Genomic DNA, 72089 nt, shown 5'->3' with positions numbered 1-72089 from the left:
CATGGTATTCATTTGGGGCATTTGGAGGCCATCCAACCTCACATCTCAAAAACCACGAATTTCATTTTTCACAAAACTCCCACCAGGCCATCTAGCTATGCGTGGTGCACCGACCTACTTGGCCATGTGCAAAACCTACCGAACTCAAAACTTTGTGCACCAACACTTTCATGGTATTCATTTGGGCACATTTGGAGGCCTTTACAACCCTCACATCTCAAAAACCACGAATTTCATTTTTTCACAAAACTCCCCACCAAGCCATCTAGCTATGCCGTGGTGCACCGACGAACTTGGCCAAGTGCAAAACCCTCCGAACTCAAAACATTCGTGCACCAAGACTTTCATGGTATTCATTTGGGGACATTTGGAGGCCAATCCAACCTCACATCTCAAAAACCACGAATTTCAATTTTTCACAAAACTCTCCACCAAGCCATCTAGCTATGCTGTGGTGCACCAACCAACTTCGCCATGTGCAAAACCCTCCGAACTCAAAACTTTCGTGCACCAAGAATTTCATGGTATTCTTTTGGGGACATTTGGAGGCCTTTCCAACCCTCACATCTCAAAACTACGAATTTCATTTTTTCACAAAACTCCCCACCAAGCCATCTAGCTATGCCGTGGTGCACAGACGAACTTGGCCAAGTGCAAAACCCTCCGAACTCAAAACTTTCGTGCACCAAGACTTTCATGGTATTCATTTGGGGACATTTGTAGGCCTTACCAACCTCACCTTTCAAAAATCACGAATTTCATTTTGTCACAAAACTCCCCACGAAGCCATCTAGCTATGCCGTGGTGCACCGACCCACTTGGCCATGTGCAAAACCTACCGAACTCAAAACTTTTGCGCACCAAGACTTTCATGGTATTCATTTGGGCACATTTGGAGGCCTTTACAACCCTCACATCTCAAAAACCACAAATTTCATTTTTTCACAAAACTCCCCACCAAGCCATCTAGCTGTGCCGTGGTGCACCGACAAATTGGCCAAGTGCAAAACCCTCCGAACTCAAAACTTTCGTGCACCAAGAATTTCATGGTATACATCTAGGGACATTTGGAGGCCTTTCCAACCCTCACATCTCAAAAACCACGAATTTCATTTTTCACAAAACTCGCCACCAGGCCATCTAGCTATGGCGTGGTGCACCAACCCACTTGGCCATGTGCAAAACCTACCGAACTCAAAACTTTTGTGCACCAACACTTTCATGGTATTCATTTGGGCACATTTGGAGGCCTTTACAACCCTCACATCTCAAAAACCACGAATTTCATTTTTTCACAAAACTCCCCACCAAGCCATCTAGCTATGCCGTGGTGCACCGACGAACTTGGCCAAGTGCAAAACCCTCCGAACTCAAAACTTTCGTGCACCAAGACTTTCATGGTATTCATTTGGGGACATTTGTAGGCCTTTCCAACCCTCACATCTCAAAAATCACGAATTTCATTTTGTCACAAAACTCCCCACCAAGCCATCTAGCTATGCGTGGTGCACCACCAACTTGGCCATGTGCAAAACCCTCCGAACTCAAAACTTTCGTGCACCAAGACTTTAATGGTATTCATTTGGGCACATTGGGGCCAATCCAACCATCACATCTCAAAAACCACGAATTTCAATTTTTCACAAAACTCCCCACCAGGCCATCTAGTATGCCGTGGTGCACCGACCAACTTGGCCATGTGCAAAACCCTCCGAACTCAAAACTTTCGTGCACCAAGACTTTCATGGTATTCATTTGGGGCATTTGGAGGCCAATCCAACCTCACATCTCAAAAACCACGAATTTCAATTTTTCACAAAACTCCCACCAAGCCATCTAGCTATGCCGTGGTGCACCAACCAACTTCGCCATGTGCAAAACCCTCCGAACTCAAAACTTTCGTGCACCAAGATTTCATGGTATTCATTTGGGGACATTTGGAGGCCATCCAACCTCACATCTCAAAAACCACGAATTTCAATTTTTCACAAAACTCCCACCAAGCCATCTAGCTATGCGTGGTGCACCAACCAACTTCGCCATGTGCAAAACCCTCCGAACTCAAAACTTTCGTGCACCAAGAATTTCATGGTATTCTTTTGGGGACATTTGGAGGCCTTTCCAACCCTCACATCTCAAAAACACGAATTTCATTTTTCACAAAACTCCCCACCAAGCCATCTAGCTATGCCGTGGTGCACCGACAACTTGGCCAGTGCAAAACCCTCCGAACTCAAAACTTTCGTGCACCAAGACTTTCATGGTATTCATTTGGGGACATTTGTAGGCCTTACCAACCTCACATCTCAAAAATCACGAATTTCATTTTTCACAAAACTCCCCACCAAGCCATCTAGCTATGCCGTGGTGCACCGACCAACTTGGCCATGTGCAAAACCTACCGAACTCAAAACTTTCGTGCACCAAGACTTTCATGGTATTCATTTGGGCACATTTGGAGGCCTTTACAACCCTCACATCTCAAAAACCACGAATTTCATTTTTTCACAAAACTCCCCACCAAGCCATCTAGCTATGCCGTGGTGCACCGACAACTTGGCCATGTGCAAAACCCTCCGAACTCAAAACTTTCGTGCACCAAGATTTCATGGTATTCATTGGGACATTTGGAGGCCTTTCCAACCCTCACATCTCAAAAACCACGAATTTCATTTTTCACAAAACTCCCACCAGCCATCTAGCTATGCGTGGTGCACCAACCACTTGGCCATGTGCAAAACCTACCGAACTCAAAACTTTGTGCACCAACACTTTCATGGTATTCATTTGGGCACATTTGGAGGCCTTTCAACCCTCACATCTCAAAAACCACGAATTTCATTTTTTCACAAAACTCCCCACCAAGCCATCTAGCTATGCCGTGGTGCACCGACGAACTTGGCCAAGTGCAAAACCCTCCGAACTCAAAACTTTCGTGCACCAAGACTTTCATGGTATTCATTTGGGGACATTTGTAGGCCTTTCCAACCCTCACATCTCAAAAATCACGAATTTCATTTTTCACAAAACTCCCCACCAAGCCATCTAGCTATGCGTGGTGCACCGACCAACTTGGCCATGTGCAAAACCCTCCGAACTCAAAACTTTCGTGCACCAAGACTTTATGGTATTCATTTGGGCACATTTGGAGGCCAATCCAACCATCACATCTCAAAAACCACGAATTTCAATTTTTCACAAAACTCCCCACCAGCCATCTAGCTATGCCGTGGTGCACCGACCAACTTGGCCATGTGCAAAACCCTCCGAACTCAAAACTTTCGTGCACCAAGACTTTCATGGTATTCATTTGGGGCATTTGGAGGCCAATCCAACCTCACATCTCAAAAACCACGAATTTCAATTTTTCACAAAACTCCCACCAAGCCATCTAGCTATGCCGTGGTGCACCAACCAACTTGGCCATGTGCAAAACCCTCCGAACTCAAAACTTTCGTGCACCAAGAATTTCATGGTATTCATTTGGGGACATTTGGAGGCCTTTCCAACCCTCACATCTCAAAAACCACGAATTTCATTTTTCACAAAACTCCCCACCAAGCCATCTAGCTATGCCGTGGTGCACCGACCACTTGGCCATGTGCAAAACCTACCGAACTCAAAACTTTTGTGCACCAAGACTTTCATGGTATTCATTTGGGCACATTTGGAGGCCTTTCAACCCTCACATCTCAAAAACCACGAATTTCATTTTTCACAAAACTCCCCACCAAGCCATCTAGCTATGCCGTGGTGCACCGACCAACTTGGCCATGTGCAAAACCCTCCGAACTCAAAACTTTCGTGCACCAAGACTTTCATGGTATTCATTTGGGACATTTGGAGGCCTTCCAACCCTCACATCTCAAAAACCACGAATTTCATTTTTTCACAAAACTCCCACCAAGCCATCTAGCTATGCGTGGTGCACCACCAACTTGGCCATGTGCAAAACCTACCGAACTCAAAACTTTGTGCACCAAGACTTTCATGGTATTCATTTGGGCACATTTGGAGGCCTTTCCAACCCTCACATCTCAAAAACCACGAATTTCATTTTTCACAAAACTCCCCACCAAGCCATCTAGCTATGCCGTGGTGCACCGACCAACTTGGCCATGTGCAAAACCCTCCGAACTCAAAACTTTCGTGCACCAAGACTTTCATGGTATTCATTTGGGGACATTTGTAGGCCTTTCCAACCCTCACATCTCAAAAACACGAATTTCATTTTTCACAAAACTCCCCACCAAGCCATCTAGCTATGCGTGGTGCACCGACCAACTTGGCCATGTGCAAAACCCATCCGAACTCAAAACTTTCGTGCACCAAGACTTTCATGGTATTCATTTGGGCACATTGGAGGCCAATCCAACCATCACATCTCAAAAACCACGAATTTCAATTTTTCACAAAACTCCCCACCAAGCCATCTAGCTATGCCGTGGTGCACCGACCAACTTGGCCATGTGCAAAACCCTCCGAACTCAAAACTTTCGTGCACCAAGACTTTCATGGTATTCATTTGGGGCATTTGGAGGCCAATCCAACCTCACATCTCAAAAACCACGAATTTCAATTTTTCACAAAACTCCCACCAAGCCATCTAGCTATGCCGTGGTGCACCAACCAACTTGGCCATGTGCAAAACCCTCCGAACTCAAAACTTTCGTGCACCAAGATTTCATGGTATTCATTTGGGGACATTTGGAGGCCTTCCAACCCTCACATCTCAAAAACCACGAATTTCATTTTTCACAAAACTCCCCACCAAGCCATCTAGCTATGCCGTGGTGCACCGACCAACTTGGCCATGTGCAAAACCCACCGAACTCAAAACTTTCGTGCACCAAGACTTTCATGGTATTCATTTGGGACATTTGGAGGCCTTTCCAACCCTCACATCTCAAAAACCACGAATTTCATTTTTCACAAAACTCCCCACCAAGCCATCTAGCTATGCCGTGGTGCACCGACAACTTGGCCATGTGCAAAACCCACCGAACTCAAAACTTTCGTGCACCAAGACTTTCATGGTATTCATTTGGGGACATTTGTAGGCCTTTCCAACCTCACATCTCAAAAACCACGAATTTCATTTTTCACAAAACTCCCACCAAGCCATCTAGCTATGCCGTGGTGCACCGACCAACTTGGCCATGTGCAAAACCCTCCGAACTCAAAACTTTCGTGCACCAAGACTTTCATGGTATTCATTTGGGACATTTGGAGGCCTTTCCAACCCTCACATCTCAAAAACCACGAATTTCATTTTTCACAAAACTCCCCACCAAGCCATCTAGCTATGCCGTGGTGCACCGACCAACTTGGCCATGTGCAAAACCTCCGAACTCAAAACTTTCGTGCACCAAGACTTTCATGGTATTCATTTGGGGACATTTGGAGGCCATCCAACCTCACATCTCAAAAACACGAATTTCAATTTTTCACAAAACTCCCCACCAAGCCATCTAGCTATGCCGTGGTGCACCGACCAACTTGGCCATGTGCAAAACCCTCCGAACTCAAAACTTTCGTGCACCAAGACTTTCATGGTATTCATTTGGGGACATTTGGAGGCCTTTCCAACCCTCACATCTCAAAAACACGAATTTCATTTTTCACAAAACTCCCCACCAAGCCATCTAGCTATGCCGTGGTGCACCGACCAACTTGGCCATGTGCAAAACCCACCGAACTCAAAACTTTCGTGCACCAAGACTTTCATGGTATTCATTTGGGGACATTTGAGGCCTTCCAACCTCACATCTCAAAAACCACGAATTTCATTTTTCACAAAACTCCCCACCAAGCCATCTAGCTATGCCGTGGTGCACCGACCAACTTGGCCATGTGCAAAACCCACCGAACTCAAAACTTTCGTGCACCAAGACTTTCATGGTATTCATTTGGGACATTTGGAGGCCTTTCCAACCCTCACATCTCAAAAACCACGAATTTCATTTTTTCACAAAACTCCCCACCAAGCCATCTAGCTATGCCGTGGTGCACCGACCAACTTGGCCATGTGCAAAACCCTCCGAACTCAAAACTTTCGTGCACCAAGACTTTCATGGTATTCATTTGGGACATTTGGAGGCCTTCCAACCCTCACATCTCAAAAACCACGAATTTCATTTTTCACAAAACTCCCCACCAAGCCATCTAGCTATGCCGTGGTGCACCGACCAACTTGGCCATGTGCAAAACCCTACCGAACTCAAAACTTTGTGCACCAAGACTTTCATGGTATTCATTTGGGGACATTTGGAGGCCTTTCCAACCCTCACATCTCAAAAACCACGAATTTCATTTTTCACAAAACTCCCCACCAAGCCATCTAGCTATGCCGTGGTGCACCGACCAACTTGGCCATGTGCAAAACCCTCCGAACTCAAAACTTTCGTGCACCAAGACTTTCATGGTATTCATTTGGGGACATTTGAGGCCTTTCCAACCCTCACATCTCAAAAACACGAATTTCATTTTTCACAAAACTCCCCACCAAGCCATCTAGCTATGCCGTGGTGCACCGACCAACTTGGCCATGTGCAAAACCTCCGAACTCAAAACTTTCGTGCACCAAGACTTTCATGGTATTCATTTGGGGACATTTGGAGGCCATCCAACCTCACATCTCAAAAACACGAATTTCATTTTTCACAAAACTCCCACCAAGCCATCTAGCTATGCCGTGGTGCACCGACCAACTTGGCCATGTGCAAAACCCTCCGAACTCAAAACTTTCGTGCACCAAGACTTTCATGGTATTCATTTGGGGACATTTGGAGGCCTTTCCAACCCTCACATCTCAAAAACACGAATTTCATTTTTCACAAAACTCCCCACCAAGCCATCTAGCTATGCCGTGGTGCACCGACCAACTTGGCCATGTGCAAAACCCACCGAACTCAAAACTTTCGTGCACCAAGACTTTCATGGTATTCATTTGGGGACATTTGGAGGCCTTTCCAACCTCACATCTCAAAAACCACGAATTTCATTTTTCACAAAACTCCCCACCAAGCCATCTAGCTATGCCGTGGTGCACCGACCAACTTGGCCATGTGCAAAACCCACCGAACTCAAAACTTTCGTGCACCAAGACTTTCATGGTATTCATTTGGGACATTTGGAGGCCTTCCAACCCTCACATCTCAAAAACCACGAATTTCATTTTTCACAAAACTCCCCACCAAGCCATCTAGCTATGCCGTGGTGCACCGACCAACTTGGCCATGTGCAAAACCCACCGAACTCAAAACTTCGTGCACCAAGACTTTCATGGTATTCATTTGGGGACATTTGGAGGCCATCCAACCTCACATCTCAAAAACACGAATTTCAATTTTTCACAAAACTCCCACCAAGCCATCTAGCTATGCCGTGGTGCACCGACCAACTTGGCCATGTGCAAAACCCACCGAACTCAAAACTTTCGTGCACCAAGACTTTCATGGTATTCATTTGGGGACATTTGGAGGCCTTCCAACCCTCACATCTCAAAAACCACGAATTTCATTTTTCACAAAACTCCCCACCAAGCCATCTAGCTATGCCGTGGTGCACCGACCAACTTGGCCATGTGCAAAACCCACCGAACTCAAAACTTTCGTGCACCAAGACTTTCATGGTATTCATTTGGGGACATTTGTAGGCCTTTCCAACCCTCACATCTCAAAAATCACGAATTTCATTTTTCACAAAACTCCCCACCAAGCCATCTAGCTATGCCGTGGTGCACCGACCAACTTGGCCATGTGCAAAACCCACCGAACTCAAAACTTTCGTGCACCAAGACTTTCATGGTATTCATTTGGGGACATTTGGAGGCCTTTCCAACCCTCACATCTCAAAAACCACGAATTTCATTTTTCACAAAACTCCCCACCAAGCCATCTAGCTATGCCGTGGTGCACCGACCAACTTGGCCATGTGCAAAACCCTCCGAACTCAAAACTTTCGTGCACCAAGACTTTCATGGTATTCATTTGGGACATTTGGAGGCCTTTCCAACCCTCACATCTCAAAAACCACGAATTTCATTTTTCACAAAACTCCCCACCAAGCCATCTAGCTATGCCGTGGTGCACCGACCAACTTGGCCATGTGCAAAACCCACCGAACTCAAAACTTTCGTGCACCAAGACTTTCATGGTATTCATTTGGGGACATTTGGAGGCCTTTCCAACCCTCACATCTCAAAAACCACGAATTTCATTTTTCACAAAACTCCCCACCAAGCCATCTAGCTATGCCGTGGTGCACCGACCAACTTGGCCATGTGCAAAACCCACCGAACTCAAAACTTTCGTGCACCAAGACTTTCATGGTATTCATTTGGGGACATTTGGAGGCCTTTCCAACCCTCACATCTCAAAAACCACGAATTTCATTTTTCACAAAACTCCCCACCAAGCCATCTAGCTATGCCGTGGTGCACCGACCAACTTGGCCATGTGCAAAACCCACCGAACTCAAAACTTTCGTGCACCAAGACTTTCATGGTATTCATTTGGGGACATTTGGAGGCCATTCCAACCTCACATCTCAAAAACACGAATTTCAATTTTTCACAAAACTCCCCACCAAGCCATCTAGCTATGCCGTGGTGCACCGACCAACTTGGCCATGTGCAAAACCCACCGAACTCAAAACTTTCGTGCACCAAGACTTTCATGGTATTCATTTGGGGACATTTGGAGGCCTTTCCAACCCTCACATCTCAAAAACCACGAATTTCATTTTTCACAAAACTCCCCACCAAGCCATCTAGCTATGCCGTGGTGCACCGACCAACTTGGCCATGTGCAAAACCCTCCGAACTCAAAACTTTCGTGCACCAAGACTTTCATGGTATTCATTTGGGGACATTTGTAGGCCTTTCCAACCCTCACATCTCAAAAACACGAATTTCATTTTTCACAAAACTCCCCACCAAGCCATCTAGCTATGCCGTGGTGCACCGACCAACTTGGCCATGTGCAAAACCCACCGAACTCAAAACTTTCGTGCACCAAGACTTTCATGGTATTCATTTGGGACATTTGGAGGCCTTCCAACCCTCACATCTCAAAAACCACGAATTTCATTTTTCACAAAACTCCCCACCAAGCCATCTAGCTATGCCGTGGTGCACCGACCAACTTGGCCATGTGCAAAACCCACCGAACTCAAAACTTTCGTGCACCAAGACTTTCATGGTATTCATTTGGGGACATTTGGAGGCCTTTCCAACCTCACATCTCAAAAACCACGAATTTCATTTTTCACAAAACTCCCCACCAAGCCATCTAGCTATGCGTGGTGCACCGACCAACTTGGCCATGTGCAAAACCCACCGAACTCAAAACTTTCGTGCACCAAGACTTTCATGGTATTCATTTGGGGACATTTGGAGGCCTTTCCAACCCTCACATCTCAAAAACCACGAATTTCATTTTTCACAAAACTCCCCACCAAGCCATCTAGCTATGCCGTGGTGCACCGACCAACTTGGCCATGTGCAAAACCCACCGAACTCAAAACTTTCGTGCACCAAGACTTTCATGGTATTCATTTGGGGACATTTGAGGCCTTCCAACCCTCACATCTCAAAAACCACGAATTTCAATTTTTCACAAAACTCCCCACCAAGCCATCTAGCTATGCCGTGGTGCACCGACCAACTTGGCCATGTGCAAAACCCACCGAACTCAAAACTTTCGTGCACCAAGACTTTCATGGTATTCATTTGGGGACATTTGAGGCCTTTCCAACCCTCACATCTCAAAAACCACGAATTTCAATTTTTCACAAAACTCCCCACCAAGCCATCTAGCTATGCCGTGGTGCACCGACCAACTTGGCCATGTGCAAAACCCACCGAACTCAAAACTTTCGTGCACCAAGACTTTCATGGTATTCATTTGGGGACATTTGGAGGCCATTCCAACCTCACATCTCAAAAACCACGAATTTCAATTTTTCACAAAACTCCCCACCAAGCCATCTAGCTATGCCGTGGTGCACCGACCAACTTGGCCATGTGCAAAACCCACCGAACTCAAAACTTTCGTGCACCAAGACTTTCATGGTATTCATTTGGGGACATTTGGAGGCCTTCCAACCCTCACATCTCAAAAACCACGAATTTCATTTTTCACAAAACTCCCCACCAAGCCATCTAGCTATGCCGTGGTGCACCGACCAACTTGGCCATGTGCAAAACCCACCGAACTCAAAACTTTCGTGCACCAAGACTTTCATGGTATTCATTTGGGGACATTTGGAGGCCTTTCCAACCCTCACATCTCAAAAACCACGAATTTCATTTTTCACAAAACTCCCCACCAAGCCATCTAGCTATGCCGTGGTGCACCGACCAACTTGGCCATGTGCAAAACCCACCGAACTCAAAACTTTCGTGCACCAAGACTTTCATGGTATTCATTTGGGGACATTTGAGGCCTTCCAACCCTCACATCTCAAAAACCACGAATTTCATTTTTCACAAAACTCCCCACCAAGCCATCTAGCTATGCCGTGGTGCACCGACCAACTTGGCCATGTGCAAAACCCACCGAACTCAAAACTTTCGTGCACCAAGACTTTCATGGTATTCATTTGGGGACATTTGGAGGCCTTCCAACCCTCACATCTCAAAAACCACGAATTTCAATTTTTCACAAAACTCCCCACCAAGCCATCTAGCTATGCCGTGGTGCACCGACCAACTTGGCCATGTGCAAAACCCACCGAACTCAAAACTTTCGTGCACCAAGACTTTCATGGTATTCATTTGGGGACATTTGAGGCCTTCCAACCTCACATCTCAAAAACCACGAATTTCAATTTTTCACAAAACTCCCCACCAAGCCATCTAGCTATGCCGTGGTGCACCGACCAACTTGGCCATGTGCAAAACCCACCGAACTCAAAACTTTCGTGCACCAAGACTTTCATGGTATTCATTTGGGACATTTGGAGGCCTTCCAACCCTCACATCTCAAAAACCACGAATTTCATTTTTCACAAAACTCCCCACCAAGCCATCTAGCTATGCCGTGGTGCACCGACCAACTTGGCCATGTGCAAAACCCACCGAACTCAAAACTTTGTGCACCAAGACTTTCATGGTATTCATTTGGGGACATTTGGAGGCCTTTCCAACCCTCACATCTCAAAAACCACGAATTTCAATTTTTCACAAAACTCCCCACCAAGCCATCTAGCTATGCCGTGGTGCACCGACCAACTTGGCCATGTGCAAAACCCACCGAACTCAAAACTTTCGTGCACCAAGACTTTCATGGTATTCATTTGGGGACATTTGAGGCCTTCCAACCCTCACATCTCAAAAACCACGAATTTCATTTTTCACAAAACTCCCCACCAAGCCATCTAGCTATGCCGTGGTGCACCGACCAACTTGGCCATGTGCAAAACCCACCGAACTCAAAACTTTCGTGCACCAAGACTTTCATGGTATTCATTTGGGGACATTTGAGGCCTTCCAACCCTCACATCTCAAAAACCACGAATTTCAATTTTTCACAAAACTCCCCACCAAGCCATCTAGCTATGCCGTGGTGCACCGACCAACTTGGCCATGTGCAAAACCCACCGAACTCAAAACTTTCGTGCACCAAGACTTTCATGGTATTCATTTGGGGACATTTGGAGGCCTTCCAACCCTCACATCTCAAAAACCACGAATTTCATTTTTCACAAAACTCCCCACCAAGCCATCTAGCTATGCCGTGGTGCACCGACCAACTTGGCCATGTGCAAAACCCACCGAACTCAAAACTTTCGTGCACCAAGACTTCATGGTATTCATTTGGGACATTTGGAGGCCATCCAACCTCACATCTCAAAAACCACGAATTTCAATTTTTCACAAAACTCCCCACCAAGCCATCTAGCTATGCCGTGGTGCACCGACCAACTTGGCCATGTGCAAAACCCACCGAACTCAAAACTTTCGTGCACCAAGACTTTCATGGTATTCATTTGGGGACATTTGAGGCCTTCCAACCCTCACATCTCAAAAACCACGAATTTCAATTTTTCACAAAACTCCCACCAAGCCATCTAGCTATGCCGTGGTGCACCGACCAACTTGGCCATGTGCAAAACCCACGAACTCAAAACTTTCGTGCACCAAGACTTTCATGGTATTCATTTGGGGACATTTGGAGGCCTTTCCAACCCTCACATCTCAAAAACCACGAATTTCAATTTTTCACAAAACTCCCCACCAAGCCATCTAGCTATGCGTGGTGCACCGACCAACTTGGCCATGTGCAAAACCCACCGAACTCAAAACTTTGTGCACCAAGACTTTCATGGTATTCATTTGGGACATTTGAGGCCTTTCCAACCCTCACATCTCAAAAAACCACGAATTTCAATTTTTCACAAAACTCCCCACCAAGCCATCTAGCTATGCCGTGGTGCACCGACCAACTTGGCCATGTGCAAAACCCACCGAACTCAAAACTTTCGTGCACCAAGACTTTCATGGTATTCATTTGGGGACATTTGTAGGCCTTCCAACCCTCACATCTCAAAAACCACGAATTTCATTTTTCACAAAACTCCCCACCAAGCCATCTAGCTATGCCGTGGTGCACCGACCAACTTGGCCATGTGCAAAACCCACCGAACTCAAAACTTTCGTGCACCAAGACTTTCATGGTATTCATTTGGGGACATTTGTAGGCCTTTCCAACCCTCACATCTCAAAAACCACGAATTTCAATTTTTCACAAAACTCCCCACCAAGCCATCTAGCTATGCCGTGGTGCACCGACCAACTTGGCCATGTGCAAAACCCACCGAACTCAAAACTTTCGTGCACCAAGACTTTCATGGTATTCATTTGGGGACATTTGTAGGCCTTTCCAACCCTCACATCTCAAAAACACGAATTTCAATTTTTCACAAAACTCCCCACCAAGCCATCTAGCTATGCCGTGGTGCACCGACCAACTTGGCCATGTGCAAAACCCACCGAACTCAAAACTTTCGTGCACCAAGACTTTCATGGTATTCATTTGGGACATTTGAGGCCTTTCCAACCCTCACATCTCAAAAACCACGAATTTCAATTTTTCACAAAACTCCCCACCAAGCCATCTAGCTATGCCGTGGTGCACCGACCAACTTGGCCATGTGCAAAACCCACCGAACTCAAAACTTTCGTGCACCAAGACTTTCATGGTATTCATTTGGGGACATTTGAGGCCTTTCCAACCCTCACATCTCAAAAACCACGAATTTCATTTTTCACAAAACTCCCCACCAAGCCATCTAGCTATGCCGTGGTGCACCGCCAACCTTGGCCATGTGCAAAACCCACCGAACTCAAAACTTTCGTGCACCAAGACTTTCATGGTATTCATTTGGGACATTTGTAGGCCTTTCCAACCCTCACATCTCAAAAACCACGAATTTCATTTTTCACAAAACTCCCCACCAAGCCATCTAGCTATGCCGTGGTGCACCGACCAACTTGGCCATGTGCAAAACCCACCGAACTCAAAACTTTCGTGCACCAAGACTTCATGGTATTCATTTGGGGACATTTGGTAGGCCTTTCCAACCCTCACATCTCAAAAACCACGAATTTCAATTTTTCACAAAACTCCCCACCAAGCCATCTAGCTATGCCGTGGTGCACCGACCAACTTGGCCATGTGCAAAACCCACCGAACTCAAAACTTTCGTGCACCAAGACTTTCATGGTATTCATTTGGGGACATTTGTAGGCCTTTCCAACCCTCACATCTCAAAAACCACGAATTTCATTTTTCACAAAACTCCCCACCAAGCCATCTAGCTATGCCGTGGTGCACCGACCAACTTGGCCATGTGCAAACCCACCGAACTCAAAACTTTCGTGCACCAAGACTTTCATGGTATTCATTTGGGACATTTGTAGGCCTTTCCAACCCTCACATCTCAAAAATCACGAATTTCAATTTTTCACAAAACTCCCCACCAAGCCATCTAGCTATGCCGTGGTGCACCGACCAACTTGGCCATGTGCAAAACCCACCGAACTCAAAACTTTCGTGCACCAAGACTTTCATGGTATTCATTTGGGACATTTGTAGGCCTTTCCAACCCTCACATCTCAAAAACACGAATTTCAATTTTTCACAAAACTCCCCACCAAGCCATCTAGCTATGCCGTGGTGCACCGACCAACTTGGCCATGTGCAAAACCCACCGAACTCAAAACTTGTGCACCAAGACTTCATGGTATTCATTTGGGGCATTTGAGGCCATTCCAACCCTCACATCTCAAAAACCACGAATTTCAATTTTTCACAAAACTCCCCACCAAGCCATCTAGCTATGCCGTGGTGCACCGACCAACTTGGCCATGTGCAAACCCACCGAACTCAAAACTTTGTGCACCAAGACTTTCATGGTATTCATTTGGGGACATTTGAGCCTTCCAACCCTCACATCTCAAAAACCACGAATTTCAATTTTTCACAAAACTCCCCACCAAGCCATCTAGCTATGCCGTGGTGCACCGCCAACTTGGCCATGTGCAAAACCCACCGAACTCAAAACTTTGTGCACCAAGACTTTCATGGTATTCATTTGGGGACATTTGTAGGCCTTTCCAACCCTCACATCTCAAAAACACGAATTTCAATTTTTCACAAAACTCCCCACCAAGCCATCTAGCTATGCCGTGGTGCACCGACCAACTTGGCCATGTGCAAAACCCACCGAACTCAAAACTTTGTGCACCAAGACTTTCATGGTATTCATTTGGGGACATTTGTAGGCCTTTCCAACCCTCACATCTCAAAAACCACGAATTTCAATTTTTCACAAAACTCCCCACCAAGCCATCTAGCTATGCCGTGGTGCACCGACCAACTTGGCCATGTGCAAAACCCACCGAACTCAAAACTTTCGTGCACCAAGACTTTCATGGTATTCATTTGGGGACATTTGTAGGCCTTTCCAACCCTCACATCTCAAAAACCACGAATTTCAATTTTTCACAAAACTCCCCACCAAGCCATCTAGCTATGCCGTGGTGCACCGACCAACTTGGCCATGTGCAAAACCCACCGAACTCAAAACTTTCGTGCACCAAGACTTTCATGGTATTCATTTGGGGACATTTGTAGGCCTTCCAACCCTCACATCTCAAAAACCACGAATTTCAATTTTTCACAAAACTCCCCACCAAGCCATCTAGCTATGCCGTGGTGCACCGACCAACTTGGCCATGTGCAAAACCCACGAACTCAAAACTTTCGTGCACCAAGACTTCATGGTATTCATTTGGGACATTGTAGGCCTTTCCAACCTCACATCTCAAAACCACGAATTTCAATTTTTCACAAAACTCCCCACCAAGCCATCTAGCTATGCCGTGGTGCACCGACCAACTTGGCCATGTGCAAAACCCACCGAACTCAAAACTTTCGTGCACCAAGACTTTCATGGTATTCATTTGGGACATTTGTAGGCCTTTCCAACCTCACATCTCAAAAACCACGAATTTCAATTTTTCACAAAACTCCCACCAAGCCATCTAGCTATGCCGTGGTGCACGACCAACTTGGCCATGTGCAAAACCCACCGAACTTAAAACTTTCGTGCACCAAGACTTTCATGGTATCATTTGGGGACATTTGTAGGCCTTCCAACCCTCACATCTCAAAAACCACGAATTTCAATTTTTCACAAAACTCCCACCAAGCCATCTAGCTATGCCGTGGTGCACCGACCAACTTGGCCATGTGCAAAACCCACCGAACTCAAAACTTTCGTGCACCAAGACTTTCATGGTATTCATTTGGGGACATTTGAGGCCTTTCCAACCCTCACATCTCAAAAACACGAATTTCATTTTTCACAAACTCCCCACCAAGCCATCTAGCATGCCGTGGTGCACGACCAACTTGGCCATGTGCAAAACCCACCGAACTCAAAACTTCGTGCACCAAGACTTTCATGGTATTCATTTGGGAATTGAGGCCTTTCAACCCAAAAATCCACGATTTCATTTTTCACAAAACTCCCCACAAGCCATCTAGCTATGCGTGGTGCACCGACCAACTTGGCCATGTGCAAAACCCACCGAACTCAAAACTTTCGTGCACCAAGACTTTCATGGTATTCATTTGGGGACATTTGTAGGCCTTTCCAACCCTCACATCTCAAAAACCACGAATTTCATTTTTCACAAAACTCCCCACCAAGCCATCTAGCTATGCCGTGGTGCACCGACCAACTTGGCCATGTGCAAACCCACCGAACTCAAAACTTTCGTGCACCAAGACTTTCATATTATTCATTTGGGGACATTTGTAGGCCTTCAACCCTCACATCTCAAAAACCACGAATTTCATTTTTTCACAAACTCCCCACCAAGCCATCTAGCTATGCCGTGGTGCACCGCCAACTTGGCCATGTGCAAAACCCACCGAACTCAAAACTTTCGTGCACCAAGACTTTCATGGTATTCATTTGGGGACATTTGTAGGCCTTTCCAACCCTCACATCTCAAAAACACGAATTTCAATTTTTCACAAAACTCCCCACCAAGCCATCTAGTTATGCCGTGGTGCACCGACCAACTTGGCCATGTGCAAAACCCACCGAACTAAAAACTTGTGCACCAAACTTTCATGGTATTCATTTGGGGCATTTGAGGCCAATCCAACCCTCACATCTCAAAAACCACGAATTTATTTTTCACAAAACTCCCCACCAAGCCATCTAGCTATGCCGTGTGCACCGACCAACTTGGCCATGTGCAAAACCCACCGAACTCAAACACTCGTGCACCAAGACTTTCATGGTATTCATTTGGGGACATTTGGAGGCCTTTCAACCCTCACATCTCAAAAATCACGAATTTCATTTTTTCACAAAACTCCCCACCAAGCCATCTAGCTATGCCGTGGTGCACCGCCAACTTGGCCATGTGCAAAACCCACCGAACTCAAAACTTTCGTGCACCAAGACTTTCATGGTATCATTTGGGGACATTTGTAGCCTTTCAACCCTCACATCTCAAAAACACGAATTTCAATTTTCACAAAACTCCCCACCAAGCCATCTAGCTATGCCGTGGTGCACCGACCAAGTTGGCCATGTGCAACCCACCGAACTCAAAACTTCGTGCACCAAGACTTTCATTATTCATTGGGACATTTGTAGGCCTTCCAACCCTCACATCTCAAAAACCACGAATTTCATTTTTCACAAACTCCCACCAAGCCATCTAGCTATGCGTGGTGCACGCCAACTGGCCATGTGCAAAACCCACGAACTCAAACTTCGTGCACCAAGACTTTCATGTATTCATTTGGGGACATTTGTAGGCCTTCCAACCCTCACATCTCAAAACCACGAATTTCAATTTTCACAAACTGCCACCAACCATCTAGCTATGCCGTGGGCACCGACCAAGTTGGCCATGTGCAAACCACTGAACTCAAAACTCTGCACCAAGACTTCATATCATTTGGGACATTTAGCCTCCAACCCTCACACTCAAAAACACAATTCAACAAAACTCCACCAAGCCATCTACTATGCTGGGTGCACCGCCAACTGGCCATGTGCAAAACCCACCGAACTCAAATTTGTGCACCAAGACTTTATGGTATTCATTTGGGGACATTTGAGGCCTTTCCAACCATCACATCTCAAAATTCACGAATTTCAATTTTCACAAAACTCCCCATCAAGCCATCTAGCTATGCCGTGGTGCAACGCCAACCTTCGCATGTCCATAAGATGGGCAGGTCTGATTGTATTTGTGAGATTGCAGGTTTGATAAATTTTGTGGACAGTGCGAATACAAACTGCACTGGAAAACTGTTTTCAAATACCGACGGATTATTCCGTCGACAATCCGTCGGAAAATGCGCGTCAAATGCATGTAAAACGACGGATCTTGCCGTCGGTAATTTCTGACGGATCCTGCGGACGGTACTTACTGACGGATTCTGCGGTCGGTAATTACCGACGGAAACCGCGGTTGGTAAATTACCGACAGATACTGCGGTCGGAAATTACCGACGGATTCTGCGGTCGGTAATTACCGACGGGCATTATCCGTCGGTAAGTGTTAGCTACGACCCTTTTACCGACGGATTTTGGCTCGTCGAATATCCGTCGGAAAAAGTAGTTTACCGATGGATATATGTTGGTATCGACGGATCTCGACCGTCGGTAATATCTATTTTTTTTGTAGTGTATGTACCTTTGGTCTCATTGTTTTTAGCACACTTTGGCCACTTTTGGAGACATATGAGACACATTCTTGGTCTCCTTTGTGCTAGAACGAAATTAGCCTTGCACACACCATAGTTGGCTCTTTTGTCTCTCATTTTTGTAACCTTATTTGACCTAGTTTCTAGAAGCTAGGTAGGTTTTGTAGAGACATCCTTAGGTATCTTTTATTTGCTTAGAGGCCCCTAAACTCTTCTATATAAGGGGTGCTCCTAGACATGTAAAAAGGTTGAACATTTGGAGAAATTATACACTTTTTGTTTCAACCTTTGTGAGAGGCATTCCTCCTTAGGGAGTGGAGTTCTTTTCAAGCCTTATCTGCCTTGGCAAGTGCGGCATACACCACTCATCTTCAAGGTTGCCATGGCTTCTTCTAGCCTAGCCTTGTAGTGGCGTGAATCCTCCATTCGTCCCATTCCCTTGCTTTTCATTTATGTTTCTTTACTCTCCTGGTTTATATTGTTTCTATTATATGTTTTTCCTTTTGATTTCTTACTCCCCATCAATCCATTCTCCTCCTCTCTAGAACCTTGGAAAGGAACCTTCACATCTAGATAGCTTGCTATCTTAATGTCCAGTGGGATTTCCTTGGTTTTCTTAATCAACTCACACCATATTCAATAATCTTAAAAAGGACAAGTTAATCCTTCATCATTGGTATCTAGAGCCTAGGTTATCTTGAATATGGTGTTTTTCATGTTCTAACCTTGTCTTGTGTAGCTATCTTTGAATGGTCCACATAAAAACAATGCTGGCAGAAACTGTTCACGATTTAAAAGATTAAACTGCACCTGCTCAGTGGTCCACAAATTACGTTCTTGATGTCAAAAGAAAGCTCTGTGAGTCTAGTTTTTAACAAAAAAAGAACCAATGCATTTGGAGTTCTGTGGAGAGAGTTATGATTGAAATAGTGAGCAAAGGTCAGAGCTGCCGAGATCACCGCGAATCAACGTTTTCAGTTATGTTGGGCAGTTTGGCTACTGTTTTGTTACTCTTCTTACTCCTAAATGTGGTTGGATAACATGTCTTTTGATGCTTAGTGTTTGAGCCCTCAAATCCATGAGTTTAAATGCATGATAGCTACATGTTTGTGTCTTTGTGTATGTCATGTTGAGTCTTTAAATGTGTCTAACTTTGCTTGAGTCTCTGTCATATGCTTTGAATTTTCTTGTTCTTGTTTCTAAGTTTTTGAACTATTGCATGAGATCTATGCCTTGTGTTGTTGTATGCTCCTTGAAATTGATTTTGACCTAATTTTAAGGAACTAAGTGTTCAAGACACCCTAAAACATTCTTCTCATCATTTAAGTACCTAGTTTTGAAAAGAAAAAGTGTTTTCAAGACCAAAAACAGTTTGGCCTAGAGCTTTTACAATGCTTGGTCAATCCATTTGGCAATTTTTACTAGGTGTTATGCTACCAAATTTTATACTTGGATTTTGGGCGATATTGGCAAATTAGTTCCATGTTTTGACTTGGTTATGATCTTTCATGGTGTATGCATGATTTGAGGTATAATCTTGGCTTGTTCAAATGTTTCCATAGAGTCTTAAAATGTGCTTTCTTGTTTTAGTCTTGTTAAAAGTTTTGTCTCAAACTTTTCTTCTTAGAGTTTAGCTTTCCTTTTTTTTTTGCTTTTCTTGCTTGTCACTAGGTGTTCCTTGTTTTGTCTTAGTAGTTTTCTTTTCTTGAAACTCTTGGGATGTTGTGGCCGAATCACTTGTCTTGCATTTGAAAGGTTTTGAACAAGTTTTTAAAAGTGTTTGCTTCACTCCTTTGGTGGATTTGAGTGCTAGCCTTGCCTTGTTACTTTGGGAGTGTGATCTAAACACTTGGGTTGCATTTTGGGTTGGATTTGGTCTCGATTTTCATGTTGTCTAACCCCTAATCCATTTATTTTGTCTCGGATTTGAGTGTTTTTGTTGTAGGAATCATGGCAAGTTCATCAAATGCACCTACACCAACAAAACAATACATTGATGAGATTGCTTCGGGATTTGAGTTGTCTAGGAAGGAGGCCTTTGAACAATTGAGAAAGGACAAGGAGCAAAGTGACCTAAGAATCCAAGAGCACATCAAAGGCTTAAAGCTAAGGAGCAAGAAAGAGAGGCTAGGAAAGAGGGCATTCTAGGCGCAAACCATCACAAGAGAAGCAACTCCAAAGATTCCTAAGTTCAAAGGAGAAAATGACCCAAACATCTACATTGAGTGGGAACAAAAAGTGGACCAAATTTTTACCATTCATGTAGTTAGTCATCAAAAGCAAGTAGATTTGGTAGTCTTAGAGTTTGAGGATTATGCCATGACTTGGTGGCATCAATTATGTATGGACAATATTAACCAAGAGTCACTCGCGACTTCTTGGAGGGACCTTAAAAATTTGATGCGCGCTAGATTTGTTCCTTCCTACTATAGGAGGGAGACTCTTTTGAAGCTCCAAAGGCTTCAACAAGGGTCCATGTGTGTGGATGAATATTACAAGTTAATGGAGTCCATGCTTCTAAAAGTAGGACTCCAATTTGAAAGTGAGAGGAAAAGGTAGCTAGATTTGTGAGTGGTTTAAGGAGGGACATACAAGATTTAGTAGAGTTATATGAGTACTCCTCTCTTGACAAAGTTTTACCATTTGGCCATCAAAGTTGAAACTCAATTGCAAAAGAAAAATAGGCCAAGAGGAGTGGTTCATACAATGACTACTATTCTAGTACTTGGAAAGATAAAGACAGAAAACATGATAAATCACCACTCAGAAAGAAAACATTGCTATCTTAATGTCTAGTGGGATTCCTTGGTTTTCTTAATCACTCACCACCATATTCAATAATCTAAAAAGGAACAAGTTAATCCTCATCACCCAGCCAATGGGTTGTCAGACATCATTAATGCTCTATAAATACACGTGGACCCCAGCAATTAAAGGTACGCATTCATTAATCACTGATTGACTCTCTAAGAGCTTGACTTACTTGAGCTTCGGAGACTCTTTTGCAGGTAACCCCTCCTGGTTCAAGCTGACTCATATCGACCAAAAAGAAGCCAACCGAGGAGATAGCGGACTACATGGTAAGGTGACGCTTGTGCCTAACTTATCTTATTTGTTCTCTGCAGGAATAATTGGCGCCCACCGGGGCACGAGACAAACACTTTTAGTACCCGCTTTTCTCTGAAGATGGTTTCCACCCGCAGCAAAGCTGGAGCGAACAAGCAAGCTGATGCTGGTCCCTTTGGACCTCCTGGCATCACCCCTGATTTGACCGCCATCCTAGACGGCCAAGCAAAGATGCAACAGGAACTCGCAGACCTGAAGAAGCGCAGTGCTGAAGAAATGGAGGTGTTGAGACAAGAGAACTCCCGCCTCAGGCGAAGGATGGAGGCTGATCCCAACTTGAAGGGAAAAGCCAAAGAAACCTCTGAAGTTGTGAAGTCTCCGGCTTTCCAGCCTACAGAGGAAGAAAGTGAATACAATCCCACCCCCCACACCTTCACCACCACCCAACAGACACCCGTTACCTCTACCCATCCCCATCACTTTCCATCTGGTCAACCGGGGCTTACCGCACCCCCAACCCCCGCCGCCACCCTTCCTACCACCCACATCCCCTACAACATACCCACCGCCCTCCACACCACACATATTCCACCCTATAACCCACAATATCTTCCCACAACCTACATTCCCCCTCACAACATCACCTCCACCTTTCTTGCTATGATCAACCACCCCCCACCTCACATGCCCCCTCCTCACCAGCCCAGACGCCGCACCCATTCACGGACTTTATCGCCAACACCCCTCTTCCAACCCAGTGGGAACTCTTCACCCTGGATTGCTATACTGGCGAAACCAACCCTAACGAGAACCTTAAAGTCTACATCACCCATGTCGCCTTGTACACATCCCAAGACGCAGTCTTTTGCAAAGCTTTCCCCACCACCCTCAAAGGCCCTGCCCTAGAATGGTTCACAACTCTTCCGCCCTACTCAATCTACAATTTTGACATCCTCTCCCACATGTTTTCCACCCACTTCGCCGGAAGTTGTCCACACCAAACCACCACCATATCCCTACTGGGTATCAGACAGGAACCTAATGAACCACTCAGAGCGTTCATCGATCCTTTAGTAAAGCCGCCCTTCGTATGTAACATCCCGCCAGGATATTACTAATTTATAAATAAATAAATAGAATAATTAAAACAACGCATTTAATAATACCTCATTTTCCCAAAACGCGGGAAAATTTAAAGCTTTATTATTAAACGGATAATTTAAAAGCGTTCATAACAAAACTAAAACCTCAATAACATCAAGTCACCCCTCAGGTTACAATTGTTTCAAAACAAATAGATACATATGAAGTTTCCCAGGTCAATCCCTCTCCGCAACTAAGCTGCACCAGAGCCACCTGCATCACCAACATCTGCTCCCGTGTACCGCGTACACGATCATCGCCACACACACGCAGATAGGGTGAGCTTAGCAGATAAAATCACATATATATATACAAAGCTATAAACACATATATATATTACATGTACATATCTCAACTGCTTACATATCACACACTTAACTTAACTTTCCACATTACCTATGTTTTATTCCCTCATTCAATCTCTAATACGTTTATTTGTGTTCTACATCGTCTGATGATTACTTCAGGTGACTTGCGCCATACCTATCGGCCACAACCGATAGAGCACGTGCGGGAAACATGTTACGGATCATACACCGCAACGCCAGGTAGAGTTCCCATATACGAGCAAAGCCGTATCGTCCAAGACTACCAAACTCGTCAGCCAACAACTGAGGAGGGCAATCTATCCGGACCCATCCGTACTGGCCACAACCAGCACACTCATACCGGCCACACTCGCCAACCGAGCCACAACTCAAGGGTTTCTCGTGTTCATCCGCCATCCCGAGCCACAACTCAAGAGATGTTATTCCGAGCCACACTCAAGGAATACCACGTGCTTAACCCCTATCCCGACCACAACTCAAGGGATACGTTCCGACCCACACTCAAGGAACTTCAGCAACCCCACCTTGAAGCATCACCAAAAGCCTCGTAGATCACGCCTGGAGAATCACAACACCAATACTGATGCAGTAAAATCGTCTGGCGGGGACACGTACCGCCAGGCCTGCCGCTTCCAGACCACTTGGAAGCTATGATGAGTAGAACCTTGGCTCACATTCAATAATTAACTTTTGGGGAATTTATATTATTTTTGCGCTTACAAATTTGATATAGTTGCATCAAATTTATCATTAGATATTCTTGAGTTTAATAATGCAAGTGTAATTTATTTTAGGTCCTCAGGGTATAAATAATGAATGTTTTAATTCATAAATTAAGTCCCAAAATAGGAATTTTGGAGAGAAATAGTTCAGGTACTAAATGCAACCCCAATTCTCATGTTTACACCCCTTTTTTTTAAATGGAATATCTCTATTAAAATAAAATATTTCTAGAGCTAGCTGCACCCCCTGTTTCAGGTTTACACCCCCTCTGTATTTAACATTTAAATCTCTGCTTTGCACCCTCCTTTTTACTAAGCTGCACCCCTAATGTCACTTAAGATCTAATCCATCAGATTTCGCCACGTGGCAATCCTCCACTTACTAAATTACCATTACAGTTTGCCACATCATCAATCTTCCATTACTCAAATCGCCAATCGAAACATGCCACATCATCACCTCTCTCCTCTCCTTCAAACACCAAACCCTAACCCTAACTCTTTCTCTCTCTCTTCCGCACCAACCCACTCCGCAGTCGCCACAAACCACGTCCGACCACCACTGGCCATGCCGGAAAGCCGTCGCCTGTCGCGCCCTCGTCGGAAACCCCGTCACCGCTGCTTCCAGGGGACCGCGACGTCTTCGTCTTCTCCACGCGTCCCGCGACCACCATCACGCACCACACTCGAACCTGAACCTCCCGCGCCACCGTGAACCAGCCACCGCGTCTTCTTCATCGCGCCTCCGTCGCGCCTCCTTCTTCTCCCTCGTCCCGCTGTCCGAATCCCCCATGATCGCACCATTCGAGCACGCCGGAACAGTCCAACATCTCCGGCAACACCTGCACCAACACTTCTCCATCCTCGCGAGTGAGCCGCCGTCCATCACGCGAAACCCCACTGTCACACCTGCACTCGGCCTCTCCCTCTCCTTCATCCCGAAATCACCACCGTCGCTCCACCACCGAAAAACACAGCCCCTTCGTCTTCGCATCACGCCGGCATCATCAGGCCAGCCATTCTCGCACACGTCGGACCCACCATTGCTGCACCAGGTTGCTCGCGAGATTTGCAGTGACCAACTCAAGCTCCGCTGTGTTGCCTTCGCCACCATCATCTTCGTCAGCATACTGGGGAACACCATTGCAGCGGCACTCGCGGCATCTGCAGCAGTCACGGCCATCACGGAACCACCACCAACCCTAATGCGAACAGGAAATCTGATTCGAGGAGAGGGACTGCTCCGACACGTGGCAGCCCCTATTGGGTTGTCAAAAATCAAGACTGGTCAATCAGTCAACTCTGGGCAAGGATTTGGTCAACAGTGGTCAAATTATCTATTTTATGCTATATCTGGCAGGTGGTTCCTCTAAGGAACCCTAAATTGGCCTAAGAAGGAAAAGATAGCCTGGCGGCAGTTTACCACCACCAGACTAATTCTGGAAATTCCCAGAATCACAATCTCTAAAATGGAATATACAAATCCTACATAATCATACCAATTCAGCATACCAATCAGAATTAAATTAATCAACGCATGAATTACCCTATTTAGCATGTCAATCAAATTAAAAATAAAGTTAAAGCGTAAAAGCTCCCCTAACCTGGTCCTTAGCTTAAATTAAGCATTGATGAGCTCTCCCTTGATCACCAATGGCCACCCCTGTTTCCCCTCAATTCTGTCTCCAACTCCCTCACGTCAGCCCTCTCACTCACCCTTGCCTCTATTTTCTAAGTCTAGGTTCAGCCTTGCCAAACTTGCCTAAACTCTAACATTTTTTCCTTTAAACTAGTACTTAGGTTACTTAAAAATATTAAACGAATTAATTTCATTTACCTTTTAATAACCCTCCATCTCTCATCATGAATGAGATGCAGCCCCCCCCCCTTGGCCGTTCCCATTGCTCTGTTAACCTTCCCATTTCCCTCTAAAGTCACCATAGCAAAATAAAAACAGCATATTTCCATTAGCCTTTCCAAGGTTTGAACCCATGACCCCCATTGTTACCACTCAAGTGCATAACCATTTCAACCAATCATGTTTCATGCTAACCATCACAATTCAAATATCATAACATACAAGAACATGTTTACATAGATTAATAATAAAACAATAACACAAAGTTAGCATACATAGGACTCGAACCCAAGTCCTCTCACAATCAAAGTACTTTCAACCACTTGAGCTAGTACTTTCCACATCATACCAACCATAATTTAATGTCATAATTATTTCCCCTCCCGATTTATTAATTAATTATTTAATTAATTAATTAAATTCTACGGGTCTACATCGTACACCGCACCTCACTAGGAGATGATCTCCAGTGCATGACTCTTACCCTACAACCCGGCCTCTTCACCAACAACGTCTACCTCCACCCACCTGCCTCCATGCACGAACTCAAGCTGCGTGCAGCCGACTACGTCCGCATGGAGGAAATGCAAACACTTCACACCAAATTATGCAACGGCTACGCCGCTACCACCTCCAACCCCACCCCACAGCCTAACCCACGCCCTGATACCCGCCCACGTGAACCCCGCCAACCTCGCTTCACCAGATACGCCCCCCTCACAGTTGCCCGTTCCGCATTCTGGACGAAGCCCTCCAAGCTGATCTAATCCCTCCACCACGCAAGACAACCACACCCTCCAACGCCGACATGACCAAATACTGCCGTTACCACCGCAACCATGCTCACACTACGGAAGAATGCAAAGCACTACAGGATAAAATAGAGGAACTGGTCCGTGCTGGCCACTTTCGCCGCTTCATCCGCAGGGATGACCATTCCTCCTCCTCTCGATCCCGCCACTCCCCGCGACCTGACCATAGACGTCAACCAAATGACTCCCATCACAATAGCCACCCCACCCAACCCAACAATCAACAACTAGAGCCCGCCCGCACCGACATCACCCCTGCCGACCCCCCCTTACGAGGCACCATTAACACCATCTCTGGTGGCTTCGCAAGTGGAGGCTCCACCTCTTCTGCCAGAAAAAGACACCTCCGCCATATACAATCCATCAACCATATCACCCATTCCCACCACAGACGCCGTATGCCCCCCATTGTATTCACAGATGATGACTTCCACGACCTCGACAACCAACAAGATGACCCCATGGTCATCACCGTCGAAATCAAGAATTATGCGGTTAAGAAAGTCCTTGTTGATCAGGTAGCTCAGTTGACATCCTCTACTGGGCCACTTACCAAAAATTACAACTTCCTGACACTGCCATGATCCCATATGATGAGCCCATATATGGCTTTTCTGGCGAACAAATATCCACCCGGGGCTACATAGACCTCCACACCGTCTTTCGGGACGACACCCAAACCAAAACCATCCTAATCCGCTTCCTTATTGTCGATGCGCCAACATCTTACAACATCCTCTTGGGCCGTCCTTCCCTTAATACACTTGGCGTAGTCGTCTCCACCCCTCACTTGGCCATGAAGTTCCCTACCCCATCCGGTGACATCTTGACCATACACTGTGACCAGTGCTTGGCACGCGAATGCTACATGGCAAGCTTACGACCATAACTCCCAATCCAACAAACCAATCATATCGAACGAACCCTCGGTTCCAGCATAGCCCTATCCGGCAAAGACCTTGACCCTAGAATAGGCCGGGATGTCCGCCTCAAACCAGTTGAGTACATCACTCCTTTGGAGCTTCCCAATGGTCACTCTATTAACTTAGGCACCGGTTTGAACTCTAACGAGCATGCCACAATCACACCTATCCTCATCAGCAACACAGATCTTTTAGCTTGGTCGGCCGCTGACCTCACTAGAGTAGACCCCTAGGTGGTATCCCACAAGCTGTCCATATATAAAGAAGCCCGCTACGTATCCCAGAAAAAATGCAAGCTTGGTGAAGAACGCTGGCAAGCAGCCAAGGTGGAAGCCGGCAAGTTACTGAGCGCAGGATTTATAGAAGAAGCTCAATACACCACTTGGCTTTCTAACGTTGTCTTGGTGAAGAAAGCTAATGGCAAATGGCGATGTGCGTAGACTACACGGACTTGAACAAGGCTTGCCCTCGCGACGCCTACCCCTTACCCAACATTGATCGACTCGTAGACGGCGCGGCAGGAAACAAGGTGCTTAGGTTTCTGGATGCGTATTCAGGGTATAACCAAATCCCAATGGCCACAGCAGATATGCACAAAACCATCTTCATCACGGACGATGCCAACTACTTCTATAGGGTCATGCCCTTTGGCCTCAAAAACGCCTGGGCAACTTACCAACGACTAATGGACAAAGTTTTCAACCACCTAACAGGACACTGTGTCGAAGTATACGTCGATGACATGGTTGTCAAGTCCCCAAGCCATCATCAAAACGCTGAAGACCTGGCGGCAGTGTTCTCCGTGCTGCGCCAATATAACCTTCGCCTCAATCCCGACAAATGCGTATTCGGCGTTGACTGGGGTAAATTCCTTGGTTTCATGTTAACCCAGCACGACATAGAGGCTAACCCTGAAAAATGCAAGGCTATCATCGAAATGCGCAACCCCACTACTGTCAAAGAAGTCCAACGTCTAATTGGCCGTCTCACAGCCATCTCTCGTTTCCTACCCAAACTAGCTGAACAAACCCAACCCATAATCCAACTCCTAAAGAAATCCACCTGGTTCACGTGGACTGATGATTGTGAACAAATCTTCCAAAAACTCAAAACAACCTTATCCTCACCGCCTATCCTCCACAAACCGGACACCAGCCAACCCCTGCTGGTATACATCACGACCACCGACTATACCATCAACGCAGCGCTTGTTCAAGAAATAGAAGGCACACAACATCCTGTGTATTTTGTGAGCAGAACATTGCAAGATCCTGAAACTAGGTATCAGATGGTAGAAAAACTAGCCCTATCTTTGGTCCACGCAGCACACCGCCTTCGCCCGTATTTCCAAAACCATACCATAACCGTTAATACCGACTACCCAATCTAAAAGATAATACAAAAACCAGATCTAGCCGGACGCATGTCATCATGGGTCGTGGAACTGTCAGAATTCAACATCCGCTATGAACCCCACAGCCCCATCAAAGCCCAGTGCCTTTTAGACTTCGTCAACGACCTACAACAGACATCCATTGAGGACTAGTGGACACTTCATGTAGATGGCTCCTCCAATCCAAGGGGTGCCGGCGCCGGTATTGTCTTAGAAGGCCCCAACGACATCCTCATCAAAAAATCCCTTCACTTTGCTTTCAGAACGTCAAATAACCAAGCCGAATACGAAGCCATCCTCGCCGGCCTTTCTCTAGCCCGTGAAGTTGGCGTTAAGAAGTTAACATGCAAAACCGACTCCAAACTCACTATAGGTCATCTAAATGACGAGTTTCAGATCAAAGACCCCATCCTTCTACAATATTACCATCTGGTTCGTGCAGTTATTCAATCCGCTTTCGAACAAGTCCGCGTCGAACACATCCCAAGAACCTACAATGTGAGGGCCGACATCCTTTCCAAATTGGCCAGCACCAAGCTCAAAAACCGTAACCGATCCCTACTACAGCAAACACTATCCACACCTTCCATCACACACACTTGCCAAAACTTAACCCACACCCCAGCTAACAACGTCACCCCTCCCAAACCCAAAACTGGACCACCCCCTACATTCAATACCTCAAAACCGGCAACACCCCCCTCGACGCGGACAAAACTTGGCTGGCTAAGGCCGCCAGGTACACTATGATAGGCGATGACCTCTACAAACGCGGATACGGCCAACCCCTACTTAAGTGCGTCACAGCAGAGCAAGCTCAGTATATCATCAAAGAGCTACACGAAGGAATTTTCGGTAAAAGGAGACCGTGTATTTTTGTGTTAATTTACAACAGTATATCTGTGTCTTCCATTCTAGTTTAGGGTCGTTAAACATATACTTTAGTAAGTCTAGACTATACTGATTAAATGGTCTTTATGTGTTTTATGTGCTATAGTTTGATTTACAGAATAATATGATTTGTTGGTTAGTCGTAGTACTATCATGTGACCAACAGATGACAACCACCTCTTTATGATTTGAGCTTAACCATTTTCCGTACGCTTTCTGAGTACTTAGATCAAAGGCTGAAGCTTGAGACACAATTCGAGCTTTAATAGTTGCCCTCAACAATATTAACTAAAATAGGACTTCAGTTCTAATATGGTTATCCTAACATTCTTCAATAGAATGGTCTTGCTGAACTTGTTTGGCTTATCACGTTTACTAGCATCATATTTATTAGTTAATAAAATCGTACTTCTGTGCTGATTCTGTTGACAACTATAGACAGCTTCAATTCTCTTAACCAAAACAATCTGGTTGTATTATCTTTGTTTATGTACATAGTAAATTTTAGGCCTAAACTTAATCCATGTGTTGAAAAATGTGATTTATATGCTCTTGGTAAAGAAGGATATAACTGTTGTTGCTTTGTTGTAGCTTTACAAGAAAATACACACTACGTCAGTATGTATGTACCCGTTTGGAGACCTTTATTTCTCTTATGGATGAGATCATGACCAATGAAGATACTTTTCTGCATGAGAGGGGTACCAATAGGTTCCAAAGCTGGAGGGGAGGGACTGGAAATGGGTGGGATGGATAAAATTAGGTTTGTTTGGTATAATAGAAAAAGGAATGAGAGAATTAGAAAGTTAGTGTGTTTCACTAGAGTTTTTTTTTCTCTATATCTCATTTATTTATATTAATCTATCTATTTATCTCATTATTTCTTTTCTATTTCCCTTCAACCTAATATCTTTACTTTTCTCGTTATTTCTTTCTTATTTCCATATGCATATTTTAGTTTCACCCACTTTATTTTTCTACTCTACCAAATGGACCTTAGAAGTATATTGTAGGGAGAGATTAGGTAATTAAAGGAAGAACATTTATGGTTATTACAAATAGTTGTGAGTGGTACCTTTAATTAGAAGTGGTAGAAGTGGGGTAGTGAGAGGGACTTTGATATTATGGGGTGCCTACATCATACAATTAATTCTCTAACTTTGTGATTTTGTGCAATATGTGTCTCTACTGGTTTGCATCCTAATTTAACAGTTTCATCCAATAATTCTAGCAGATTTTTAAGACTTCCATTCCTGCTGCCTAATCATTTCAAGTTACAACTATATCATATATTCACCTAATTAGATATGCTAATTATGCTGACAAATTTTTTCCCATTCGAACTTCAACTTTTGTACCCTTTTCTCATTCCACCATTCATTTTGGATTAGAGGGTTGAACTGAGAACAATAAAAAAAACTATAAGAACAGTAATGGAAAACAGAAAAACTCATAAATATAACGACAAATGGTAGGTTAGGTGCAGGAAATCATATGGTGGAGTTCTGATATTCTCTGACCATCAGCAGAAGCAGAAAAAGAAGCAATGATTTGTGCTAAGATTCCACTAGTTTCACTATCTACACTGAAATTTTCTCTTAGTGAAAGATTCCAGTAGGTTAACAACAAAATTAAAAATGGTAAATAGTGATGATGATATGCACCCTTTTATAGCCATGCATGTGTTGATTTTAATTATCATCACATATATTCGTGATTGAATTTTCAGTAAATATACTTAGCCAGGGCCAAATCTGACATCATCATACATACCTACACTACATAGACATATAGATATAGTGTATTTTTGTATCTAATTATGGAAAATGTTTCATTCATGTGTCTGATATTATGTGAAGAAGTTTTCTTTTTTTAGTTATATTAGTTTCTATCTGATAAATATTCCATTCTTATGCAATATATAGAAAGCATTGGAATCACATAAAACTATTTATATCTATATGTTTTGCTTAATTCAAGAAAGAGGATCTGCATTCAGTAGTTTGATATGATTTTTTAAACTATTTTTTGAACACTTTTCTCATGTAAGGATATGATATTTAATTAAAAGTTCCAACTTGGATTTTTGTACCCTTTTCTCATTCAACCATTCATTTTGGATTTCCTTTTAGAAGCATCACATTCGAACTGGCTATGGTTCTGTGTCTGTCATAGTCTATGAGGATCCTGACAAACCAACTCTGATCACCTATCCGGATTTAGCACCAAACTGTAAGCACTGCCAATTTATTTTCTTTTACATAGTTCCACTTGTTTAAGGATTACCTATTGTTTCCAAGGATTGTTTTTTTGTCCAGAGGCAGCTTCTTTACTACTTCACAACTTTTGCATTTATCATATTAGTCCTCCCGGACATGATGTTTGTAAGATGATAAATTTGAATGGGTTCTTTATTGCATTTAGAACTGATTATTGTTATTGACATAGATTTTCCTCTGGAACTTCAACAAGAGTTCTTGCAGTTGGGAGCAACTACAATTTGTTGTGAGGATGTGTTCCTTCTGCTGAAGACTTAGCAGATCAAATAATCAACATCCTCAACTATTTTGGGTAATTAATAGATAATTACAGTGTAGCATTCGTTTTTCAGAACTCTTCTTTTGAAACTCAATATGTAAGTTGGTGTTTTCCTTTGCTTCTCTTCTTTTTCTCTATTTACGGATGGCATGAACTATGTTCTTGTCTAGGCTTGGTGCAGTGATGTGTATGGGACTTCTTTCCTCAATATGTGTTCAATACTCCTTTTTTCCCTTCTGTAGTAATTAAAGGAATAACAGAACACGATGTGTTCGGTCTATCACAATAATACATCTTAAAGATAAGGATTTATCCATAATTAGTTATTAAAGATCTTCTAATCAAGGATTAATTATGTTCTTCTTGTATCAAGGATTAATACATCTTGACATGCAGTCTTTAAACTGAAATGGGGTCTTAATTGGTGTTGTTGTCCGATTGAAGGACGAGATTATTACAATACACATTTTATAAAAGTTTAGCTTGATAACAAATTTGAGTGGATAATTTACTGACATTTCTAATGCAGTGCAACTAATTTGTATATGTTCTTCTTTGCAGTTGTAGATATGTCATCAAAATGTAATAAAGACATTCCTGAACCATCTTTGCCTATTGCCAAAAAGGGGAGAAAGGGGACAATGAAGGGAAGACGACCAAAATATGTTCTTAGATTACCATCACAACAAGCACCTATACTTGAATCCCCTGTTGATCAACAAAATCCTTCTACAACTGCAAATGTTGTACCAATTCTATCCCAACCATCAATAGCCGAATCTACCCCTTCCCAACCCTTAATTGACCAACCCATACCTTCTCAACCCCCCATTGTTCAACCTGTGCAACCTTATGTTAATGAACCTACACCATCATCTATGGCTTCCCAATGTGTTGGTGCTAGATTGACATCATTATCTTCCCCCTCTCAACAAAATGATACACCAACCTCAATACCCACTCGATCTATTCATAATGTACTTCAAGAAGACTAACACATGTCTACCGAAGAAGTAGGTGAACCATCCATAAATGAAGACGATGACCCTCTTGTTGGTGCAAGGCTTGAAATTATTGAACCTTGTAATGATGAGTAATAATCAACACTAGTTGAAATCAGTTTTTCTTTTATATTATATGGTTTTTTTCATATTGACATCATATTTTTCCATAATGTGTTTATATTTTTAGGTTTTACCCAAGTAGAGGTTTCTCCAAGGCAATCACAAAGATAATTAAGCAACAATATGTTGAGCCATGGTTAACTTAGGGTGCAATGTTGGATGAAGAGAAGGAGATCTTCTTCCAAAGGTTCAAGGTAAGTTAATATTTGTAACCTACCCTTTACTAGATTTTAATTAAGCATATTTAATTTCTTTGCTTATATTGTTTACTGTAATAATCATTATCTTAACTACTATATTATCTCTTAATGTAGAGAAAGGTTACTTGGAGACCTGAACATGAGGAGAAGATTAGAAAGATTTTCAACACAAAGGCCTCTCATAGACTTTCTGAAATCTTCATGGAAGCAAGAAAAACTGGGAAAAAACCTCACTGGATGTTTGATAGAGTATGGAACAGTTTGCTTGCTAAGTGGAACCAACCCGAGTTTTGATCAAAGAGTGCTCGTAATCAAAAGAATCGAGCATCTGAGAAGGGTGGATGTTTGCACACAGGTGGCTCAATCACCATCCATGAGCATGCCCTTCGCATGGTATGTACACTAAAAAATTCTGTTATATAAGTTGATTACTATTTTATCATGATTAATTAGTTTTGGTTATAGGCAGAACAATTGGGTCGTCCTGTACATTTTGATGAGCTTTTCCACCATACTCATGTTCGCAAGAATACCGGTGATTTTGTAGATCACAGATCTAAACAAACATATGTAATTTCTCTAACTTAGATCTTTCCTCCTTTTTAAATATAAAGATTTGTCATTATATAACATGTCTATTTTGAATAACAGGAGGAATTTCAAACTGTGGTGAAGGAGAAGAAATATCTCCATTGGACCCTAGTGAGGAAGAGAAGTTAAGGAAAACAAGTTGGTTAGTTGCTGCTGGTGGCAAAAATCCTAAAAGACGAGTATATGGTGTTGGAAAACTGAATGAAAATTATCTTTGTTGGGAAGCCTTCACACAACAACCATCCAGTTCTACAAGTATGGATTCACAAAAGATTCTAAGGTTGGAAGAAGAAATTCGTCAATCTAGGGAGGAGTTTCGTCAATCTAGGGAGGAGAATCAATGGCTGCAGAGAAAATTAGAATCCCTAGTAACTGTTGTTCTCCCTCTTCTTCCTCCCGCCGCACAAACCATTTTGCAAGAAATCAATGAACAACCACAAAATGAGGATCAAAACCAAGATGATGCTCGGGAGAGGGACCACCAGCATGGGCAAAACTCTTCTCATTATGCAGATTATTAGTTAGGTTTGTAATTGTAGGACTTGTTGAACTAGGGGTAACATTAGTTAGTTTTTAAATTGTAGGACTTGACCTATGTAGCTTATTTGTTAGTTTCTTAATCTGTGTTATCTACTTTATTTTATATTTGTAGTTTTATAGTTTTGATGTGATGATATGAATGGTGCTAAACCTTTGGATAACTATGTTGTTTTATATTTGAAGGTGTTATTTGAATGCTGGAATGTTTGTAGGATCTATAGGTGGAGTCCAGCTTTTATGTCTAGACATCACTTCTCTTGTCTGTGATAAACTACTATATTTTCTAATTCTAAAATATGTTAAGTAGACAAAATTGTCTACTACATTGTTTACAGGTTAAGTTTAGACGTAAGTCCTGACAAATATATAATGATAATTTTTAGAAATTAAAATTATTTATAATTTTTTAATATTATAACGTTATCTACGAAAAGTTTCGTAGGTAATTATCTACGACAAGTTTCGTAGATAATTTACATACGAAGAACTTCGTAGGTAATTTACATATACGGAAAATGTAGAGATAATTACCTACGAAATATTTCGTAGATAATTTACCTACGAATATTTTCGTAGGTAAATTACATACGCAAAATATCGTAGATATATTACCTACGACAGTTTTCGTAGATAAGTTACCTACGAAATGTTTCGTAGATAACTCCAGTTGTAATTTATCCACCAACTATTTTCGTAGATAATGATATTCGTAGGTTATTTGTAGATAATTATCTACGTCTTTCTTTCGTAGATAGTGTTCGTAGGTACGTTATCTACGAAGCACAATTTCGTAGATAAAGTTACCTACCAGCTCAATACCTACGAAATTGGCTTCGTAGGTAATTCGTAGATAACAACGCGTTACCTACGAAAAGTGAAAATTACCTACGAAAAATTGGCGTAGATAATAAGTAGATTTCTTGTAGTGGTTGGCAATTCGGTTTGACATCCGCTCAGGCGGTAATTCCAATCTTTTGAGCGAAAGAATGTCTCGCTCAGGCGAGAGCCTCTCGCCTAAGCGAGAAGACGAAGAATGTTCTGTTGTGGGTTTGACTCGTAGCTCAGGCGAGAGTTTTGATGTTTGGGTGAAACGTGAACTCGCCCAGGCGAGTGTAACTCTCCTAAGCGAGAGTTAGAGGCTGGTTCAGTGCGTGGTGCTCGCTTAGGCGAGGTAATCTAGCTTAAGCGAGTTGGATTGGAGGGCTTAGGCAAAATTTTTAAACATTAACAAAGGATGGTAGGATTATGTACTTAAGATGCATATGGTTATGTGATATTAAACTGATTGGTGGTGGAACTGGAAATGCGTGAGCTAACATGCTTCTAGGGTATCTTAATGGTGAGCTTGTGGTGTTCCGTGGGTTGTGGCCCGGAACGTATCCTTGGGTTGTGGCCCAGGATAGGGGATAAGCACGTGGCATTCTATGGGTTGTGGCCTGGAATGACTTCCCTTGAGTTGTGGCTCAGGATAGCGGATGAACACGAGGAACCTTGAGTTGTGGCTCGGTTGGCGAGTGTTGCTGGTGGGAGTGTGCTGGTTGTGGACAGTATGGATGGGTCCAGATGGATTGCCCTCTTCAGTGTTTTGCTGACGAGTTACCACCACTTAACTTTAGCAACTTCAGTATTGCCAAATTAGTAGTGAACAAAATAGTTAGGGTTAAGATAACCCTGAGTCGTCTCACAACGAATACGGAATTGATCTCAAATATTTGATTCTTAAAAATGCAATTAAAACTAGCAACTATAAAAATATGGGGTTTTGATATGCAAAGAAAATGACACAAAAGATTGTAAACTCAGTAATAGTAAATAGGTCATTCCACTGCTTTTCTAATAAGATTCTTCATTGGTTATCTAGAGATATTGTTAAATTAATTATTGTTGTTGATTTACAAATCAATCAATGTAAAGACTCAATTCATTGTTGGCATTCTCACTTTAATCAAAGTACAGTCTCAATTAAAAGTGAGAATTTTTAGATTATCCATAGTAAATTCAATCAAAGTATAGTCTCAATTAAATTTTACTATGCCTAATCATGTCTATTCCTTTGTTTCTTCACCAAATAGAAAACTTAATTAATCAAAGTAAAGTCTTGACTAATTTTAGTTAAAGTAATTACCTCTAATCAAAGTACAGTCTCAATTATTGGCAAAAACTTATTTAATCAAATGAAAGTTTCTAAATAAAATCAAAGTAAAGTCTCAATTAATTTAAAAACCTTTTAACTCATATGATTAGCATGCATGTAGATTAAAATCATTATTTTCTATTCGATTAAGAAGCAAAGGACATAGATAAACAAAAACCACAACAATAATCAAAATAACAAACACATAAACTCAGTTAAAAAATTACAGTGGACTCAACCCTTAAAGCTTAGCCCTCCATGGCTTTGGTGGAATACATGATAATATATGATGCAGGAAGAAAATAAAAGAAAAGAGAGAATGAGAGATGTGATGGATGACGGTGTCTGCCAAAACCAGAGAGTTCTAAGTGTCTAAGTTGTTAGTTGTCTCTGCTCCTTTAAGTCTCTTTATATAGGCTTCAACTGGACTTTGGGCTTTATTTGTCGGTTGCTAAAATCTTTAATTTTTATTTAATAATAAGCAACGTAATCTTTGTCCAATTTCCAATTCTGCCCTCTTATTTAACCATTTTGCAGTTTTGACCAGAGTTGACTGTTGACTTTGACCATTTCACTAGTGTTGACCAGTTGACCAGTTTGACTGTCCAATAGCAGCCTGACACGTGGCAGAGTGTTCTCTCTCTAGAATTAGGGTTTCTCTCACACTTTGGTTGCTAAGGTGTTGTGACGGCTGCTGCTGCCGTTTTCCGGCAAGGATGGAGGTTGAAGAAGTGCTGGACTGTTGCTGTTGCATGCGACAATGGTGGCTGGGACTGGTTCGCGGTGTTCGTTGTTGGTGCGTTGAAGATGATGGATCGAAAATGGAGGTGTTGCGCGTGAAGTGTGGTGGTCGGAGGCGCGCTGGAGTTGCGGACGGAGATGGTGGCTCACGATGGCGCGAGGTTCAGATGCGGTGATGGTGTTAGCAGATCTGCGGTGGCTGCCGTGACTGGTGCGTCGTCGTCATCGTGGCTGCCGGCAATGGTGGGTCATGGTGGCAGCTAGGGTTTGAGGAAAATTAGGGTTTATGTTTGGAGATGAAGATGATGACGTGGCAGCCTTCCATTGGACAGCTTGTTAGTGCAAGGATTGTTGCCACGTGGCTTGTCTCGGTTGACCAATTTTAAAAGTGAGGATTGCCACATGGCGTGATCTGGTTGAGTGTAGTTAAGTGGTAGGAGGGGTGCAACTTATAAAAATTGGGGGGTGCAAAACAGGTTTTGGTGGTCCACTTAGAAGGAGTGTGCAAATAAAATCTGGGGGTGCATTTAGCTCCTGATTTATTCTTTTCCAGAATTTCCTGATTTTGGACTTATTTTGTAACTTTGAATATTTCAAATCCACACTATTTAATGACCAAAAATAAATTCCAGCTGCATTAACAAACGTTAGAATATCCAATAATATTTTATGCAACTAAAATCAATTTTTACGCCATTTTTACCAAACTTATTCAGTAAATCCAATAATCATAAATCCTAATTAAATCAATCTTTAAGCACATAAAATTCAATTAAATCCCCAATTTAAATATTAAATGAGGGCAAAAATTTGAACTCATCAAATGACTTCCTTGAGTTGTGGCTCGGGATAGCGAATGAACACGAGGAACCTTGAGTTTGTGGCTCGGGTTGGTGAGTGTTGCCGGTGGGAGTGTGCTGGTTGTGGACAGTACGGATGGGTCCAGATGGATTGCCCTCCTCAGTGTTTTGTTGACGAGTTTGGTAGTCCTGGGACGTTACAGACTATGTTCGTACCTGGGAACTCCACTTGACATTGTAGTGTGTGATCCGTAGCATGGTTTCCGCACGTGCTCTATCGGTTGTGGCCGATAAGTGTGGCAAAAGGGCGCTTTGAGATACTTAATAGGAGATGTAGAACACTGCTAACATGGTTGTGGCTATGTGAAAGGACTGGAACGAGTTTCCCTGATGTACTTTAATATACATCATGGTGGCCATGTGGAGGGAAGGTAATGAGTCTTCCACGAGGTGCATCGGTGTACATGGTGGTGGCCATGTGATGGAAATGGAGTAGTGTTCTGTGGGAAATGAAAGGATATTATATATAGTTGTGGCCATGCGATATAAAGGAAAAGTTTGTATTATTGTATATTATTTGTATCGATTATACATGTATATGTATGTTTGGTATATTTTTTTATGTTTCATCTTTTAGCTCACCTTATCTGCTTGTGTTTGCGATGATCGTGTACGTGGTACACGTGAGCAGGTGATGATGCAGGTAGAGCTGGTGATGCTTAATTGCGGAGAGGGGATGATCATGGGATCTTTTTCTTTATGTTTTTCTTTATTTTATTTGAAACGGGTTTGTAAAGGCTCATGGAATACTTTGGTTATATTTGCAGTTTGTAATTATGGACTTATTAGTGATTAATAAAGTTTTCAATTTCCCGGTTTTGAGGTATTATTAAATGGAATGTAATTAATTGCTTTATTTTATTTTATTTAATTAGTAAATCTTGACGGGATGTTACAGGTTTCATTTTTCCAAGGATAAACCACAAGTTTGTCACACATGTTGAGTTATAGACCTTAACCAAACACATTCACGACTTGTCTCATGTAATGCTAAAATTTCTGCATGATTTGACGATGTTGCTATTATTGTTTGTTTCACAGATCGCCATGAAATCGTTGTGCCACCACATGTGAACAAATATCTTGTTTGTGATCGACCATTATGAGGATTGATAAATAACCTGCATCTGCATAACCCATTAGATCTAATTTTGAATCATTTGGGTAAAATAAGCCCATATTCATAGTGCCTTTAAGGTAACGAAGTATTGTTTTACTCCATTCCAATGTCTTCTTGTAGGTGAAGAACTATATCTTGCTAACAAATTACAGCAAATGCTATATCAGATCGAGTATAATTAGCAGATACATTAGTGCTCCTATAGCACTAAGATATGGTACTTCAAGACCAAGTAGTTCTTCATCTTTTTCTTGAGGTCTAAAAGGGTCTTTATCAACATCTAATGACCTCACCACCATTGGAGTGCATAATGAATGTGATTTGGCCATATAGAACTTTTTAAGCACTTTCGTTATATAAGCTTCTTGATGTACAAAAACACCTTTGTTTAAATACTCAATTTGTAATCCCAAACAAAACTTGTCCTTCCAAATCCTTCATCTCAAATTCTTTCTTTAAACAATCAATTGCCTTTTTGAGCTCATTAGGAGTTCCAACTATTTTATGTCATCTACATAAACAGCAATTATGGCAAATTCATTCTCAATCTTTTCATATAAATATAAGGACAAATAGGGTCATTTTATACCCTTCTTTAATAAGTACTCACTTAGACGGTTATACCACATACGTCCTGATTCTTTCAATCCATAAAGGGACTTATTCAATTTTATTGAAAATCCTCTTTAGAATTTGCTTTATTGGGCACATTAAATCCTTCAGGGAGTTTCATATAAATATCATTCTCCAAAGAGCCATACAAATAGGCTGTAACAACATCCATGAGGTGCAAATTCATACCTTCTTGTGCAACAAGGCTAATTAAATATCTAAATGTTGTTGCATCCAATACTGGAGAATATGTCTCCTCAAAAACAATACCAGGTCTTTGTGAAAAACTTGAGCAACTAACTGTGCTTTGTATCTAACAATTTCACCATTTTCATTTCGTTTTGTACAAAATCCCATCTGTACCCAACAGGTTTTACACTCTCAGGTGTGCGAACTACAGGTCCAAAAACCTTTCGTTTAGCAAGCGAATCTAATTCTGCTTGGATTGCATCTTTCCATTTTGGCCAATAATTTCTTTGCCAACAATCTTCAATTGTCATTGGTTCTTGATCATCAATATCACTTATAACATCCTTTGCTACATTATATGCAAAAGCCTTGTCCATTTCGATTCCATATTTTATAATTCATGGCATAATTTATTGAGATCTCATCATTTTCAACAATTTCAGGTACCTGAGGTTCTTCTGGAACCGAATTATTAATTATGTCAAAAGAATATTTTGGGACTTTTACCCCCTCGATTAGGCCATCTTGCCTTTTTTTCCTTTTTCTCACCCGAGGATTTTTATCTTTGAACCGACAGGCCTACCACGCTTTAGGCATGTTTGAGATTCATTTGCTATATTAGATTGTCCAACAGGAATATCAATTCTGATTGGAGCATTAGCAGCGGGTATATGCGACTTAGTTACCCTTTTTTGTGTTAGTAAAAGCATCTAGTAATTGATTGGCCAAATTTTGTAAATGAATTATCCGTTGAACTTCTAGTTCACACTCTTTTGTACGAGGATCAAGATGAGATAATGATAATTCATTCTAACCAATATCCTTTTCCAGTTTCTTTCTTTCTCCCCTAACGTTGGAAAAACTGATTCATCAAAATGACTATCAGCAAATTGAGCTGTAAATAAGTCACATGTTGATGGTTCAAGATATTTTATTATCGATGGAGAATCATATCCAACATATATTCCCAAACGTCTTTGAAACCCATCATAGTCCTTTTTGGTGGAGAAATTGGGACATATACAAGACACCCAAAAATTCTTAAATGAGAAATATTTGGTTGCTGACCAAAAACCAACTGTAAAGGAGAGTATTTGTGATAACTTGTTGGTCTGATGCGAATCAATACTGGAGCATGCAGAATTGCATATCCCCAAGTAGTCATTGGAAGATTAGCTTTCATAAGTAAAGGTCTTGCAATCAATTTTAGACGTTTTATCAATGATTCTACAAGTCCATTTTGAGTATGAACATGTGTTACTGGATGTTCAACTTCAATTCCAATTGACATACAATACTCATTAAAAGCATGAGATGTAACTTAGCAATTGGATAATCTGGGAAGTGGGCTCTTAACTTGATCAATTGTGCCAATAACTTAGCAAATGCTTGATTTCGAGTTGATAGTAAACAAATATGTGACCATCTAGTGGACACAATAATTAATACCATGAAATATCTAAATGATCCACATGGTGGGTGTATTGGACCACAAATATCACCTTGTATTCGTTCTAAAAATGAGATTGACTCATTTCTAATTTTTTCTGGTGATGGTCTTATTATCAACTTCCTTGCGAACATGCAGTACATGAGAAATCATTGGATTGAAGAAGCTTTTGACTTTTAAGTGGATGTCCACATGAGTTTCAGCTATTTTTCGCATCATGATATGTCCAGGATGACCCAACCGATCATGCCAAAGAAGAAATTCATTCTTATTTGTAAGCTTCTGGCTTACAATAACATGCTTCTCAATCGCATTAATATATGTGTAGTACAAGCCATAAGAGAAGGTTGATAATTTCTCCAATACACATTTTTATTTGACACAATTTGAGTGATATAAAGATATTCAACATCTCCTTCATTATTTGTCTCAATATGATATCCATTTAGACGAATATCCTTGAAACATAATAAGTTTCTATTAGACTTAGGAGAATAAAATGCATTTTTAATATGCAATCTGATGACAAACGCCAGCCTTGGCCAAATGCAGACAAGAAGAGTGGTCCTCAACTGTTAAGAGGGCCCAAGCTCTTATCTTTTGGGCCAAAATTGTTTAAATATTAGATTAGAATTTAACTTTTGGGCTTTGTATTTTAGGCCCAGTAGAATAGGGTTTTCTTTGGGCCATGTATTGGGCCTTAGAGGAAATTAGGCTTTAAAAGTAATTTTGGACCAAAAAGGGTAATTGAGCCAAATGGGCCAAGAGTAGTGTGTCTACTCTAGAAAAGCCTAGAAGCTTCTCAAACTTGCTCTCTTTGGATGAGAGTTAGCTTCCCATGGCAAGACAAGTGTGACTTGCTTAGGTGGCAAGTCACACCTCCACATGCTCCTTTTTGGCTCCAAAATTCAACTTTCTAGACTCCTTTTCCCTCCACTTTTTGGAGACTCCTTGGTCTCATTTTAGCCTATAAATAGAAGGCTTAGGAGATGTATTTTTCAGCTTGAAATTGAGTAATGAATTGCTGCCCAAATTTGTGCACAAATCTCTTTGAGCTCACCTTAGAGTAAACTCTTCTCTAGTTTACTCTAGTCTTCTTCCTTAGGAGTTGGCCTCACCTCTCTTAAGAATCCTTTCACCTACACCAAACCAAACACCTTAAGCTTCTTTCCTTCATGCTTCCGCATCCAACACCATCAATGGAGCCTCCATTCTTCATGCAAGCTTCAATGGAGACAAGAAGAAGTCATCACAATCTTGTACCTCTTGGTAGAAGTACTATAGCTCTTTTAGGGCCTTCAATTATATTTGTAGTACAAGAAATAGTACTAACATTGACTTCTTGCATCACCAAACAAGAGAAATATTTATTACTCTTGAGAATTGTATGAGTTGTTGTACTATCAGCAAGGCACAGATCCTCATCATTGGTGTTAATGCCAATATTCATTCTTCATATAAACATAAATATAAATACTAGAGATTACTTTGTAAGAGGAGACAAAATAAAATAAAATTAAAATTTAGGATTTTATTCATAAAACATAAAAACTTATACATATAAAAGCAACATGAATTAAATATAAAACATTGTCTTAAAATTTAATAACATAATATAAAATAAAATAAAACTATTTTCTAACACTCTCATCACCAATAAGGCGATCAATGCTTCCATCGGGTTTAGAAAAGAAATCACCAATATCAAGATGAGTAGTATCCATATGACCATAATCAGAATCACCATCTTCATAAGCAAAATGTGTTTCTATATTCTTCTTTTTAAGTGATTCTTGGTAAAGTTCAACAAGATGCTTTGGTGTATAAGAGGCACGGGTCCAATGACCTTTACTGCCACAACGATAACATATATTTCAGCCTTTTTTCCATTATTTTCACCCCTTTCTTTTTCCTTTTCATATTCTTGTTCCACTTCTGTTGATGAAGTTTCTCTTTGAAATTTCCTTTATAACCATGTCCACGACCATGACTAATAACACGACCACGACCAAAATTACAACCTCGATTATTATTATGGTCTTGACCTCGTCCATGATTATATGGATCAGATGTTGCTGCATTCACTTCTGGGAATGGAGCAGAACTAGTTGGTCACGCCTCATGATTTTTCATCAAGAGCTCATTATTTTGTTCAGCCACAAGAAGGCATGAAATCAATTCAGAATATTTGTGAAAACCTTTTCACGATATTGTTGCTGCAAAGCAAATTAGTTGCATGAAAAGTTGAGAATGTTTTTTCCAACATATCCCCATCAGTAATTCTTTCTCCACATAGAGTCAATTGAGAAATAATTTTAAACATTGCGGAATTATATTCACTTACAGTTTTAAAATCTTGTAACCGTAAATGCATCCAATCATAACGAGCTTTTGGCAAAATCACAGTTTTCTGGTGGTCATATCTTTCTTTTAAATTTTTCCATAATACAGAAGGGTCTTTTACAGTAAGATATTCAATTTTCAACCCTTCATAAAGATGGCGACGAAGGAAAATCATAGCTTTAGCTTTATCTTGTTCAGATGCTTTATTTCCTCCTTTAATAGCATCACCCAGACCCATTGCATCTTGATGAATTTCAGCATCTAAAATCCATGATAAATAATTCTCCCCTGAAATATTAAGGGCCTCAAATTCAAGCTTTGCAATATTTGACATGTTTTAGAACTAGCACATAAAATATTAATATAATCAAATTTCATGTATGAAATTATTAAAATCAAATAATAATAATAATAATATGACAGAGAAAAAATAAATCAAACAATTATCATTACATAAAAAAAATATAAGATAAAGTTTGTGAATGAGAAAAGATTAGAAAGAACCTCAGTTGAGGAATGTAGAGCGTTGTTCTTAGGAAGAAAAAAAATATGCCTCACGCTCAGTTGGATAACCCTCGTGCTGATAATGTGTTATAAAATAAAGGTAATAAGAGAGAGACAAAGGAGAGGAAGAATAGAGAATGAGAGAGTAGGGAGCAACTTCTGTTTGTATGTGTGTCTTATTACTGATAGAACCTGTTCTATTTATAGATACAACATGGTAACCTAGAAAGGATATGAAATCAAATAGTAAATACAAAATATTACATAAAGAGTAATGCATAATATGATTATCAATCATATGAGTGATTGTTATAAATCAATGGACGACAATTAATTCATAACAGTAATCTTGTTTTTTATGATTTAAATATAATTTTTAATCTATCACATCCATCAAATCGCTCACAAACTTCAACAAACTTTACTCTAAATCCACTCACTATCACCGTTAATCCCTTAAAATGAAAAAGATTAGCTTCACACTCTAATCCACTTGAATTCATCCTATCTTTCTCCCTCCAATCAACGATGAGGTAGAGAGAGGGTAGGAAGATGGAAATTCCTCTATTTATGTCTGTTATGCAATGGTTTGAGGATGATATCAAGATTACAATTATGTACGCAATTTTTATTTTAGCATAATTATGAAAACGATGTAAGAATAACGAAAATTTAAAAATTGTTAACGAAAATAATTTATAATTATAAATTTTTTATTACATATCTTTGAAATATTTTTTTATTAAAATATGTTACTTTCATTTATACATTTTCATATTTTTTCTACGATAAATCAAACTTATATAATAATAATTTTTAATTATTTTTAAACTAAAGTACATTTGGTAATCTTGTCTTTCTTTGATTTAAATATAATTTTTAATCTATCACATCCATCAAATCACTCACAAACTTTAACAAACTATAATCTTAATCAACCCACTTTCATCTTTAATCCACTTAAAGTGAACAACACAAACTTCACACTGTAATCCACTTGATGTCCTCCTCTCCCTGTCAATCCAATCAACCTTGATGGAGAGAGCGGGGTAAGAAGAGAGATATTCTTCTATTTTCAAATCATCTCTGTTATGTATTGGTTTAAGGGTGATATCAAGATTACAGATATGTACACAATTTATTTTTCGGCTTAATTACGAAAATGATGTAAAAATATGGCTTTTGAAATTAGTTTTACAAAAATAATTAATAACGAAAATTTGAGAATTGTTATAAATAATGTTTAAAAAGTAATTATTAATTATAATTTTCTTATGACATTATCTTTTAAATATTTCTTTATTAAAATATCTTACTTTCATTTATACATTTTCATTTTTTCTACAATAAATTAAACTGATATAATGATAATTTTTAATTATTTTTAAAATAAAGTGCAATTTGGTAATCTTTTTTTTTATGATTTAAATATAATTTTTAATCTATCACATCCATCAAATCACTCACAAACATCAATAAACTTTACTCTAAATCCACTCATTTTCACTGTTAATCCCCCTAAAGTGAAAAAGATAATTTTCACACTCTAATCCACTTGAATTCATCATATCTCTCTCCCTCCAACCATCGATGAGGGAGAGAGAGGGTAGGAAGATGGAAATTTCTCTATTTATGTCTATTATACAATGGTTTGAGACTGATATCAAGATTACAATTATGTACGCAATTTATATTTTAGCATAATTATGAAAAGGATGTAAAAATAACGAAAATTTAAAAATTGTTATCATATAATGTTTAAAAATAATTTTTAATTATAAATTTTTTATTTTATTATTATTTAAATTTTTTTTATTAAAATATGTTACTTTCATTTATACATTTTCATATTATTTCTACGATAAATAAAACTTATATAATAATAATTTTTAATTATTTTTAAAATAAAGTACAATTTAGTAATCTTGTTTTTGTTGATTTAAATATAATTTTTAATCTATCACATCCATCAAATCACTCACAAACTTTAACAAACTATAATCTTAATCAACCCACTTTCATCTTTAATCCACTTAAAGTGAACAACACAAACTTCACACTATAATCCACTTGATGTCATCCTCTCTCTGTCAATCCAATCAACCTTGAGGGAGAGAGGGGAAGGAAGAAGGATATTCCTCTATTTTTAGATCATCTCTGTTATGTCTTGGTTTAAGGGTGATATCAAGATTACAATTATGTACACAATTTATTTTTCAGCTTAATTATGAAAATGATTTAAAAATATGACTTTTCAAATTATTTTTACAAAACTAATTATTAACGAAAATTTGAAAATTGTTATAAAATAATGTTTAAAAGTAATTTTAATTATAAATTTTTTTATTACACTATCTCTTAAATACCTTTTTTTTATTAAAATATGTTACTTTCATTGATACATTTTCATATTTTTCTACGATAAATCAAACTTATATAATGATAATTTTTAATTATTTTTAAAATAAAGTAGAATTTGATAATTTTTTTTTATGATTTAAATATAATTTTTAATCTATCACATGCATCAAATCACTCACAAACATCAACAAACTTTACTCTAAATCCAATCACTTTCACCGTTAATCCCCTTAAAGTGAAAAGATAAGCTTCACACTCTAATCCACTTGAATTCATCCTATCTCTCTCCCTCCAATCAACAATGAGGGACAGAGAGAGGGTAGGAAGATGGAAATTCCTCTATTTATGTCTGTTATGCAATGGTTTGAGGATGATATAAATATTACAATTATGTACGCAATTTATATTTTAGCGTAATTATGAAAACGATGTAAAAATAACGAAAATTTCAAAATTGTTATCAAATAATGTTTAAAAAATAATTTGAACTATAAATTTTTTATTACATTATCTTTTAAATATTTTTTATTGCAATATGTTACTTGATTTATACATTTTCATACTTTTTCTACGATAAATCAAACTTATATAAAAATAATTTTAAATTACTTTTAAAATAAAGTACAATTTGGTAATCTTGTTTTTGTTGGATTTAAATATAATTTTTAATCTATAACATCCATCAAATCACTCACAAACTTTAACAAACTATAATCTTAATCAACCCACTTTCATCTTTAATCCACTTAATGTGAACAACACAAACTTCATACTGTAATCCACTTGATGTCATCATCTCCCTGTCAATCCAATCAACCTTGAGGGAGAGAGAGGGGAACGAAGAGGGATATTCTTCTATTTTAGATCAACTCTGTTATGTCTTGGTTTAAGGGTGATATCAACATTACAATTATGTCCGCAATTTATTTTTCACCTTAATTATAAAAATGATGTAAAAAAATGGCTTTTTAAATTATTTTTACAAAAATAATTAATAACAAAAATTTGAGAAGTGTTATAAAATAAGGTTTAAAAAGTAATTTTTAATTATAAATTTTTTATTACATTATCTTTTAAATATTTTTTTATTAAAATATGTTATTTTCATTTATACATTTTCATATTTTTTCTACGATAAATCAAACATATATAATAATAATTTTTAATTACTTTTAAAATAAAGTAGAATTTGGTAATCTTGTTTTTATGATTTAAATATAATTTTTAATCTATTACTCACAAACTTTAACAAACTATAATCTTAATCAACCCACTTCATCTTCAATCCACTTAAAGTGAACAACACAAACTTCACACTGTAATCCATTTGATGTCATCCTCTCCTTGTCAATCCAATCAACCTTGAGGGAGAGAGGGGAACGAAGAGGGATATTCTTCTATTTTGAGATCATCACTGTTATGTCTTGGTTTAAGGGTGATATCAAGATTACAATTATGTATAGAATTTATTTTTCAGCTTAATTATGAAAATGATGTAAAAATATGGCTTTTGAAATTATTTTTACAAAAATAATTAATAACAAAATTTGAGAATTGTTATAAAATAAGGTTTAAAAAGTAAGTTGTAATTATAAATTTTCTTATGACATTATCTTTTAAATATTTCTTTATTAAAATATCTTACTTTCATTTATACATTTCATATTTTTTCTACGATAAATCAAACTTATATAATGATAATTTTTAATTATTTTTAAAATAAAGTACAATTAGGTAATCTTGTTTTTTATGATTTAAATATAATTTTTAATGTATCACATCCATCAAATCACTCGCAAACATCAACAAATTTTACTTTAAATCCACTCACTTACACCTTTAATCCCTTTAAAGTGAACAAGACAAGTTTCACACTCTAATCCACCTGAATTCAACCTATCCCTCTCCCTCCAATCAACGATGAGGGAGAGAGACGAAAAGAAGAGGGAAATTCCTCTATTTTTCAATCATGTCTGTCATGCAATGGTTTAAGCGTGATATCAAGATTATAATTATGTACGCAATTTATTTTTTAGCATAATTATGAAAACGATGTAAAAATAACGAAAATTTGAAAATTGATATAAAATAATGTTTAAAAAATAATTTTTCATTATAAATTTTTATTACATTATCTTTTAAATATTTTTTTTATTAAAATACCTTACTTTCATTTATAAATTTTCATATTTTTTCTACGATAAGGCACGTGCGGGAACCATTGACTCGGATTATACACCGTAACGCCAAGTGGAGTTCCCAAATACGAACATAGTCTGTAACGTCCCAAGACTACCAAACTCGTCAACTATTTACCGAGGAGGGCAATCTATCTAGACCAATCCGTACTGGCCACAACCAACACACTCACACCGGCAACACTCGCCAACCCGAGCTCAACTCAAGGGTTCCTCGCGTTCATCCGCCATCCCGAGCTCAACTCGAGGGATGCCATTCTAAGCTCAACTCAAGGAACTCAACAATCTTACCTTTGAAGAATCCCCAAAAGCCTTATAGATCACTCCTATAAAGTCCAACAACTAGGACCTACAACAGTCAAACCGCCTAGCGGGGGACACGTATCGCTAGGCGCTACAGCTTCCAAACCGCCTGGCAGAGGACACGTATCGTCAGGCGCCAAGTGCCTCAAAACCATCAACAGTTGAAGACACCGCCTGGCGGAACAGTTCACACCGCCAGGCGCATCCACGTTCAAACTTCACTAATTTCACCGCAATCGCCTAGTGTAACCCCATTCACCGCCAAGCGGAATCGCACCAGACCTCGCTGACACTGTGGCTCTTGCCTGGCGGTTTACCAGTCCTCGTTGGGCGCCATATCAGTACTGTCGCTATACTAGTTCGGTACCAATCTGCACAAGTTGACCTATAATATAAGCATCACAAATTAAGCTCCTTCTCCAGTTTACGGTTTTGCCTTTTCCAGTGGTTAACTTGCCATCCAGCTCCCTACTTTTCATTCATACTTAACCACATAAGGACACAACTTGGTTTTCCTCAGATTCAACCTTATTCAGCACTACCATATCACCATGCACTTCCCTATGTTGCTTCCTACACTTACTTCTAGCCATTTCAGCCATTCTTGACTCAATCCCCTTTCTAATGGTACCTTGTATTTACACTCTCATTCACAACAATTGTTCAAGTCTCTAAACCCCTTGCACCCACTTATTCAGGTCGAAATTTCTTACTGTGACATAATATAAGCAAGACCTATATTAACTAATATCACTCCTCCTAAAATATTCCCAACCTCTGTAGTTCATGTCCAAGAACTCCATCATCCAATTTCCTCAATTCTCACAGAATCCAATAAAACTGAAACAGAACCTAACCCAATGCATGTCATCACAACCTCGCAGCAGCACTGCCACTGCGCTGGCACCTGGCGGCAAGTCTCGTGCCGCCAGGCGGTACTCACATTTCTAGTAATTTCCCAGAATTCCCGCACCAGCAGCTCCATCCAACTCCAGCTTTTCTGATCGAAATCCGATTCACTACCTAATGGATGCACTCAGGTATTCATAATCAGGGTCCAATTCCTAAAATTCCTAACACACCATCCCAACAACAATCACTAATTAACACATGACAAATCGAAATGATCCTACATAATCAACCCTAGAATATCTACTATGTTCCATCTGATTCCCCCATCAATTTCGTGATGTTTACCAACATTATGTTATCTAATCTACTTTTTAAGGATTTGGCTAGCTTTTCTCCCGAACAGAATCATCCTAAGACCTCAAAAATACCAAAAACGAGGGGAAAGGTTCGCGTCGACGGTTGATCATTACCGCTAGGCAGTTCAAGCAAAAACCCAAAAAACTGGTAAGTCTCCAAGCGTCGCTTGGTAGGTCGGGTAGTGCCTCCAGGCGGTCCCATCTCTGGAACCCACAAACATCACAAAAATAGCATGAGCCGCCTGGCGACTTTCAATGCCTGCCAGGCGGTTTCTGAAAAATTTCTAGAAAACACGAAAATTGACAGAATATCACAGACATGTATCCAGTTTCATACATTTCATTGTACATTATTGAAATACAGAATAAAACAACGATTACATCTCCCCTAAACTGGGTTCCTTTGCCAAATTTGAAATCTTAAGCTCTTGCTTTGACCACTAATGCCAGGTCCTGTTGCCAACACAATGGAGTTCTACATCTCCTACCGTACAATGCCTCATATGGTGCCATTCCAATGCTGTAATGGTAACTATTATTGTACGTGAACTCCACCAATGGAAACATATCACTCCACCAATCTATCACACCATGAAATCACTCACAAACTTTAACAAACTTTACTCTAAAACCACCCTCTTTCACCTTTAATCTATTTAAAGTGAACAAACAAAACTTCACAGTCTAATCCACATGAATTGATCATCTCCCTCTCCTTCCAATCAACCTTGATGAAGAGAGGGGGAAGGAAGATGAAAATTCCTCTATTTTTCAATCATCTTTGTTATGCAATGATTTGAGGGTAATATAAAGATTACTATTATGTTCGCAATTTATTTTTCAGCTTAATTATGAAAATGATGTAAAAATATGCCTTTTGAAATTACTTTTTCAAAAATAATTAATAACGAATATTTTAAAATTGTAATGGAATAAGGTTTAAAAAGTAATTAGTAATTATAAAAAATTTTATTAAATTATTTTATAAATATTTTTTAATTAAATATGTTATTTTCATTTATACATTTGAGGGTGATATAAAGATTAGTATTATGTTCGCAATTTATTTTTCAGCTTAATTATGAAAATGATGTAAAAGTATGCCTTTTGAAATTATTTTTTCAAAAATAATTAATAACGAATATTTTAAAATTGTAATGGAATAAGGTTTAAAAAGTAATTAGTAATTATAAAAAATTTTATTAAATTATTTTATAAATATATTTTAATGAAATATGTTATTTTCATTTATACATATTTATATTTTTTCTACAACAAATCAAACTTATATAATGATAATTTTAATCATATTTAAAATAATGGACAATTTGGTAATCTTGTTTTTCTTGATTTAAATATAATTTTTAATCTATAACATCCATCAAATCATTCACAAACTTTAACTAAATCCTCTCACTTTCACCTTTAATCCCCTTAAACTGAACAAGACAAGCTTCACACTCTAATCCACTTGAATTGATCATCTCCATCTCCCTCCAATCAACCTTGACGGAGAGAGGTGAAGGGAGATGGAAATTCCTCTATTTTTCAATCGTCTCTGTTATGCAATGGTTTGAGGGTGATTTGAAGATTACAATTATGTCCGCAATTTATTTTTCAGCTTAATTATGAAAATGACGTAAAAATATGGCTTTTTAAAATACTTTTACAAAAATAATTAATGACGAAAATTTTAAAATTGTTATAAAATAAGGTTTAAAAGTAATTATTAATTATAAAATTCTTTTTACATTATTTTATAAATATATTTTTAATAAAATATTTTATTTTCATTCATACATATTAATATATTTTTCTGCAACAAATCAAACTTATACAATGATAATTTTTAATCTTTCTTAAAATAAAGGACAATTTCGTAATCTTGTTTTTCCTTGGTTTAAATATAATTTTTAATCTATCACATCCATCAAATCACTCACAAACTTTAACAAACTTTACTCTAAATTCACGCTCTTACACCTTTAATCCACTTAAAATGAACAACACAAACTTCAATTTCTAATCCACTTGAATTCATCATCCCTCTCTCTCTCCAATCAACTTTGGCAGAGAGAGATGGGAAGAAAGATGGAAATTACTCGATTTTTGAGTCATATTTGTTTTGCAATGATTTGAGGGTGATATGAAGATTACAATTATATCCGCAATTTATTTTTCAGCTTAATTATGAAAATGATGTAAAAATATGGCTTTTGAAATTATTTTTAAAATAATAATTCATAACGAAGCTTTTTAAATTGTTATAAAATAAGATTTAAAAAGTAATTATTAATTTTAAAATTTTTTATTACATTATTTTATAAATATTGTTTTAATGAAATATGTTATTTTCATTTCTGCATATTAATATTTTTTCTACAACAAATCAAATTATATAATGATAATTTCTAATCATATTTAAAATAAAGGACAATTTGGTAATCTTGTTTTTCCTTGATTTAAATATAATTTCTAATCTATCACATCCATCAAATCACTCAAAAACTTTATCAAACTTTACTCTAAATGCAGCCTCTTTCACCTTTAATCCCCTTAAAGTGAAAAAGACATGCTTCACACTTGAATCCACTTGAAGTCATCATCTCCCTCTCCCTCCCATCAACTTTGACAGAGAGAGAGGTGAAGGAAGATGAAAATTCCCCTATTTTGCAATCATCTTTTATGCAATGGTTTGAGGGTGATATCAACATTACAATTATGTCCGCAATTAATTTTTCAACTTAATTATGAAAATGATGTAAAAATATGGCTTTTGAAATTTTTTTACTATAATAATTAATACGAAAATTTGAAAATTGTTCCAAAATAAGGTTTAAAACTTAATTATTAATTAGAAAATGTTTTATTACATTACATTATAAATATATTTTTAATAAAATATTTTATTTTCATTCATACATATTAATATTTTTTCTGCAACAAATCAAACCTATACAATGATAATTTTTATTCATTTTTAAAATAAAGGACAATTTGGTAATCTTGTTTTTCCACTGTTTAAATATAATTTTTAATCTATCACATCCATCAAATCACTCACAAACTTTAACAAACTTTACTCTACATTCACGATCTTACACCTTTAATTCACTTAAAGTGAACAACCCAAACTTCAATTTCTAATCCACTTGAATTCATCGTCCCCCTCTCTCTTCAATCAACTTTGGGAGAGAGATGGGAAGAAAGATGGCAATTCCTCGATTTTTGAGTCATATCTGTTATGAAATGATTTGAGGGTGATATGAAGATTACAATTATATCCGCAATTTATTTTTCAGCTTAATTATGAAAATGATGTAAAATATGGCTTTTGAAATTATTTTTAAAATAATAATTCATAAAGAAGATTTTTAAATTGTTATAAAATAAGATTTAAAAGTAATTATTAATTTTAAAACTTTTTATAACATTATTTTATAAATATTGTTTTAATGAAATATGTTATTTTCATTTCTGCACATTAATATTTTTTTCTACAACAAATCAACTTATATAATGATAATTTCTAATCATATTTAAAATAAAGGACAATTTGGTAATCTTGTTTTTGCTTGATTTAAATATAATTTCTAATCTATCACATCCATAAAATGACTCACAAAGTTTATCAAACTTTACTCTAAATGCAGCCTCTTTCACCTTTAATCCCCTTAAAATGAAAAAGACATGCTTCACACTTTAATCCACTCGAATTCATCATCTCCCTCTCCCTCCCATCAACTTTGACAAAGAGAGAGGTGAAGGAAGATGAAAATTCCCCTATTTTGCAATCATCTTTTATGCAATGGTTTGAGGGTGATATCGAGATTACAATTATGTCCGCAATTTATTTTTTAGCTTAATTATGAAAATGATATACAAATATGGCTTTTGAAATTACTTTTACAAAAATACTTAATACGAAAATTTGAAAATTGTTCCAAAATAGGGTTTAAAAAGTAATTATTAATTATAAAATGTTTTATTACATTTTTGTATAAATATTTTTTTAATAAACTATTTTATTTCATTCATACATAATAATATTTTTTTTCTACAACAAATCAAACTTATACAATGATAATTTTTAATCATTTTTTAAATAAAGGAGAATTTGGCAATCTTGTTTTTCCTTGATTTAAATATAATTTTTAATCTATCACATCCATCAAATCACTCACAAACTTTAACAAACATTACTCTAAATCCACCCTCTTTCATCTTTAATCCACTTAAAGTGAACAACACAAACTTCACACTCTAATGCATTTGAATTCATCATCTCCCTCTCCTTCCAATCAACCTTAACGGAGAGAGAGAAAGGAAGATGGAAATTCTTCTAATTTTAAATCATTTGTGTTATGTATTGGTTTGAGGGTGATATCAAGATTACAATTATGTCCGCAATTTATTTTTCAGCTTAATTATGAAAATGATATAAAAATATTACTTTTCAAATTATTTTTACAAGAATAACTAATAACGAAAATTTGAAACTTTTCTAAAATAAGGTTTAAAAAGTAATTATTAATTATAAAATGTTTTATTACTTTTTTTATAAATATTTTTTAATAAACTATTTTATTTTCATTCATACATATTAATATTTTTTCCTACAACAAATCAAACTTATACAATTATAATTTTTGATCATTTTTAAAATAAAGGACAATTTGGTAATCTTGTTTTTCCTTGGTTTAAATATAATTTTTAATGTATCACATGCATCAAATCACTCACAAACTTTAACAAACTTTACTCTAAATTCACGCTCTTACACCTTTAATCCACTTAAAGTGAACAACACAAACTTCAATTTCTAATCCACTTGAATTCATCATCCTCTACCTCTCCAATCAACTTTGGCAGAGAGAGATGGGAAGAAATATGGAAATTCCTCGATTTTTGAGTCATATATGTTACGCAATGATTTGAGGGTGATATGAAGATTATAATTATATCCGTAATTTATTTTTCAACTTAATTACGAAAATGATTTAAAAATATGACTGTTGAAATTATTTTTATAATAATAATTAATAACCAAAATTTTAAAATCGTTATAAAATAAGATATATAAAGTAACTATTAATTTTAAAATTTTTATCACATTATTTTATAAATATTGTTTTAATGAAATATGTTATTTTCATTTATGCATATTAATATTTTTTTCTCCAACAAATCAAACTTATATAATGATAATTTCTAATCATATTTAAAATAAAGGAGAATTTGGCAATCTTGTTTTTCCTTGATTTAAATATAATTTTTAATCTATCACATCCATCAAATCACTCACAACTTTAACAAACATTACTCTAAATCCACCCTCTTTCATCTTTAATCCACTTAAAGTGAACAACACAAACTTCACACTCTAATGCATTTGAATTCATCATCTCCCTCTCCTTCCAATCAACCTTAACGGAGAGAGAGAAAGGAAGATGGAAATTCTTCTAATTTTAAATCATCTGTGTTATGCAATGATTTGAGGGTGATTTGAAGATTACAATTATATCCGTAATTTATTTTTCAGCTTAATTATGAAAATGATGTAAAAATATGACTGTTGAAATTATTTTTATAATAATAATTAATAACCAAAATTTTAAAATTGTTATAAAATAAGATTTATAAAGTAACTATTAATTTTAGAATTTTGTATCACATTATTTTTTAAATATTCTTTTAATAGACTATTTTTATTTTCATTCATACATATTAATATTTTTTCTATAACAAATCAAACTTATACAATGATAATTTTTAATCATTTTAAAATAAAGGGCAATTTGGTAATCTTGTTTTTCCTTGGTTTAAATATAATTTTTAATCTATCACATCCATCAAATCACTCACAAAGTTTAACAAACATTACGCTAAATCCACCCTCTTTCACCTTTAATCCACTTAAACTGAACAACACAAACTTCACACTCTAATGCATTTGAATTCATCATCTTCCTCTCCTTCCAATCAACCTTAACGGAGAGAGAGAAAGGAAGATGGAAATTCTTCTAATTTTAAATCATCTTTGTTATGTCTTGGTGATGAGTTCAAATTTTTGCCCTCATTTAATATTTAAATTTGGGGATTTAATTGAATTTTCTGTGCTTAAAGATTGATTTAATTAGGATTTGTGATTATTGGATTTATTGAGTAAGTTTGGTAAAAGTGGCGTAAAAATTGATTTTAGTTGCATAAAATATTATTGGATATTTTAATGTTTGTTAATGCAGCTGGAATTTATTTTTGGTCAATTAATAGTGTGATTTTGAAATATTCAAAGTTACAAAATAAGTCCAAAATCAAGAAATTCTGAAAAGAATAAATCAGGAGCTAAATGCACCCCCAGATTTTATTTGCACACTCCTCCCTCAAGTGGACCACAAAAACCTGTTCTGCACCCCCAGTTTTCACTAAGTTGCACCCCTCCTACCACTTAAACTCCACTCAACCAGATTATGCCATGTGGCAATCCCCACCTCTTAAAATTAGCCAACCAGAACAAGCCACGTGTCATAATCCTACCCTCACCAAATTAACCAATCAGATCCTGCCACGTCATCATCTTCATCTTCCAAAACCCTAACCCTAATTTTCTCCTCTCCTTCCACCCTCCACGGCAGCCGCACCTCCTCACCTCGCCGGCCACCACTGCATCACCATCACTCCATTTCCGACCACCGCGAGTTCCCGCAGCACCACGCATCCAACCTGCACCACCGCCGCAACCACGAACCTCTGCAACGCGTCGCGCACCAGCGGGTTCTTCTTCCTCGCGCACAACCTTCTCCGCACCTGCAGCGACGCACAACCATCATCAGCCACAGCGCGTCAGCCATGGCAGCCACCGAGAGCGAACCAGAACACCACCATCTCCTGCACGACCTCCGCGAAGCTTGTTCCGTCACCGCTGCACCTGTTCGAAGCAACCACGGCAACCACCTTCAGATTCACGGCCACTGCAGCAGCTTCCACACCACCACCGCGCCGCGCCACCTCGCCGGAAAACGGAGCAGCCGCCGTCACGAGGGAGGGAGAAGAGTGTGAGAGTGAAACCCTAATTCTGGAAAGTGCACTCTACGTCACGTGTCAGCCTCTGATTGCACAGTCAAATTGGTCAAATTTGGTCAACTGGTCAACTCTGGTCAAACTGGTCAAACTCTGGTCAAATTCTGGTCAATTTTGTAAAAATGCTTAAATGAGAGGGGCAGAATTGGAAATTGGACAGGAATTAAGTTGCTAATTAATTAAATAAAAATAAAAGATTTTAGCAACTGACAGATAAAGCCCAAAGTCCAGTGGAAGCCTATATAAAGAGACTTAAGGGAGCAGAAGAGGGACTGACAATTTACAGCTTACAGCTTAGACAGTTAGAACTCTCTGGTTTTGGCAGATACCATCTCCACCACATCTCTCATTCTTTTATTTTCTTTTCATCATATTATCATGTATTCCATCAAAGCCATGGAGGGCTAAGCTTTAAGGGTTGATTCCACTGTAATTTCTTAAATGGATTCTAAGGTTAGATGAATTTATATGTTTTGTTATTTTGATTATTGTTGTGGTTTTTGTTTATCTATGTCCTTTGCTTCTTAATTGAATAGAAAATAATGATTTTAAATCTACATGCATGCTAATCATATGAGTTAAAAGGTTTTTAAATTAAATTGAGACTTTACTTTGATTTTGTTTAGAAACTTTCATTTGATTAAATAAGTTTTTGCCAATAATTGAGACTTTAATTTGATTAGAGGTAATTACTTTAACTAAAATTAGTCAAGACTTTACTTTGATTAATTAAGTTTTCTATTTGGTAAAGAAACAAAGGAATAGACATGATTAGGCATAGTAAAATTAATTGAGACTGTACTTTGATTAAATTTACTATGGACAATCTAAACAATTCTCACTTTTAATTGAGACTGTACTTTGATTAAAAGTGAGGATGCCAACAAATGAATTGAGTCTTTACATTGATTTATTTGTAAATCAACAACAATAATTAATTTAACAATAATCTCTAGATAACCAATGAAGAATCTTATTTAGAAAAAGCAGTGGAATTGACCTATTTACTATTACTGTGTTTACAATCTTCCGTGTCATTTTCTTTGCATATCAAAACCCCCTATTTTTATAGTTGCTAGTTTTAAATTGCATTTTTGAGAATCAAATATTTGAGATCAATTCCGTATTCGTTGTGAGACGACTCAGGTTATCTTAACCCTAACTATTTTCTTCACTACAAACTGGCAATACTGAAGTTGCTAAAGTAGTGGTAATTTGATCGCCTAACGACAGCGATATCAAATTTGGCGCCGTTACCGGGGAATACGGTTAGTATTTCTTTTATTTTGATTCTGTTTTTATTTATTTTATTTTATTTTATTTATTTTATTTTATTTATTATTTTTATTTATTTTATTTATTTTACGCATATACGTTTGATATGTTTGTTATTTTGTAGTCTTAGTTTTCTGTTAATATACTCCAAGCAAATTTCTATTTTTGTTTTGATTAAGAATTTCTTTTAAGAAATTTTTGAGACTAGTTTGGAAAACTCTGTCTAGGAAAGACTTGGTATTTAAGTTGTCCATTGTGACGCACCTCTCTTTCCTGGGAGTAGACCCAACGACATCTTAACTCATTTCTTTCTTGAAATCTTTCTCCAAAACAAGAATAGGAAGAAAAAAAAACACACAGGGAAACACTTTCAGGTGGACTTGCATAGTGCATGACTCGGGCCAATCCGGGTCAATTTTATCAACTTGATTCAGAACTCGAAAGGAACTTGCGTAAATCACGTAGGAGACTTGAACTCAGGTGTTCTACTGAAGGAGCACCATCATCATCTGAACCTACCACTGAAAGTGTACCACTAGAATCACCTCCGGTGATTAACATATCTTCTGATCCATCACCTGAACCAGAAATTCAAGAAGATAGAATGGAAGAAAGAACAATAAGAGAGTTGGCTTCACCGGATGCAGCAATTACACAAAACATGTGCATCCAATATCCAGATGGAGAATGCGAGCTTAAGTCTGGGTTGATCCATCTTTTACCCAAATTCCATGGATTAGCAGGAGAAGACCCATACCATCACTTGAAGGAATTTCATGTTGTTTGTTCATCCATGAGACCTACAACAGTGACAGAGGAACATATCAAGCTTAAGGCTTTTCCATTCTCATTGCAAGATGCCGCTAAGAATTGGTTATACTGCCTTCCGCCAGGATCCATCAATACTTGGGAGACTCTGAAAAGATTATTTCTGGAAAAGTTTTTTCCAGCATCTAGAGTTGCTGCTATTCGCAAAGATATTTATGGCATAAGGCAACAAGAAAGAGAAAGTCTTCACGAGTATTGGGAGAGATTCAAAAAGTTGTGTGCTTCCTATCCTCATCACCAAATAAACGAGCATCTCCTCATTCAATACTTTTATGAGGGATTGAGTATCATGGATAGACAAATGATAGATGCTGCAAGTGGAGGGTCATTGGTGGACAAAACGCCAACAAATGCAAGACAATTGATTGAAACTATGGCGTCGAACCATCAACAATTTTCCACAAGGAGTAATTCTATAACTCTATTGAAGGGAACCCATGGAGTAGAAGCTTCATATGTTGCAGATCACAAGAAATTAGAAGGGAAGTTGGATGACTTAGCAGCCATGGTAAGGACCTTGACAGACTTACAGAAAAAGCCTATCCCTTCTACTTTATGCGGAATTTGTGCTTCTACTAATCATCCTACAGAGGCTTGTTCTATGTTAAAAGAGACAGGGACGTTAGACAATGAACAACCTCAGGCATATGCTGCAAACATCTATGGCAATAATAGACCACCTCGGCAGCAATACAACCATGATTTGTCCTCCAACAAGTACAACCCAGATTGGAAGGAATATCCCGGCCAGAAATGGGGAAATCAACAGCCTCAACACCAACAAGTCTATGTTCCACCTCAACAGAGGCAACAACCACAACCAGCTGCAACCTCTGGTGATTCAAACATGGAGGCAATGATGAAAATGATGGCTGACATGATGAAGGGACAAATCAATGAGTTGAAACAGACAATGGAAGCAACCAATCAGAATTTGCAAAATCAGATTGGACAAATGGCAAATGAGTTAAATCAGATGAAGTCTCAACAAGGCTCAAGCAATTTGCCTGCACAAACTGTAATCAACCCGAAAATGTAAGTGCTATTACTTTAAGATCGGGTAAGCAAATACAAGGTCTTGGGGATGCCCAAGAAGATGAAGATAAGGACAATGAAGTTGTACCTAATGATGAAAGAGGAAGATCAGATGAAGCAACACAAGCAACATCTGAATTGCATGCACCCAGTGATAACTCCAGGTTGGTATCCCCTAATACTTCCTCTGAAAATCCTTCTCCTTATTCTCCTCCTCCTCCCTATCCAAACCGTTTGAAACCAAAAACTAAAAAGATGGAGGAGTTAGACAAAGAAATCCTGAATACTTTCAAGAAAGTGGAGATAAACATTCCTTTGTTGGATGCTGTGAGACAAATTCCTAAATACGCCAAGTTTCTCAAAGAATTATGTACACATAAAAGGCGTATTATGGACAAAGAGGTAGTGAACATGGGAAGAAACGTCTCTAGCTTAATTAAGAAGCCTGCAGTCAGAATGCCGCAAAAGTGTAAGGATCCAGGTATGTTTTCTGTTCCCTGCATTATAGGTAGTACTAAGTTTGACAATGCTATGTTAGATTTAGGAGCTTCCATTAATGTAATGCCTTTATCTGTTTTTACTTCACTTCATCTTGGACCTCTTAAGTCTACTGGTGTGGTCATTCAGTTGGCCAACCGTAGCACAGTTAACCCTGCAGGTGTGCTAGAAGATGTGCTTGTCCGTGTGGACAAGTTAATTTTTCCTGCAGATTTCTACATCTTGGATATGAAGGATGATGAAGGAATGAGTTCAACCACAATCATCTTAGGAAGACCATTCATGATGACAGCACGTACCAAGATAGACGTGCATGCAGGATCCTTGACTATGGAGATAGGAGATGAGAAGGTGCAGTTCAACGTGCTAGAAGCCATGAAGCACCCAATTGAAGACCATTCCTTGTTTTGTATTGATTTACTGAGTAATGTAGTAAACAATTATGCTTTTGGACTTTTGGACGTTTTATCTGGTTTTTCTTCTTCTTTGGATTTTTCTTTTTCGAATATTTCGGGCTCAATTTTAGACAAAGAGAAAATTGTAAAACAGGTGATGTTGAGGACGCGGTGTCACTATTTGATACCTCTGTGGCGTCCAAGTGTGATGCTGAGGTGGCTGAAATTACCTTAGGCAATAAAATGTTGCCATCTGTGGAACAGCCACCCACTTTGGAGTTGAAACCTTTACCATCTCATTTGAAATATGTTTATCTTGAGAGGGATGGGAAACTCCCTGTTATTATATCTGCCTTGCTTACTGACGAGCAGGAACAAAAGCTATTGCAGGTTATCAAAGATCACAAGCGAGCAATAGGCTGGACTTTGGCAGATATTCCTGGTATTAGTCCTTCTTTCTGCATGCACAGAATACTCTTGGAGGAGGATGCTAAGCCAGTGAGGCAACCTCAGAGGAGACTGAATCCTCAGCTGATGGAGGTTGTAAAGAAAGAAGTCACCAAGTTGCTACAAGCAGGTATTATATATCCCATTTCTGACAGCACTTGGGTGAGTCCTGTACATGTGGTCCCCAAGAAATCTGGGATCACCGTGGTCAAGAATGAGAAGAATGAGTTGATTCCTACTCGTATTCAGAATAGCTGGAGGGTCTGTATTGATTATAGAAGACTAAACCAGGCCACCAGGAAGGACCACTTTCCTTTACCATTCATGGACCAGATGTTAGATCGATTGGCAGGTAAGTCTCATTACTGTTTTCTTGATGGATTCTCTGGGTATTTTCAGATTTGTATTGCCCCAGAGGATCAACATAAGACTACTTTTACTTGTCCATTCGGTACATATGCTTATAGGAAAATGCCATTTGGCCTTTGCAATGCTCCTGGAACATTTCAGCGATGTATGATGAGTATTTTTACAGATTTGTTGGAGCATTGTATTGAGGTTTTTATGGATGATTTTAGTGTATATGGTTCATCTTTTGATCACTGCTTGTCTAATCTTGCTAGAGTCTTGGAGAGATGTGAAGAAACTAACCTTGTTCTAAATTTTGAAAAATGTCATTTTATGGTGGAACAAGGTATAGTTTTAGGTCACGTTGTTTCCAAGAATGGTATATCTGTAGATCCTGCTAAAGTTGATATTATTTCACAATTGCCTTACCCCTCTTCTGTGAAAGAGGTTCGATCTTTTCTTGGACATGCAGGATTTTACAGGAGGTTTATCAAGGACTTCAGCAAGATAGCCAACCCTCTCTCCAACTTGTTGCAAAAGGATGTAGTATTTGACTTTGGAGAGAGGTGCAAAGATGCATTTGATACATTGAAAAAGGCGCTTACCACCACTCCTATCATCCAGCCACCTGACTGGACATTATCGTTCGAGTTGATGTGTGATGCATCAAACTTTGCAGTAGGAGCGGTGCTTGCACAAAAAGATGGGAAGCTATCACATGTGATATATTATGCTTCCAAAACGTTGGACACAGCGCAAGCCAACTACACCACGACTGAGAAGGAATTATTGGCTGTTGTGTTTGCCTTGGACAAATTCAAACCGTATATACTTGGTTCCAAGGTAATTGTTTATACTGATCATGCAGCATTAAAATTCCTTCTGAAGAAAGCAGATTCGAAACCAAGGTTGATCAGATGGATGCTACTGCTCCAAGAGTTTGACATTGAGATTCTAGACAGAAGTGGAACACATAACTTAGTAGCCGATCATCTTAGCAGGATTGAAAATGGAGAAGATAACATTCCTATTAAGGATGACTTTCCTGATGAAGTCCTCCTAGCATTGACTGCTGTGAAAGGTATGTTTCCTGAACCTTGGTTTGCTGACATTGTTAATTATTTGGTTGTTTCTGCTATACCTCCTTCCTTCTCCAAATATGAAAGAATCAAGCTAAAAAGTGAGCAAAGTACTATATCTGGGAAGATCCAATCTTATGGCGCATTGGTAGTGACCAAGTCATAAGGAGGTGTGTTCCAGATATCGAGATACCTCATGTGCTTGAGTTCTGTCATTCATCTCCTTTTGGTGGACATTATGGCACACAAAGAACAGGTAGGAAGGTGTTGGATTGTGGATTATATTGGCCTACTATTTTTAAAGATGCACAGAGGGTATATGAAAATTGTGAGCAGTGCCAAAGGGCAGCCAGATCCATTACAAGAAGGGATGAAATGCCTCAACAACCCATGCTATATTGTGAGGTATTTGATATTTGGGGTATTGATTTTATGGGTCCTTTTCCTCCTTCTTTTGGGTTTTCTTATATTTTGCTTGCTGTAGACTATGTCTCCAAATGGGTGGAAGCCATAGCTACAAGGACTAATGATTCTCGAGTTGTTATGAGTTTTGTCAGGTCTAACATTTTCTGCAGATTTGGGATACCACGGGCCATCATCAGTGACCAGGGGACTCATTTCTGTAATAGGCTACTTGAGAACATGTTGAAGAAGTATGGGGTGACACATCGCATTGCTACACCATATCACCCCCAAACCAATGGACAAGTAGAGATCTCTAACAGAGAGATTAAAAAGATACTAGAGAAAGTAGTGAAGCCTAGTCGAAAGGATTGGGCCACAAGATTGGATGAAGCACTTTGGGCACACAGGACAGCCTACAAAACACCTATAGGTATGTCACCTTTCAGGGTGGTTTTTGGAAAGGCTTGTCATCTACCTGTGGAGATTGAACATCGGGCCTATTGGGCCGTGAAAGCATGCAACTTGGATTTGGAAGAAGCAGGAAATGAGCGAAAACTTCAGTTGCAAGAACTAGAGGAGATTAGGCTAGCAGCCTATGAAAATTCAAAGTTCTACAAAGAGAAAACCAAGAAGTTCCATGACCAAAAGCTTGTGGCTAGAAAGGATTTCAAGGTAGGCCAGAAGGTGTTACTATACAAATCCAAGCTTGGTCACATGAGTGGTAAGTTGCGTTCTACTTGGGAAGGACCATACATTGTTACAGAAGTCTTCCCTTATGGAGCAGTGGAGATCAAGGAAGAATCTTCAGCAAGAACTTTTAAAGTTAATGGGCATCGTCTTCGGATATTCAATGAAAATCAAGATATGCTGAACAAGACGATGGATGGGATGAACTTGACTTCTCCCTCATACCTTCCACCTTGAGGAGGTAAGTACACTTCCTACTTTTTCTTTGCTTTTTATACATATTGAATACATTGAGGACAATGCATGGATAAAGTGTGGGGGTGTGGGGAGATTTTCCCCCCTTTTCTGTTTTTCCTTTTCTAATTTTGTTTTCTGCTTGTTTTTATTTAAAAAAAAAAAAGAAGTTTCTGTTTTCAATAAAACATATTGACATTGGATTTTTGGATTTGATTTACTAATTGGAACGGTCATAATTCTGGGAAAATAAAAGTCATGTGCTATGAGTGGATTGTTTTCTGTGATTTACTTGATTGAGTTGATTTGAGAGTTTCTGGAATAAATCTTTTGTGAAAGAGTTTTTGACCTTGTGAGTTTTGAGCTTTATTGTAAGGATGAACTACCATGTGTCATTCCTATTTTTCTTGTGTGATTTGCTCATGTCTTGTTGGTACTCAAATGTTTAGCTTGATTCTGTTGTTTTGCATCTTAGGCGAACATGCATGATTTGATATGACTGAGGCATTTCTTGTTTTTAGCTACTTGGCCAAATAAGCTAACCATGACATTGATCCATTGGTAGCCCCTTGAGCTTAAACATCTTTTTCTTGTTTTGAGCATATTGTTAAACCTTAAAAAGAAAAAGACCATGTTTGTCCTTACCTTAGGGAGAAAGAAGGAGTTAGTGGATTATGTTGAGATTGGTTGAGGAATAAAGTGTGGGGGTGTGTATTTCCCCCACAAAGTTGTAAAAATGGCAAAAAGGAAAATAATTGTTGATGACAGAGTGTTGAAATGAAAAATCTGAAAAAGAGAAACAAAGGATAAAAGAGAAAAAAAAGAAGAAGAAGTAAAGATTGTTTTTGAAACTGTGCTCCATAACTCTTTCTTCCTTACTATTTCAAAAACACACAAATCCTAAAGTTTTTCCTACCTTTGCCTTGGCCTCATTATAACCTGTGAAAAGTCCTCATGATTTTTGAATGCATGTTTTCTGAAAGCTGTGAATATTAGAGTCTTGCTAAGCATTGAGAGTGTTTACTTGCATGGGTATTTTGAGTGAAAACACAAGCCAAAACACTTGAGCGAATCTTGGTGAGAAAATATATATTTAACTTGAGTGTTTCTCTTTCATAGTTGATTATCTTGTAAACTCCAAAGATTAACTCATGTGTGAAAAACAGAATTTTGTCCATTTGTTTGTGCATGACAACATGATTTCTAGAAGATTGATATGTTTCCATTGATATTCATTTCTTTAATCCACTGAAAATATGGAATAAAAGACCTCAGAAAAAAGTTTTGATATTGTTCAATTTTGCCCAGGAGTGCAAAAGGATAAGTGTGGGTGTGTGATGAGTTCAAATTTTTGCCCTCATTTAATATTTAAATTTGGGGATTTAATTGAATTTTCTGTGCTTAAAGATTGATTTAATTAGGATTTGTGATTATTGGATTTATTGAGTAAGTTTGGTAAAAGTGACGTAAAAATTGATTTTAGTTGCATAAAATATTATTGGATATTTTAATGTTTGTTAATGCAGCTGGAATTTATTTTTGGTCAATTAATAGTGTGATTTTGAAATATTCAAAGTTACAAAATAAGTCCAAAATCAAGAAATTCTGAAAAAGAATAAATCAGGAGCTAAATGCACCCCCAGATTTTATTTGCACACTCCTCCCTCAAGTGGACCACAAAAACCTGTTCTGCACCCCCAGTTTTCACTAAGTTGCACCCCTCCTACCACTTAAACTCCACTCAACCAGATTATGCCATGTGGCAATCCCCACCTCTTAAAATTAGCCAACCAGAACAAGCCACGTGTCATAATCCTACCCTCACCAAATTAACCAATCAGATCCTGCCACGTCATCATCTTCATCTTCCAAAACCCTAACCCTAATTTTCTCCTCTCCTTCCACCCTCCACGGCAGCCGCACCTCCTCACCTCGCCGGCCACCACTGCATCACCATCACTCCATTTCCGACCACCGCGAGTTCCCGCAGCACCACGCATCCAACCTGCACCACCGCCGGCAACCACGAACCTCTGCAACGCGTCGCGCACCAGCGGGTTCTTCTTCCTCGCGCACAACCTTCTCCGCACCTGCAGCGACGCACAACCATCATCAGCCACAGCGCGTCAGCCATGGCAGCCACCGAGAGCGAACCAGAACACCACCATCTCCTACACGACCTCCGCGAAGCTTGTTCCGTCACCGCTGCACCTGTTCGAAACAACCACGGCAACCACCTTCAGATTCACGGCCACTGGCAGCAGCTTCCACACCACCACCGCGCCGCGCCACCACGCCGGAAAACGGAGCAGCCGCCGTCACGAGGGATGGAGAAGAGTGTGAGAGTGAAACCCTAATTCTGGAAAGTGCACTCTGCGTCACGTGTCAGCCTCTGATTGCACAGTCAAATTGGTCAAATTTGGTCAACTGGTCAACTCTGGTCAAACTGGTCAAACTCTGGTCAAATTCTGGTCAATTTTGTAAAAATGCTTAAATGAGAGGGGCAGAATTGGAAATTGGACAGGAATTAAGTTGCTAATTAATTAAATAAAAATAAAAGATTTTAGCAACTGACAGATAAAGCCCAAAGTCCAGTGGAAGCCTATATAAAGAGACTTAAGGGAGCAGAAGAGGGGACTGACAATTTACAGCTTACAGCTTAGACAGTTAGAACTCTCATTCTTTTATTTTATTTTCTTTTCATCATATTATCATGTATTCCATCAAAGCCATGGAGGGCTAAGCTTTAAGGGTTGATTCCACTGTAATTTCTTAAATGGATTCTGAGGTTAGATGAATTTATATGTTTTGTTATTTTGATTATTGTTGTGGTTTTTGTTTATCTATGTCCTTTGCTTCTTAATTGAATAGAAAATAATGATTTTAAATCTACATGCATGCTAATCATATGAGTTAAAAGGTTTTTAAATTAAATTGAGACTGTACTTTGATTAAATTTACTATGGACAATCTAAACAATTCTCACTTTTAATTGAGACTGTACTTTGATTAAAAGTGAGGATGCCAACAAATGAATTGAGTCTTTACATTGATTTATTTGTAAATCAACAACAATAATTAATTTAACAATAATCTCTAGATAACCAATGAAGAATCTTATTTAGAAAAAGCAGTGGAATTGACCTATTTACTATTACTGTGTTTACAATCTTCCGTGTCATTTTCTTTGCATATCAAAACCCCCTATTTTTATAGTTGCTAGTTTTAAATTGCATTTTTGAGAATCAAATATTTGAGATCAATTCCGTATTCGTTGTGAGACGACTCAGGGTTATCTTAACCCTAACTATTTTCTTCACTACAAACTGGCAATACTGAAGTTGCTAAAGTAGTGGTAATTTGATCGCCTAACGACAACGATATCACTTGGTTTGAGGGTGATATCAAGATTACAATTATGTCCGCAATTTATTTTTCAGCTTAATTATGAAAATGATATAAAAATATTACTTTTCAAATTATTTTTACAAATATAACTAATAACGAAAAATTGAAAACTGTTCTAAAATAAGGTTTAAAAAGTAATTATTAATTATAAAATGCTTTATTACATTTTTTTATAAATATTTTTTTAATAAACTATTTTATTTTCATTCATACATATTAATATTTTTTTCTACAACAAATCAAACTTATACAATGATAATTTTTAATCATTTTTAAAATAAAGGACAATTTGGTAATCTTGTTTTTCCTTGGTTTAAATATAATATTTAATGTATCACATGCATAAAATCACTCACAAACTTTAACAAACTTTACTCTAAATTCACGCTCTTACTCCTTTAATCCACTTAAAGTGAACAACACAAACTTCAATTTCTAATGCACTTGAATTCATCATCCTCTACCTCTCCAATCAACTTTGGCAGAGAGTGATGTGAAGAAATATGAAAATTCCTCGATTTTTGAGTCATATATGTTATGCAATGATTTGAGGGTGATATGAAGATTACAATTATATCCGTAATTTATTTTTCAGCTTAATTATGAAAATGATGTGAAAATATGACTGTTGAAATTATTTTATAATAATAATTAATAACCAAAATTTTAAAATTGTTATAAAATAAGATATATAAAGTAACTATTAATTTTAAAATTTTTTATCACATTATTTTATAAATATTGTTTTAACGAAATATGTTATTTTCATTTATGCATATTAATATTTTTTCACCAACAAATCAAACTTATATAATGAGAATTTCTAATCATATTTAAAATAAAGGAGAATTTGGCAATCTTGTTTTTCCTTGATTTAAATATAATTTTTAATCTATCACATCCATCAAATCACTCACAAACTTTAACAAACATTACTCTAAATCCACCCTCTTTCACCTTTAATCCACTTAAAGTGAATAACACAAACTTCACACTCTAATGCATTTGAATTCATCATCTCCCTATACATCCAATCAACCTTAACGGACAGAGAGAAAGGACGATGGAAATTCTTCTAATTTTAAATCATCTGTGTTATGTTTTGTGTTGAGGGTGATATCAAGATTACAATTATGTCCGCAATTTATTTTTCAGCTTAATTATGAAAATGATATAAAAATATTACTTTTCAAATTATTTTTACAAAAATAACTAATAACGAAAAATTAAAAACTGTTCTAAAATAAGGTTTAAAAAGTAATTATTAATTATAAAATGCTTTATTACATTTTTTTATAAATATTTTTTTTAATAAACTATTTTATTTTTATTCATACATATTAATATTTTTTTCTACAACAAATCAAACTTATACAATGATAATTTTTAATCATTTTTAAAATCAAGGGCAATTTGGTAACCTTGTTTTTCCTTGGTTTAAATATAATTTTTAATGTATCACATGCATCAAATCACTCACAAACTTTAACAAACTTTACTCTAAATACACGCTCTTATACCTTTAATCCACTTAAAGTGAACAACACAAACTTCAATTTCTAATCCACTTGAATTCATCATCCTCTACCTCTCCAATCAACTTTGGCAGAGAGTGATGTGAAGAAATATGAAAATTCCTCGATTTTTGAGTCATATATGTTATGCAATGATTTGAGGGTGATATGAAGATTACAATTATATCCGTAATTTATTTTTCAGCTTAATTATGAAAATGATGTGAAAATATGACTGTTGAAATTATTTTTATAATAATAATTAATAACCAAAATTTTAAAATTGTTATAAAATAAGATATATAAAGTAACTATTAATTTTAAAATTTTTTATCACATTATTTTATAAATATTGTTTTAACGAAATATGTTATTTTCATTTATGCATATTAATATTTTTTCACCAACAAATCAAACTTATATAATGAGAATTTCTAATCATATTTAAAATAAAGGAGAATTTGGCAATCTTGTTTTTCCTTGATTTAAATATAATTTTTAATCTATCACATCCATCATATCACTCACAAACTTTAACAAACATTACTCTAAATCCACCCTCTTTAATCTTTAATCCACTTAAAGTGAACAACACAAACTTCACAGTCTAATGCATTTGAATTCATCATCTCCCTATACATCCAATCAACCTTAACGGACAGAGAGAAAGGACGATGGAAATTCTTCTAATTTTAAATCATCTGTGTTATGTTTTGTGTTGAGGGTGATATCAAGATTACAATTATGTCCGCAATTTATTTTTCAGCTTAATTATGAAAATCATATAAAAATATTACTTTTCAAATTATTTTTACAAAAATAACTAATAACGAAAAATTAAAAACTGTTCTAAAATAAGGTTTAAAAAGTAATTATTAATTATAAAATGCTTTATTACATTTTTTTATAAATATTTTTTTAATAAACTATTTTATTTTTATTCATACATATTAATATTTTTTTCTACAACAAATCAAACTTATACAATGATAATTTTTAATCATTTTTAAAATCAAGGGCAATTTGGTAATCTTGTTTTTCCTTGGTTTAAATATAATTTTTAATGTATCACATGCATCAAATCACTCACAAACTTTAACAAACTTTACTCTAAATTCACGCTCTTATACCTTTAATCCACTTAAAGTGAACAACACAAACTTCAATTTCTAATCCACTTGAATTCATTATCCTCTCTCTCTCCAATCAACTTTGGCAGAAAGAGATGGGAAGAAATATGGAAATTACTCGATTTTTGAGTCATATATGTTATGCAATGATTTGAGGGTGATATGAAGATTACAATTATATCCGTAATTTATTTTTCAGCTTAATTATGAAAATGATGTAAAGATATGACTGTTGAAATTATTTTTATAGTAATAATTAATAACCAAAATTTTAAAATTGTTATAAAATAAGATTTATAAAGTAACTATTAATTTTAAAATTTTTTCACATTATTTTATAAATATTGTTTTAATGAAATATGTTATTTTCATTTATGCATATTAATATTTTTTCTCCAACAAATCAAACTTATATAATGATAATTTCTAATCATATTTAAAATAAAGGAGAATTTGGCAATCTTGTTTTTCCTTGATTTAAATATAATTTTTAATCTATCACATCCATCATATCACTCACAAACTTTAACAAAAATTACTCTAAATCCACCCTCTTTAATCCTTAATCCACTTAAAGTGAACAACACAAACTTCACACTCTAATGCATTTGAATTCATCATCTCCTTCTCCTTCCAATCAACCTTAAGGGAGAGAGAGAAAGGATGATGGAAATTCTTCTAATTTTAAATCATTTGTGTTATGTTTTGTGTTGAGGGTGATATCAAGATTACAATTATGTCCGCAATTTATTTTTCAGCTTAATTATGAAAATGATATAAAAATATTACTTTTCAAATTATTTTTACAAAAATAACTAATAACGAAAAATTGAAAACTATTCTAAAATAAGGTTTAAAAAGTAATTATTAATTATAAAATGCTTTATTACATTTTTTTATAAATATTTTTTTAATAAACTATTTTATTTTCATTCATACATATTAATATTTTTTTCTTCAACAAATCAAACTTATACAATGATAATTTTTAATCATATTTAAAATAAAGGAGAATTTGGCAATCTTGTTTTTCCTTGATTTAAATATAATTTTTAATCTATCACATGCATCAAATCACTCACAAACTTTAACAAACATTACTCTAAATCCACCCTCTTTCATCTTTAATCGACTTAAAGTGAACAACACAAACTTCACACTCGAAATATTCGTTATTTTTACATCGTTTTCATAATTATGCTAAAAAATAAATTGTGAACATAATTATCAAGATTACAATTATGCCACAATTTGTTTTTCATCTTCAGTATGAAATTGGTGTTAAAATATGACTTTAAAAATTATTTTTACTAAAATAATTAATA

At 38.2% G+C, this 72089-nt stretch overlaps 1 protein-coding gene across 1 annotated transcript; it reads right to left on the bottom strand.

The window, feature by feature from the left end:
- Positions 1-43658: 43658 nt before the first annotated feature.
- Positions 43659-44161, bottom strand: LOC114171172. The gene is made up of 2 exons (XM_028056380.1): positions 43829-44161; positions 43659-43700 (listed from the first exon to the last, which is right to left on the bottom strand). Exons 1-2 carry the CDS (start codon positions 44159-44161, stop codon positions 43659-43661), a joined length of 375 nt encoding a protein of 124 aa, XP_027912181.1.
- Between the last annotated feature and the right edge of the window lie 27928 nt (positions 44162-72089).

Source organism: Vigna unguiculata, unplaced genomic scaffold, assembly GCF_004118075.2.
Source record: "Vigna unguiculata cultivar IT97K-499-35 unplaced genomic scaffold, ASM411807v1 contig_122, whole genome shotgun sequence".
Taxonomy (NCBI): Eukaryota; Viridiplantae; Streptophyta; class Magnoliopsida; order Fabales; family Fabaceae; genus Vigna; species Vigna unguiculata.
Note: the sequence above shows the minus strand (reverse complement) of the source record. Positions and strands in the feature narration are given on the sequence as shown.

Coding starts and splice junctions, on each gene's coding strand:
- LOC114171172 (XM_028056380.1), bottom strand. CDS start 44,161: ATGTCAAATATTGCAAAGCTTGAATTTGAGGCCCTTAATATTTCAGGG. Junction 43,701..43,828: donor GGTTACAAGATTTTAAAACT/GTAAGTGAATAT, acceptor TTTGCTTTGCAG/CAACAATATCGTGAAAAGGT.